This window comes from Nasonia vitripennis, assembly GCF_009193385.2.
Source record: "Nasonia vitripennis strain AsymCx chromosome 3 unlocalized genomic scaffold, Nvit_psr_1.1 chr3_random0005, whole genome shotgun sequence".
Taxonomy (NCBI): domain Eukaryota; kingdom Metazoa; phylum Arthropoda; class Insecta; order Hymenoptera; family Pteromalidae; genus Nasonia; species Nasonia vitripennis.
Window position 1 is genome coordinate 882,218 of NW_022279624.1, and position 72,089 is coordinate 954,306.

General features: G+C 34.1%; 4 protein-coding genes across 15 annotated transcripts in view; 3 read left to right on the forward strand and 1 right to left on the reverse strand.

Moving 5' to 3' along the window:
• The first annotated feature begins 16,412 nt into the window (after positions 1–16,412).
• On the forward strand, positions 16,413–21,208 carry LOC107981216. Of its 3 annotated transcripts, XM_031925895.1 has the most exons (9): positions 16,413–17,374; positions 17,452–18,191; positions 18,262–18,406; positions 18,485–18,921; positions 19,182–19,543; positions 19,625–19,970; positions 20,047–20,344; positions 20,415–20,705; positions 21,008–21,208. In XM_031925895.1, exons 3-5 carry the CDS (start codon positions 18,348–18,350, stop codon positions 19,457–19,459), a joined length of 774 nt encoding a protein of 257 aa, XP_031781755.1. In that variant the 5' UTR covers positions 16,413–17,374; positions 17,452–18,191; positions 18,262–18,347; the 3' UTR covers positions 19,460–19,543; positions 19,625–19,970; positions 20,047–20,344; positions 20,415–20,705; positions 21,008–21,208. The 3 variants fall into 3 exon arrangements, with proteins under 3 accessions (XP_031781755.1, XP_016841892.1, XP_031781754.1); XM_016986403.2 differs by having other exon boundaries at positions 16,413–18,191; XM_031925894.1 differs by lacking the exons at positions 18,485–18,921; positions 19,182–19,543; positions 19,625–19,970; ... (1 more) ...; positions 20,415–20,705; positions 21,008–21,208 and having other exon boundaries at positions 16,413–18,191; positions 18,262–18,279.
• Positions 21,209–24,905: 3,697 nt separating this feature from the next.
• Positions 24,906–30,275, forward strand: LOC116416699. Its single transcript, XM_031925899.2, has 2 exons — positions 24,906–26,615; positions 29,994–30,275. Exon 1 carries the CDS (start codon positions 25,301–25,303, stop codon positions 26,609–26,611), a length of 1,311 nt encoding a protein of 436 aa, XP_031781759.1. The 5' UTR covers positions 24,906–25,300; the 3' UTR covers positions 26,612–26,615; positions 29,994–30,275.
• A 15,817-nt stretch (positions 30,276–46,092) lies between these two features.
• Positions 46,093–48,255, reverse strand: LOC116416682. Its single transcript, XM_031925861.1, has 2 exons — positions 48,028–48,255; positions 46,093–47,865 (listed from the first exon to the last, which is right to left on the reverse strand). Exons 1-2 carry the CDS (start codon positions 48,146–48,148, stop codon positions 47,582–47,584), a joined length of 405 nt encoding a protein of 134 aa, XP_031781721.1. The 5' UTR covers positions 48,149–48,255; the 3' UTR covers positions 46,093–47,581.
• Positions 48,256–68,978: 20,723 nt separating this feature from the next.
• Positions 68,979–72,089, forward strand: part of LOC116416683 — a 3,589-nt gene continuing 478 nt past the window's right edge. For 2 of the 10 annotated variants that reach the window (XR_004227024.1, XR_004227020.1), the window contains exons 1-8: positions 68,979–69,886; positions 69,954–69,995; positions 70,062–70,103; positions 70,190–70,231; positions 70,317–70,455; positions 70,544–70,718; positions 70,791–71,774; positions 71,887–71,962. Coding sequence is in view for 1 of the 10 variants with exons in the window: in XM_031925863.1 (XP_031781723.1) it covers positions 69,402–69,886; positions 69,954–69,995; positions 70,062–70,103; positions 70,190–70,231; positions 70,317–70,455; positions 70,544–70,718; positions 70,791–71,326 (1,461 nt within the window). In the remaining 9 variants the exon portion in view is untranslated. Of the gene's footprint in view, positions 69,887–69,953; positions 69,996–70,061; positions 70,104–70,189; positions 70,232–70,316; positions 70,456–70,543; positions 70,719–70,790 lie in introns of all 10 variants that reach the window. The other 8 variants (XR_004227025.1, XR_004227023.1, XR_004227022.1 and 5 more) reach the window with 5 other exon arrangements.

Sequence of the window (72,089 nt, forward strand, 5' to 3'; positions counted from 1 at the left end):
CGACGTTTTGCATTTACACAAGTGTTGTACTTGAGGACCGGAAACGAACGTCAGTACATCAACTTTCAACAAACGGAGCTGACGTAGACTAAATATCCTGATAAATTTATTATTTATTCATAATCTAATAAGCTCTTTAAGGACCGGATACTAACGACATTTTCAATTATAACGGAAAAAAAATATCCAGGATAAAACGACAATTTAGTATCTCAAATTGAACGTCGTAACTATAACATTAGGCTTTTACAATAATATTTTCGAAAAATAATTCAAACCGGATAACGACTTTTGCATTTACCAAGTGTTGTACTTGAGGACCGGAAACGAACGACAGTACATCAACTTTGAACAAACGGAGCTGACTAGACTAAATATCCTGATAAAATTTATTAATTTATTCATAATCTAATAAGCTCTTAAAGGACCGGATACTAACGACATTTTCAATTATGACAGAAAAAAACTGATCCAGGATAAGAACGACAATATAGTATCTCAAATTGCAACGTCGTCACTATAACATTAGGCTTATTACAATAGTATATTTTCGAAAAATAATTCAAACCAGATAATGACGACATTTTGCATTTACTCAAGTGTTGTACTTGAGGACCGGAAACGAACGACAGTACATCAACTTTGAACAAACGGAGCTGACCTAGACTAAATCTACTGATAAAATTTATTATTTTATTTAATAATCTAATAATCCCTTTAATGACCGGATACTAACGACATTTTCAATTATGACGGAAAGAATCTGATCCAGGATAAGAAAGACAATATAGTATATAAAATTGGCACGTCGTAACTGAAACATTAGGCTTATTACAATAGTATATTGTCATATAATAATTCTAACCGGATAATGACGACATTTTGCATTTACTCAAGTGTTGTACTTGAGGACCGGAAACGAACGACAGTACATCAACTTTCAACAAACGGAGCTGACGTAGACTAAATATCCTGATATAATTTATTAATTTATTCATAATCTAATAAGCTCTTTAAGGACCGGATACTAACGACATTTTCAATTATAACGGAAAAAAAATAATCCAGGATAAAAACGACAATTTAGTATCTCAAATTGAAACGACGTAACTATAACATTATGCGTTTTACAATACAATATTTTCGAAAAATAATTCAAACCGGATAACGACGTTTTGCATTTACACAAGTGTTGTACTTGAGGACCGGAAACGAACGTCAGTACATCAACTTTGAACAAACGGAGCTGACATAGACTAAATATCCTGATAAAATTTATTAATTTATTCATAATCTAATAAGCTCTTTAAGGACCGGATACTAACGACATTTTCAATTATGACGGAAAAAAACTGATCCAGGATAAGAAAGACAATATAGTATCTCAAATTGCAACGTCGTCACTATAACATTAGGCTTATTACAATAGTATATTTTCGAAAAATAATACAAACCAGATAATGACGACATTTTTCATTTATTCAAGTGTTGTACTTGAGGACCGGAAACGAACGACAGTACATCAACTTTGAACAAACATAGCTGATCTTGACTAAATATCCTGATAAAATTTATTAATTTATTCATAATCTAATAAGCTCTTTAAGGACCGGATACTAACGACATTTTCAATTATGACAGAAAAAAACTGATCCAGGATAAGAACGACAATATAGTATCTCAAATTGCAACGTCATCACTATAACATTAGGCTTATTACAATAGTATATTGTCATATAATAATTCTAACCGGATAATGACGTTTTGCATTTACACAAGTGTTGTACTTGAGGACCGGAAACGAAAGACAGTACATCAACTTTCAACAAACGGAGCTGACCTAGACTAAATATCCTGATAAAATTTATTAATTTATTCATAATCTAATAAGCCCTATAAGGACCGGATACTAACGACATTTTCAGTTATAACGGAAAAAAACTGATCCAGGATAAGAACGACAATATAGTATCTCAAATTGGCACGTCGTAACTGAAACATTAGGCTTATTACAATAGTATATTGTCATATAATAATTCTAACCGGATAATGACGTTTTGCATTTACACAAGTGTTGTACTTGAGGACCGGAAACGAACGACAGTACATCAACTTTCAACAAACGGAGCTGACGTAGACTAAATATCCTGATATAATTTATTAATTTATTCATAATCTAATAAGCTCTTTAAGGACCGGATACTAACGACATTTTCAATTATAACGGAAAAAAAATAATCCAGGATAAAAACGACAATTTAGTATCTCAAATTGAAACGACGTAACTATAACATTATGCGTTTTACAATACAATATTTTCGAAAAATAATTCAAACCGGATAACGACGTTTTGCATTTACACAAGTGTTGTACTTGAGGACCGGAAACGAACCTCAGTACATCAACTTTGAACAAAAGATCTAATAATCCCTTTAATGACCGGATACTAACGACATTTTCAATTATGACGGAAAAAATCTGATCCAGGATAAGAAAGACAATATAGTATATAAAATTGGCACGTCGTAACTGAAACATTAGGCTTATTACAATAGTATATTGTCATATAATAATTCTAACCGGATAATGACGTTTTGCATTTACACAAGTGTTGTACTTGAGGACCGGAAACGAACGACAGTACATCAACTTTGAACAAACGGAGCTGACGTGGACTAAATCTACTGATAAATTTTATTAATTTATTCATAATCTTATAAGGCCTTTAAGGACCGGATACTAACGACATTTTCAATTATGACGGAAAAAAACTGATCCAGGATAAGAACGACAATATAGTATCTCAAATTGAAACACCGTAACTATACATTAGGCGTGTTACAATACTATATTTTCGAAAAATAATTCAAACCGGATAATGACGACATTTTTCATTTACTCAAGTGTTGTACTTGAGGACCGGAAACGAACGACAGTACATCAACTTTGAACAAACGGAGCTGATCTAGACTAAATATCCTGATAAAATTTATTAATTTATTCATAATCTAATAAGCCTTATAAGGACCGGATACTAACGACATTTTCAGTTATAACAGAAAAAAACTGATCCAGGATAAGAACGACAATATAGTATCTCAAATTGGCACGTCGTAACTATTAAATTAGGCGTGTTACAATACTATATTTCCGTAAAATAATTCAAACCGGATAATGACGACATTTTGCATTTACTCAAGTGTTGAACTTGAGGACCGGAAACGAACGACAGTACATCAACTTTGAACAAACGGAGCTGACCTAGACTAAATATCCTGATAAAATTTATTAATTTATTCATAATCTAATAAGCCCTATAAGGACCGGATACTAACGACATTTTCAGTTATAACGGAAAAAAACTGATCCAGGATAAGAACGACAATATAGTATCTCAAATTGGCACGTCGTAACTGAAACATTAGGCTTATTACAATAGTATATTGTCATATAATAATTCTAACCGGATAATGACGTTTTGCATTTACACAAGTGTTGTACTTAAGGACCGGAAACGAACGACAGTACATCAACTTTCAACAAACGGAGCTGACGTAGACTAAATATCCTGATATAATTTATTAATTTATTCATAATCTAATAAGCTCTTTAAGGACCGGATACTAACGACATTTTCAATTATAACGGAAAAAAATAATCCAGGATAAAAACGACAATTTAGTATCTCAAATTGAAACGACGTAACTATAACATTATGCGTTTTACAATACAATATTTTCGAAAAATAATTCAAACCGGATAACGACGTTTTGCATTTACACAAGTGTTGTACTTGAGGACCGGAAACGAACGTCAGTACATCAACTTTGAACAAACGGAGCTGACATAGACTAAATATCCTGATAAAATTTATTAATTTATTCATAATCTAATAAGCTCTTTAAGGACCGGATACTAACGACATTTTCAATTATAACGGAAAAAAACTATTCCAGGATAAGAACGACAATATAGTATCTCAAATTGCAACGTCGTCACTATAACATTAGGCTTATTACAATAGTATATTGTCATACAATAATTCTAACCGGATAATGACGATATTTTGCATTTACTCAAGTGTTGTACTTGAGGACCGGAAACGAACGACAGTACATCAACTTTGAACAAACATAGCTGATCTTGACTAAATATCCTGATAAAATTTATTAATTTATTCATAATCTAATAAGCTCTTTAAGGACCGGATACTAACGACATTTTCAATTATGACAGAAAAAAACTGATCCAGGATAAGAACGACAATATAGTATCTCAAATTGCAACGTCGTCACTATAACATTAGGCTTATTACAATAGTATATTGTCATATAATAATTCTAACCGGATAATGACGTTTTGCATTTACACAAGTGTTGTACTTGAGGACCGGAAACGAAAGACAGTACATCAACTTTCAACAAACGGAGCTGACCTAGACTAAATATCCTGATAAAATTTATTAATTTATTCATAATCTAATAAGCCCTATAAGGACCGGATACTAACGACATTTTCAGTTATAACGGAAAAAAACTGATCCAGGATAAGAACGACAATATAGTATCTCAAATTGGCACGTCGTAACTGAAACATTAGGCTTATTACAATAGTATATTGTCATATAATAATTCTAACCGGATAATGACGTTTTGCATTTACACAAGTGTTGTACTTGAGGACCGGAAACGAACGACAGTACATCAACTTTCAACAAACGGAGCTGACGTAGACTAAATATCCTGATATAATTTATTAATTTATTCATAATCTAATAAGCTCTTTAAGGACCGGATACTAACGACATTTTCAATTATAACGGAAAAAAAATAATCCAGGATAAAAACGACAATTTAGTATCTCAAATTGAAACGACGTAACTATAACATTATGCGTTTTACAATACAATATTTTCGAAAAATAATTCAAACCGGATAACGACGTTTTGCATTTACACAAGTGTTGTACTTGAGGACCGGAAACGAACGTCAGTACATCAACTTTGAACAAACGGAGCTGACATAGACTAAATATCCTGATAAAATTTATTAATTTATTCATAATCTAATAAGCTCTTTAAGGACCGGATACTAACGACATTTTAATTATAACGGAAAAAAACTATTCCAGGATAAGAACGACAATATAGTATCTCAAATTGCAACGTCGTCACTATAACATTAGGCTTATTACAATAGTATATTGTCATACAATAATTCTAACCGGATAATGACGATATTTTGCATTTACTCAAGTGTTGTACTTGAGGACCGGAAACGAACGACAGTACATCAACTTTGAACAAACATAGCTGATCTTGACTAAATATCCTGATAAAATTTATTAATTTATTCATAATCTAATAAGCTCTTTAAGGACCGGATACTAACGACATTTTCAATTATGACAGAAAAAAACTGATCCAGGATAAGAACGACAATATAGTATCTCAAATTGCAACGTCATCACTATAACATTAGGCTTATTACAATAGTATATTGTCATATAATAATTCTAACCGGATAATGACGTTTTGCATTTACACAAGTGTTGTACTTGAGGACCGGAAACGAAAGACAGTACATCAACTTTCAACAAACGGAGCTGACCTAGACTAAATATCCTGATAAAATTTATTAATTTATTCATAATCTAATAAGCCCTATAAGGACCGGATACTAACGACATTTTCAGTTATAACGGAAAAAAACTGATCCAGGATAAGAACGACAATATAGTATCTCAAATTGGCACGTCGTAACTGAAACATTAGGCTTATTACAATAGTATATTGTCATATAATAATTCTAACCGGATAATGACGTTTTGCATTTACACAAGTGTTGTACTTGAGGACCGGAAACGAACGACAGTACATCAACTTTCAACAAACGGAGCTGACGTAGACTAAATATCCTGATATAATTTATTAATTTATTCATAATCTAATAAGCTCTTTAAGGACCGGATACTAACGACATTTTCAATTATAACGGAAAAAAAATAATCCAGGATAAAAACGACAATTTAGTATCTCAAATTGAAACGACGTAACTATAACATTATGCGTTTTACAATACAATATTTTCGAAAAATAATTCAAACCGGATAACGACGTTTTGCATTTACACAAGTGTTGTACTTGAGGACCGGAAACGAACCTCAGTACATCAACTTTGAACAAACGGAGCTGACATAGACTAAATATCCTGATAAAATTTATTAATTTATTCATAATCTAATAAGCCCTATAAGGACCGGATACTAACGACATTTTCAATTATAACGGAAAAAAACTATTCCAGGATAAGAACGACAATATAGTATCTCAAATTGCAACGTCGTCACTATAACATTAGGCTTATTACAATAGTATATTGTCATACAATAATTCTAACCAGATAATGACGATATTTTGCATTTACTCAAGTGTTGTACTTGAGGACCGGAAACGAACGACAGTACATCAACTTTGAACAAACATAGCTGATCTTGACTAAATATCCTGATAAAATTTATTAATTTATTCATAATCTAATAAGCGCTTTAAGGACCGGATACTAACGACATTTTCAATTATGACAGAAAAAAACTGATCCAGGATAAGAACGACAATATAGTATCTCAAATTGCAACGTGGTCACTATAACATTAGGCTTATTACAATAGTATATTGTCATATAATAATTCTAACCGGATAATGACGACATTTTGCATTTACTCAAGTGTTGTACTTAAGGACCGGAAACGAACGACAGTACATCAACTTTGAAGAAACGGAGCTGACGTGGACTAAATCTACTGATAAAATTTATTATTTTATTTATAATCTAATAATCCCTTTAATGACGGATACTAACGACATTTTCAATTATGACGGAAAAAAACTGATCCAGGATAAGAAAGACAATATAGTATATAAAATTGGCACGTCGTAACTGAAACATTAGGCTTATTACAATAGTATATTGTCATATAATAATTCTAACCGGATAATGACGACATTTTGCATTTACTCAAGTGTTGTACTTGAGGACCGGAAACGAACGACAGTACATCAACTTTGAACAAACGTAGCTGATCTTGACTAAATATCCTGATAAAATTTATTAATTTATTCATAATCTAATAAGTCCTATAAGGACCGGATACTAACGACATTTTCAGTTATAACGGAAAAAAACTGATCCAGGATAAGAACGACAATATAGTATCTCAAATTGAAACATCGTAACTATAACATTAGGCGTGTTACAATACTATATTTTCGTAAAATGATTCAAACCGGATAATGACGACATTTTGCATTTACACAAGTATTGTACTTGAGGACCGGAAACGAACGACAGTACATCAACTTTCAACAAACGGAGCTGACGTAGACTAAATCTACTGATAAAATTTATTATTTTATTTATAATCTAATAATCCCTTTAATGACCGGATACTAACGACATTTTCAATTATGACGGAAAAAAACTATTCCAGGATAAGAACGACAATATAGTATCTCAAATTGCAACGTGGTCACTATAACATTAGGCTTATTACAATAGTATATTGTCAGATAATAATTCTAACCGGATAATGACGACATTTTGCATTTACTCAAGTGTTGTACTTGAGGACCGGAAACGAACGACAGTACATCAACTTTGAACAAATGGACATGATCTAGACTAAATATTCTGCTAAAATTTATTAATTTATTCATAATCTAATAAGTCCTATAAGGACCGGATACTAACGACAATTTCAGTTATAATGGAAAAAAACTGATCCAGGATAAGAACGACAATATAGAATCTCAAATTGAAACATCGTAACTATAACATTAGGCGTGTTACAATACTATATTTTCGAAAAAAAATTCAAACCGGATAATGACGACATTTTGCATTTACTCAAGTGTTGTACTTGAGGACCGGAAACGAACGACAGTACATCAACTTTCAACAAACGGAGCTGACGTAGACTAAATCTACTGATAAATTTTATTAATTTATTCATAATCTGATAAGCTCTTTAAGGACCGGATACTAACGACATTTTCAATTATAACGGAAAAAAACTATTCCAGGATAAGAACGACAATATAGTATCTCAAATTGCAACGTCGTCACTATAACATTAGGCTTATTACAATAGTATATTGTCATATAATAATTCTAACCGAATAATGTCGACATTTTGCATTTACTCAAGTGTTGTACTTGAGGACCGGAAAAGAACGACAGTACATCAACTTTGAACAAACGGAGCTGATCTAGACTAAATATCCTGATAAAATTTATTAATTTATTCATAATCTAATAAGCCCTTTAAGGACCGGATACTAACGACATTTTCAATTATAACGGAAAAAAACTAATCCGAGATAAGAAAGACAATTTAGTATCTCAAATTGCAACGTCGTCACTATAACATTAGGCTTATTACAATAGTATATTGTCATATAATAATTCTAACCGGATAATGACGACATTTTGCATTTACTCAAGTGTTGTACTTGAGGACCGGAAAAGAACGACAGTACATCAACTTTGAACAAACGGAGCTGATCTAGACTAAATATCGTGATAAAATTTATTAATTTATTCATAATCTAATAAGCTCTTTAAGGACCGGATACTAACGACATTTTCAATTATGACAGAAAAAAACTGATCCAGGATAAGAACGACAATATAGTATCTCAAATTGAAACGTCGTAACTATTAAATTAGGCGTGTTACAATACTATATTTTCGTAAAATAATTCAAACCGGATAACGACGTTTTGCATTTACACAAGTGTTATACTTGAGGACCGGAAACGAACGTCAGTACATCAACTTTGAACAAACGGAGCTGACCTAGACTAAATCTACTGATAAAATTTATTATTTTATTTATAATCTTATAATCCCTTTAATGACCGGATACTAACGACATTTTCAATTATGACGGAAAAAAACTGATCCAGGATAAGAAAGACAATATAGTATATCAAATTGGCACGTCGTAACTATAACTTTACGCTTATTACAATAGTATATTGTCATATAATAATTCTAACCGGATAATGACGACATTTTGCATTTACTCCAGTGTTGTACTTGAGGACCGGAAACGAACGACAGTACATCAACTTTGAACAAACGGACATGATCTGGACTAAATATCCTGATAAAATTTATTAATTTATTCATAATCTAATAAGCCCTTTAAGGACCGCATACTAACGACATTTTCAATTATAACGGAAAAAAACTAATCCGGGATAAGAAAGACAATTTAGTATCTCAAATTGCAACGTCGTCACTATAACATTAGGCTTATTACAATAGTATATTTTCGAAAAATAATTCAAACCGGATAATGACGACATTTTGCATTTACTCAAGTGTTGAACTTGAGGACCGGAAACGAACGACAGTACATCAACTTTGAACAAACGGAGCTGACCTAGACTAAATATCCTGATAAAATTTATTAATTTATTCATAATCTAATAAGCCCTATAAGGACCGGATACTAACGACATTTTCAGTTATAACGGAAAAAAACTGATCCAGGATAAGAACGACAATATAGTATCTCAAATTGGCACGTCGTAACTGAAACATTAGGCTTATTACAATAGTATATTGTCATATAATAATTCTAACCGGATAATGACGTTTTGCATTTACACAAGTGTTGTACTTAAGGACCGGAAACGAACGACAGTACATCAACTTTCAACAAACGGAGCTGACGTAGACTAAATATACTGATATAATTTATTAATTTATTCATAATCTAATAAGCTCTTTAAGGACCGGATACTAACGACATTTTCAATTATAACGGAAAAAAAATAATCCAGGATAAAAACGACAATTTAGTATCTCAAATTGAAACGACGTAACTATAACATTATGCGTTTTACAATACAATATTTTCGAAAAATAATTCAAACCGGATAACGACGTTTTGCATTTACACAAGTGTTGTACTTGAGGACCGGAAACGAACGTCAGTACATCAACTTTGAACAAACGGAGCTGACATAGACTAAATATCCTGATAAAATTTATTAATTTATTCATAATCTAATAAGCTCTTTAAGGACCGGATACTAACGACATTTTCAATTATAACGGAAAAAAACTATTCCAGGATAAGAACGACAATATAGTATCTCAAATTGGCACGTCGTAACTGAAACATTAGGCTTATTACAATAGTATATTGTCATATAATAATTCTAACCGGATAATGACGACATTTTGCATTTACTCAAGTGTTGTACTTGAGGACCGGAAACGAACGACAGTACATCAACTTTGAACAAACGTAGCTGATCTTGACTAAATATCCTGATAAAATTTATTAATTTATTCATAATCTAATAAGTTCTTTAAGGACCGGATACTAACGACATTTTCAATTATGACAGAAAAAAACTGATCCAGGATAAGAACGACAATATAGTATCTCAAATTGCAACGTCGTCACTATAACATTAGTTTTATTACAATAGTATATTGTCATATAATAATTCTAACCGGATAATGACGTTTTGCATTTACACAAGTGTTGTACTTGAGGACCGGAAACGAACGACAGTACATCAACTTTGAACAAAAGATCTAATAATCCCTTTAATGACCGGATACTAACGACATTTTCAATTATGACGGAAAAAATCTGATCCAGGATAAGAAAGACAATATAGTATATAAAATTGGCACGTCGTAACTGAAACATTAGGCTTATTACAATAGTATATTGTCATATAATAATTCTAACCGGATAATGACGTTTTGCATTTACACAAGTGTTGTACTTGAGGACCGGAAACGAACGACAGTACATCAACTTTGAACAAACGGACATGATCTGGACTAAATCTACTGATAAATTTTATTAATTTATTCATAATCTTATAAGGCCTTTAAGGATCGGATACTAACGACATTTTCAATTATGACGGAAAAAAACTGATCCAGGATAAGAACGACAATATAGTATCTCAAATTGAAACACCGTAACTATACCATTAGGCGTGTTACAATACTATATTTTCGAAAAATAATTCAAACCGGATAATGACGACATTTTTCATTTACTCAAGTGTTGTACTTGAGGACCGGAAACGAACGACAGTACATCAACTTTGAACAAACGGAGCTTATCTAGACTAAATATCCTGATAAAATTTATTAATTTATTCATAATCTAATAAGCCTTATAAGGACCGGATACTAACGACATTTTCAGTTATAACGGAAAAAAACTGATCCAGGATAAGAACGACAATATAGTATCTCAAATTGGCACGTCGTAACTGAAACATTAGGCTTATTACAATAGTATATTGTCATATAATAATTCTAACCGGATAATGACGTTTTGCATTTACACAAGTGTTGTACTTAAGGACCGGAAACGAACGACAGTACATCAACTTTCAACAAACGGAGCTGACGTAGACTAAATATCCTGATATAATTTATTAATTTATTCATAATCTAATAAGCTCTTTAAGGACCGGATACTAACGACATTTTCAATTATAACGGAAAAAAAATAATCCAGGATAAAAACGACAATTTAGTATCTCAAATTGAAACGACGTAACTATAACATTATGCGTTTTACAATACAATATTTTCGAAAAATAATTCTAACCGGATAATGACGTTTTGCATTTACACAAGTGTTGTACTTAAGGACCGGAAACGAACGACAGTACATCAACTTTTAACAAACGGAGCTGACGTAGACTAAATATCCTGATATAATTTATTAATTTATTCATAATCTAATAAGCTCTTTAAGGACCGGATACTAACGACATTTTCAATTATAACGGAAAAAAAATAATCCAGGATAAAAACGACAATTTAGTATCTCAAATTGAAACGACGTAACTATAACATTATGCGTTTTACAATACAATATTTTCGAAAAATAATTCAAACCGGATAACGACGTTTTGCATTTACACAAGTGTTGTACTTGAGGACCGGAAACGAACGACAGTACATCAACTTTGAACAAACATAGCTGATCTTGACTAAATATCCTGATAAAATTTATTAATTTATTCGTAATCTAATAAGCTCTTTAAGGACCGGATACTAACGACATTTTCAATTATGACAGAAAAAAACTGATCCAGGATAAGAACGACAATATAGTATCTCAAATTGCAACGTCGTCACTATAACATTAGGCTTATTACAATAGTATATTGTCATATAATAATTCAAACCGGATAATGACGACATTTTGCATTTACTCAAGTGTTGAACTTGAGGACCGGAAACGAACGACAGTACATCAACTTTGAACAAACGGAGCTGACCTAGACTAAATATCCTGATAAAATTTATTAATTTATTCATAATCTAATAAGCCCTATAAGGACCGGATACTAACGACATTTTCAGTTATAACGGAAACAAACTGATCCAGGATAAGCACGACAATATAGTATCTCAAATTGGCACGTCGTAACTGAAACATTAGGCTTATTACAATAGTATATTGTCATATAATAATTCTAACCGGATAATGACGTTTTGCATTTACACAAGTGTTGTACTTGAGGACCGGAAACGAACGACAGTACATCAACTTTCAACAAACGGAGCTGATCTAGACTAAATATCCTGATAAAATTTATTAATTTATTCATAATCTAATAAGCTCTTTAAGGACCGGATACTAACGACATTTTCAATTATAACGGAAAAAAACTATTCCAGGATAAGAACGACAATATAGTATCTCAAATTGCAACGTCGTCACTATAACATTAGGCTTATTACAATAGTATATTGTCATACAATAATTCTAACCGGATAATGACGATATTTTGCATTTACTCAAGTGTTGTACTTGAGGACCGGAAACGAACGACAGTACATCAACTTCGAACAAACGGAGCTGATCTAGACTAAATATCCTGATAAAATTTATTAATTTATTCATAATCTAATAAGCTCTTTAAGGACCGGATACTAACGACATTTTCAATTATGACAGAAAAAAACTGATCCAGGATAAGAACGACAATATAGTATCTCAAATTGCAACGTCGTCACTATAACATTAGGCTTATTACAATAGTATATTTTCGAAAAATAATTCAAACCAGATAATGACGACATTTTTCATTTATTCAAGTGTTGTACTTGAGGACCGGAAACGAACGACAGTACATCAACTTTGAACAAACGGAGCTGACCTAGACTAAATCTACTGATAAAATTTATTATTTTATTTATAATCTAATAATCCCTTTAATGACCGGATACTAACGACATTTTCAATTATGACGGAAAAAAACTGATCCAGGATAAGAACGACAATATAGTATCTCAAATTGGCACGTCGTAACTGAAACATTAGGCTTATTACAATAGTATATTGTCATATAATAATTCTAACCGGATAATGACGTTTTGCATTTACACAAGTGTTGTACTTAAGGACCGGAAACGAACGACAGTACATCAACTTTCAACAAACGGAGCTGACGTAGACTAAATATCCTGATATAATTTATTAATTTATTCATAATCTAATAAGCTCTTTAAGGACCGGATACTAACGACATTTTCAATTATAACGGAAAAAAAATAATCCAGGATAAAAACGACAATTTAGTATCTCAAATTGAAACGACGTAACTATAACATTATGCGTTTTACAATACAATATTTTCGAAAAATAATTCTAACCGGATAATGACGTTTTGCATTTACACAAGTGTTGTACTTAAGGACCGGAAACGAACGACAGTACATCAACTTTCAACAAACGGAGCTGACGTAGACTAAATATCCTGATATAATTTATTAATTTATTCATAATCTAATAAGCTCTTTAAGGACCGGATACTAACGACATTTTCAATTATAACGGAAAAAAAATAATCCAGGATAAAAACGACAATTTAGTATCTCAAATTGAAACGACGTAACTATAACATTATGCGTTTTACAATACAATATTTTCGAAAAATAATTCAAACCGGATAACGACGTTTTGCATTTACACAAGTGTTGTACTTGAGGACCGGAAACGAACGACAGTACATCAACTTTGAACAAACATAGCTGATCTTGACTAAATATCCTGATAAAATTTATTAATTTATTCGTAATCTAATAAGCTCTTTAAGGACCGGATACTAACGACATTTTCAATTATGACAGAAAAAAACTGATCCAGGATAAGAACGACAATATAGTATCTCAAATTGCAACGTCGTCACTATAACATTAGGCTTATTACAATAGTATATTGTCATATAATAATTCAAACCGGATAATGACGACATTTTGCATTTACTCAAGTGTTGAACTTGAGGACCGGAAACGAACGACAGTACATCAACTTTGAACAAACGGAGCTGACCTAGACTAAATATCCTGATAAAATTTATTAATTTATTCATAATCTAATAAGCCCTATAAGGACCGGATACTAACGACATTTTCAGTTATAACGGAAACAAACTGATCCAGGATAAGAACGACAATATAGTATCTCAAATTGGCACGTCGTAACTGAAACATTAGGCTTATTACAATAGTATATTGTCATATAATAATTCTAACCGGATAATGACGTTTTGCATTTACACAAGTGTTGTACTTGAGGACCGGAAACGAACGACAGTACATCAACTTTCAACAAACGGAGCTGATCTAGACTAAATATCCTGATAAAATTTATTAATTTATTCATAATCTAATAAGCTCTTTAAGGACCGGATACTAACGACATTTTCAATTATAACGGAAAAAAACTATTCCAGGATAAGAACGACAATATAGTATCTCAAATTGCAACGTCGTCACTATAACATTAGGCTTATTACAATAGTATATTGTCATACAATAATTCTAACCGGATAATGACGATATTTTGCATTTACTCAAGTGTTGTACTTGAGGACCGGAAACGAACGACAGTACATCAACTTCGAACAAACGGAGCTGATCTAGACTAAATATCCTGATAAAATTTATTAATTTATTCATAATCTAATAAGCTCTTTAAGGACCGGATACTAACGACGTTTTCAATTATGACAGAAAAAAACTGATCCAGGATAAGAACGACAATATAGTATCTCAAATTGCAACGTCGTCACTATAACATTAGGCTTATTACAATAGTATATTTTCGAAAAATAATTCAAACCAGATAATGACGACATTTTTCATTTATTCAAGTGTTGTACTTGAGGACCGGAAACGAACGACAGTACATCAACTTTGAACAAACGGAGCTGACCTAGACTAAATCTACTGATAAAATTTATTATTTTATTTATAATCTAATAATCCCTTTAATGACCGGATACTAACGACATTTTCAATTATGACGGAAAAAAACTGATCCAGGATAAGAACGACAATATAGTATCTCAAATTGCAACGTCGTCACTATAACATTAGGCTTATTACAATAGTATATTGTCATATAATAATTCTAACCGGATAACGACGTTTTGCATTTACACAAGTGTTGTACTTGAGGACCGGAAACGAACGACAGTACATCAACTTTCAACAAACGGAGCTGACGTAGACTAAATCTACTGATAAAATTTATTATTTTATTTATAATCTAATAATCCCTTTAATGACCGGATACTAACGACATTTTCAATTATGACGGAAAAAAACTATTCCAGGATAAGAACGACAATATAGTATCTCAAATTGCAACGTGGTCACTATAACATTAGGCTTATTACAATAGTATATTGTCAGATAATAATTCTAACCGGATAATGACGACATTTTGCATTTACTCAAGTGTTGTACTTGAGGACCGGAAACGAACGACAGTACATCAACTTTGAACAAATGGACATGATCTAGACTAAATATTCTGCTAAAATTTATTAATTTATTCATAATCTAATAAGTCCTATAAGGACCGGATACTAACGACATTTTCAGTTATAATGGAAAAAAACTGATCCAGGATAAGAACGACAATATAGAATCTCAAATTGAAACATCGTAACTATAACATTAGGCGTGTTACAATACTATATTTTCGTAAAATAATTCAAACCGGATAATGACGACATTTTGCATTTACTCAAGTGTTGTACTTAAGGACCGGAAACGTACGACAGTACATCAACTTTGAACAAACGGAGCTGACCTAGACTAAATCTACTGATAAAATTTATTATTTTATTTATAATCTAATAAGCTCTTTAAGGACCGGATACTAACGACATTTTCAATTATGACAGAAAAAAACTGATCCAGGATAAGAACGACAATATAGTATATCAAATTGGCACGTCGTAACTATAACTTTAGGCGTGTTACAATACTATATTTTCGAAAAATAATTCAAACCGGATAATGACGACATTTTTCATTTACTCAAGTGTGGTACTTGAGGACCGGAAACGAACGACAGTACATCAACTTTGAACAAACGGAGCTGACCTAGACTAAATCTACTGATAAAATTTATTATTTTATTTATCTGGTGCAAGTGCGGAGAAAGGTCTTTGGCCAATTTAATGCTCCGATAAGTATAGTCAAGACGTATTCATTATCGGCGTATATTGTGGCCAAGGAAAACAAGAAGATATAAATGAGATTTTAAAACCCTTTATTATAGAAACAATTCAAATCATGTGTAGTGGAATAGAGTTTCATGGAAGTCGTTACACTCTAAACATTTATGCATTTGTCCTTGATGCACCAGCAAAAGCCTTTGTGCTAGCAGTCAAATACCACAGTGGTTATAACTCATGTACCAAATGTACAATAGAAGGTATAATGTACAGATGTGTGTGCTTTCCAGGGAAAATTGGTGTACTCCGAACCGATGTGGAATTTAGAAACAGTGCATATCAAGATGACTACCAAAGATCCAAATCAATAATAAATACTATTCCTAATTTAGGATTAGTTACATACGTGCTATTAGATGCTATGCATTTGGTATATTTAGGTTGTACCAAAAAATTATTGTTGATGTGGCTATGTTCTAAGATACGTTATAAATTGCCTCAACTTAAACAAGATAGCATTTCAGATAATCTATTAGCTCTAAGAGAGTACATCCCATATGATTTTGCTAGAAAATCTAGACACTTAAAGTATATAAAGTTTTTCAAAGCCACGGAATACCGTCAATTTTTGCTATACACTGAACCCATTGATTTTTTAACTTTACATGCTGCTATCAATATATTGAGCACTCCTATACTCTGTGCAGATGAGGCCTACATTGACTATGCTGAACAATTATTAAGTAAATTTGTAGAAGATTTAAGCTCACTATATGGACCAGAATACATTACGTACAATTTTCACAATTTGCAACATTTAGCAAATGATGTCAGGAGGTACGGTCAACTTGAAAACTTTTCTGCATTCCGATTTGAAAATTTTATTTGTCGTATTAAAAGATTGATTTGCACAGGGAATGCACCTTTACAACAATTGATGCGAAGATGTGCTGAGATAGAAGGAATGCACAACATTGTTGATAATATGTCAAAAGACGTTCTTTTAAAAATGCAACGCACAGAAGGCCCTTCGGCATTAGATTGTGCCTCAAATGTATCACAGTACAAAATAGTTGTATTTAATGAAATGAAATTAAATTGCAAAGATGGCAAAAATATGTGCATATTAGTTGATAACAAAATAGTAGTTAATGCTTTAAATTTTGTTAAAAAAAAGTAATGAAATATATGTGGTAGGACAACGAATGAAAATATTAGGTAACTTTTATGAGAATCGTCTGCCGTCAAGTGCATTAGGAATACACGTTGTACGCAATATTCAAAGCGATATCGAGACATGGAGCTTGAAAAATATAACTGCGAAATTGTGTCGATTTCCTTATAATGATAATTATGTTGTGTTCCCTGTATTACACACATCTTATGCTAATAACTAATAAAATCATACATTAGGTTGTAATGTTAATTTCAAGTAAGATTATGAAAACTAGTATATTATTATGACCTTAATATTTATTGATTTGAAAAAATAAATAGCGAAGAGCAAGTGGTAAATAATGCCGTTATTCCTAGTAAACCAGCCGGTCGACGAAATATCCGCAAATTTGACGATGAGGAAGTGGCTGAAGGAACAAGACGAGTCGGTAGAATTGAAGAAAATCGCCACCAACGTCTGGCTGAACGCAAAAAACAAGTAAGATCACAAAAATAAATATTTCACTTTCAAGCATAAATAATAAAAATTAAAATCAACGTTTTTTCAGCATCAAGTATTATCAGCAGAAAAAAAAACGAAGAAAAGGATACCTTAATCCTAGACTTTGACATTGAGGAAAAAGTCGATCTTATAATGGTGGATAGAGGCCTGGTCAAGTTCCTAAAACCCCATCAAGCAGAAGGCGTGAAAAGGTAAGAGTGAATTCATAACCTTAAAGTAATGAATAATACATTCCCAATACACTCTTTGTTTACAATCTATATTTACAGTATTAAGATGGATGTAGAGAAAAAAAGAGCTGATAAAAGTCGACTGCAGGAATTAGAGGAGTTTGCTCAGGAATGTTGTGAATCGCAAGAAAAAAGAGAAAAACATGATTTTGTATCGCCAGAGCAAGATATTACACCCAGTAGCGATGACATGAAAACTGAACACTATGTGGTTGCTAGCGATTATAATGCTTTCGATGATTTTAGTGAAAGCGAAGAAGAGGTAGTCCCAGATCAATCAGGAATGGAAGAAATTAAGGCAATTAAAGCTTGGGTAATCGACAACAATATTCCATATCAGAGTGTAGACAAACTACTGTTAATTCTGAAGAAAAGATTATTGCCACAAATTCCAAATAATACACAAATGTTATTAAAATGGGATTGTAATAATTTTGACAACGTAGATAATGCGGAAGTGAGTGATAGACCAATGGGTGAATATCTAACAACATGGATTCAGTTCCACTTTTTACATAAGAGGCTGCTTCTGAATGAGTTCTCCATATAAAAAATGCATTTTGAGGGTCTGGTAACAACTTTATAATCAACTATTTGGCAGCAAATTGCATTAAAGCAGTTGTCTGGCCAAAGGAAAATTCATTTCAAGCAGTTGCTTTGTTTAAAAGTGGAAAAAAGACTAGGATTGATAAATAATACTCTTCTTTATATGAGATTGATTTTATTTTAATTACAGGCATACAAAAAGCTTTGAACAATCCAAATAATGATGCAAGCAATATTGACATCATTAAAATGGAAACTATCGATTGCAAAACCGATTTTGAATTCTTTGTCACAAAATCGCTTACAGCTATTGCCAGGGATGTTGCTGATATCAAAGCCAAACAAGATGCTATGAGTGCGAGCATGGGTTTCATGAAATTGAGACAGGATGAGACTGTCTTTTTTCTTCTGGATAAGAAAGCTGCAACGTTGACTAATGCTGTTGTTGATTTTGCTAAGAAATATTAGTATTCCTTTCCGAAAACTTCATTAGAAAAGTTTTTAGAATTCGATAAAGCATTGGAAAATAACAAATTTTTAAGATTTGATGTAGTAAGTAATTTTTACTCATTCAACGTTACATTTCTTTTCATGTTAATGTCACTTGTGGCTAATTGTAAATCTGAATCTTAGAGTATTCAACTCTGCGATCTCCTGGATCCTGATCTAGTTATAACTAAATCTATGTTAAGGATGGCGTGAAGTTTATGTGGGAATTCTGCTTTGAGACTTGCTCTAGAGCAAGTCAAAAGCTCTGAGGGCTCTGGTTGCATTCTTGCACATTGTATGGGTCTAGGTTCCAAAACCTTCCAAATTGTCACTCTCGTACATACAATACAGGTGAATAAAGCTACAGGAATCAACACTGTCATGGTTGTGTGCCCAATGAACACTATATTCTCAACTGGGTGGAGGAGTTTGACATGTGGTTGACACATGCTGAGAATTAAAAAATAATACGTGTTTACGACTTAACGCAGTATGTTTAAATTTTCACTGAAATCGTATGCGAAATTTCAACTATAATTTCAAGTAATAAAATATTACTCTTGCAGAATAAAAAAGACTTCGAGTAGGATCGCCCAACTGAAGTTTTGGCACGATCTTGGTGGGGTCTTGGTTATTAGCTACGACATGTTTCGATTATTCACGTCCTACGAAAAACAAGTGAATCCCCAGCAGAGCCAAAAGATGAGGTCGTATTTACTGAATCCTGGTGCTGATTTCGTAGTCTGCGACGAAGGGCATTTACTAAAGAATGAGGCTTCTCCGCTAGCTAATAGGATGCAAAGCGTACGGAAAAAAGGAGAGTTATACTTACGGGCATGCCACTTCAGAATAACTTGAGCGAATGTATGTAAACTTGTAACGAATATATAAATCTGTTAATGAAGTGTTAAAATATGTAATATTTTCTGTGCAGATCATTGCATGGTTCAGTTTGTGAAGCCGAATCTTCTTGGTACCAAACAGGTAGGAAACAGGTTTGACAATCCAATAGTAAATAGTCAGTTAGACAACTCTACGGCGAAAGACGTGAAGCTCGTGAAGCAGAGAGCTCACGTTCTTCACAGGATGTTAGAGGACTGCGTTCAGCGCTGCGATTACGCGGTGCTCGCGCCGTTTTTACCACCAAAGCAAGAGTTGTTATTTTGCTTCGGTTGAGCGAATTGCAGATTGAGATGTACAGATACTTCATCGAAAATATCCCCAGGTTAATATAATAGATTTATATTGCAGACGCAAAATAATGATAATAACTTTTATAGCACTGCGTGGCATGAATCCGCATTTATGTCACGCCTATCCGTGGCATAAGTAGTCCTTTATTGCACCGTGCATATTGCTAACCTCACGGTGCAAAAAAGGACTGCTAATGCCATGGATAGGCGTGATAGCGGATGTATGCTAGTCAGTGCTATAAAATATCGCTCGGGCGCTTATACACGCCGTGCCGTAAAGTACGACTTATGCCACTAGTATCTTAATGTACTATATGTTTTGTACACTTAACAGGATCGATGCAAAGCACTCTAGACTGTTTAAAAATGTGGGAATATATATAGACCATACGCATTATGCCCATGTACAGGAGTGGGGAGCACCATGTTGGCATCTCCGTGAGAAGCGGCGCTGCGCGCCACTTGCTTCCGAGCTACTGATCGGTGTGCATCGCCTGTAACTCTTATCGAATAAAGCCTTTTACTTACGACCGAATCTTTTGTGTATCTTTATTGTGAGCACCTACCTAGTCTGTTATTCTAACAGGTTATGGTCCCAGCCCGCATCCACGACGCGAATAAACAATTTTAATAGTGTGAAAGTGTTCGTGAGTGCGTACTTTAAGAGGAAGAGAGAAAACGCAGCTTCGAGCGGCATTGAGGAAGGTCGTGAGATTCCTTAGGAGACTACGGCGCTTAAGTCAATAATGGGGACAGGTAGGTGATAATTAATGTGAGTGTACATACAAAAGACGCGAGTAAAATCTTAGGAAAGTTAGAGACGCGGAAGTGACGTTTACATAATGCACGAAAAGACGCGGAGATAAAGAAAACTAAAATCCCGGAATCGAGAGTAAAGTAAATCTGACGTGTAAAATTAATGACGTGTGTGAAATAGTGTAAAATAAATTCGTTTATCAGGAAACGCTGAACAAAAGACATTTGACGACGTGAGGGTTAAACGGAAAGTTAGGAAAATTTATAAAAAAAAAAAGACGCAAGCTGAAATCGTGATTAAACGTGCATGCGCTTCTTGGCACAAAGCAAGTATGCTCTGAATTCCAAGAACCGGTCAAATCGGCAAGATGGCTGACGAGTGGCGCAATTTTGAGCGGGAAATCGTGCGCGAGAAAGAAAGGAAGATTTTCTGATGAAGATGTTCGCCGTGAAGAAGCAGAGTAGCGCAAGGAAGGGGGCGTGGCTTAGCTGCGCGCGCTAAGAGCGGCAAGGATGGGATGCATGAGAGAGAGAGAGAGAGAGAGAGAGAAAGAGATTTTGTACCGGCAGAGTTGAAGTGCGTGTGTGTGTGAGAGAGAGAGAGAGAGAAAGAACGGTACTTTACCGGCAGAGTTGAAGCGCGTGCATGCGAGAGAGAGGGAAAAAGCGGTACAGCGCGGGGACGCGAGAGCGTATGCCATGCACGAGAAAGAGAAAGAGAAAGAGAGAGAGAGAGAGAGAGAGAGAGAGAGAGAGAGAGAGAGAGAGAGAGAGAGAGAGAGAGAGAGAGAGCATACATGAGTGAACATGAGAGTATGCATGAGCGTGAGACTGTAAATTTGAAAAACAGCCGATCGTCTTTTACGCTAAGCGAAGTGCTGCGGTTGCCACTTGACTCGACGCCGACGAATGTCCGCAGGTTCTAGTGCCGTGGGCACGTGCTCACGCGCGTATGGCCGATAGGCGCTATTGCCAGGCGTAGTGCGTGATGATTGTCTGCGGCCGTAGTATACAATAAGCTATCTGTGGAATTAATGCTATGTTGAATTTACAGAGACTGAGGAGGGAATCGAAGAGATAGTGAGAAGAGTATGTAAGGCGATGAATGCTTTACATATATTGGCTGAGGAGAGAGTGTACCTAGGAAAAGGAAAAGATGGAAAACTGGTATTTTCCACGAAGAATTCGCTGTTCAAAATAGGTAAGGAAGTGTACTGAGGAATTAAAAGTAAAGAAGTGTATTTAGTGATGATTTAAGAGGGCGTGTCCTAGTAAGGAGATGAGAAAGTGCGCACTGACAGAGGACGGGAAACCGAGGTTACTAGGTTGAGGGAATTTATTCAGATGCGATAATTCTTAACTTACTATTAAAATTATGCATGCATGGGATGTGCTAAAGAGTAAAGTAAGTTAGGACCCCCGTAAAATCAGATTAGGATATGAAGTACGGGACAGTAATTTATTAAGAAACGCATGAGTTTTAGGAAGTAAAATAAAATAAGAATTGAATTCTAATAAATAAATGAAATGAAATGTATGACATGTATGAAGTGTGATTGATCATGAGATATTTTAATGATGAATATACAGGGTGTTTCATTTTAATCCGACCACGACAAAAAACCATGGAAAAACTAATTTTAACGAAAAATTACCTTAACAAAAGTTGAAGGGGGTAAAGGGGGCCATCGAATGACACAAAAACCTATGACCTTGAACTCGATTTTCAAGGTCATTTGAAGGTCATTGTATTTTTTTAACGGGAACCCCTATTTTTGACCTCGGAATACGGAGCAGCGGAAAAAATTACGTCGGAAATGACATTTCAAGTTTGCCATAGTGACCTTGAGAAGGTCAATTCAAGGTCAAATAAGAAGTATCAGCCTAAGATTGTTTTCCTTTCAATTTTTTCGTAGAATTATCATTTTGTTATTGTAATAAACATTAAGAGAATAATTGACTTAAAATGTGATTATGCTTTGCTGACTTCAAAGCCATTTTGTAAGGTCAAAAGTGTAAAAATGTAATAGGATTGTGTTCCCTTTGGGGTGCTTGATTAGAGTGAGTCTCCTTGCCTCTCACTTTTATTATGTACAGATTTGAATGTAGGTGCCCAAAGACACCACCATTTTTTTGGATTCTATTCAGTTCTTGGGATGTTTTCGTAAGCGAATTTTTATCCTATCTTTAGCGTTACTCAGGAACGACGTGGACACAATTGGCTACTAATTTTCCTCATCGAATTTTGCCTGAATTTATTGTTGAAATAAATAATTTATTTTGTAAAGATGATTTTTCATGTTGAATTTTCCCGCGACTCATTGTTGAAATAGTAATTTTTCTAATAAGAGATCTCTTTTCATATGAATTTATCCTCTACTCATTGTTACTTACACTTAGTATTCAATAGTTTACTAGTTATTGATTAGCCAAACTAATCAAATATCATTTGTTTAACATTTTCTCTTTTTCATTCATTGACCTTTATTTTTTCTATTAAAATTTATTACTCATCGAAAGCTATCTAATTTGTTCAGTTTGGTAAAAACAAAATTTTTATTGAACTTGTTATAAATTTTTAACAATGGCTGATTATCCAGCCGCTGAAAGGGTTGATATTTTATTGATTCTTGGTGAATCTAGACGTAATTATCGACAAGATAATGCTATTTGCAATGCTATTTGACCTTGAATTGACCTTCTCAAGGTCACCAAAGCAAACTTAAAATATCCTTTGCGACGTAATTTTTTCCGCTCTATCCGATTCCAAGGTCTAAAATAGAGGTTCCTATTTAAACAAATAACAATTACCCTCAAATGACCTTGAAAATCGAGTTCAAGGTCATAGGTGTTTGTGTCATTCGATGGCCCCCTTTACCCCCTTCAACTTTTGTTAAGGTCATTTTTCGTTAAAATTAGTTTTTCCATGGTTTTTGTCGTGGTCGGATTAAAATGAAACACCCTGTATGACTAGATAAGATGTGATGCATGCAAAGATGAGATATATGAGATGGTATATGAAATGAACAACGAATTCCGGGATGAGTTATGTTATGTGATACTATATGATGAGTTGAAATGATGAGAATGAATGAGGTGCTTATCATATTCAAATTAAACTAATGCTTATTTGTGCTATTTTAGGTCAATTCTTCTCAGAAGATGACTGTCAGTTCCTGAGGAAAATATGGCCTCCAGGGGAGAAAGTCATGCTTGTGTCGGAGCTCAGAATATCCGAAAGAATGGTGACAGAGGAGAGGCTGAAGACGGCTATGCAGGAAATAGAAAAGACCGTAGAAACGAAGGTGAAGACTACACTGGAGTGGATCACTGAACGACAGAATGAATTCTTTGATATGCAAGCAAAAATCAACAAAGAGTTAATCGAAAGCACGCTTAAGGCATACAGAAGCAGAAAGAGATCGAAGCTCCAAAGCAAGACAAGGTTGAGAATGATACAAAAGTCAGATCGTGGCTAAGGTGGGCAACGACTAAAACCACCCCAGGGACCAAAGCTGCTCCAAAAATAAAAAACATAGAAGACGTGGATATTGAACTGAAGATCAGGCAGGGTGTAAAGGAATACGAAGAAAGGAACAGACTAGGAGCGGATCTAAGGCTAAAGCCCACCATTGACGAAAGTCTACTGGAAGAAGAAAACTTTGTAGTTCCAATCCAGAAGACCGGGACCGAGGAAGAGGAAATTGGGAGAAAGCATCACTGCTCCCCGACACCTTCGTTGTTTAGGACGACAGAGCCATCAGATGAGGAATTGGAAGAAGGAGAAGTAAATGAAGCTGAAGACTGGGAGGGCAAACAAATCATCCCAGGTAAGATTGTAATGAGAACAGGGAAATGACCCAAAACTCAGATGGATCTGATCGATATGCCGATTGACATGAGGTCGTCACCAGAAAGGACAAACAAGACCAAAAGTAAATCTGATATGAATCATATAAGAATATCTGATGGAGTGAATGGGGTAAGCAATAATAATCTAAACATAGTTAAAATTATAGAAGATAAAATTAAAGAATCGTTAGCTAAGGATAATAAGGGAGGAAATGGCGGAATAAACCCAACTAATGAAAGTAACAAGAATAAAATCATAATTGAGGTTTCTAGCAAAGAGAGTAATGTGATGCGAAGTTATAAGTTAACTACTGGGATGAAGTTTGAGATTTTTGAAGATTATTTGATGCCTAAGGTTAAAATCAAAAGGTTAGACTATGTGTTTGATAAAAAGAAATGTGAGGATGTGAATGAAACTAAATTAATTGAGGATAAGCATAGAGTTCGAGATATCATAATCAATCATATTGACATAGAATATTACACTAAAATGATAGATATTAAAGAACCTATTGAAATGGTGGAAAAACTAAAGGAATTAAAAACGTTTGAAACTAGAATCACGCGATTAACTGCAAGAAACGATTTAAACAACTTAAGATATGATGTAAATAAGCATAAAGCTTCTGAATTTTGGGATTTGTTTGAGGAAAAAGTGAAAGTATATGAAAATACGCCTAATGCTGATAAATTACCGGAAAAAGATAAAAAGGATCTGTTTATACAAGCAATCAAAGATGCGGTGCCCAACGTAACTGTGGCTGATTGTCTACTTGAGGAATCGACTGGGCGAGAAATGACGTACAGTCAATTAAAAAAATTTATTTTGCAGGAGGAAGCTTTGAGACCGCAGAGGCAACCACCTAAGTCCGCGTTCAACGCCGGATTTCGAGGAGGCAAGAGAGGAGAGCAATTTCAGAGAAGAGGGAAGGATGATGTCAGGTGTTATTCGTGCGGCAAGAATGGACACATCAGGAGAGATTGTCCGACCCCAGGAGAGGTGGTATGTTACAATTGTAACAAGGTTGGAAATCACATCTCTACTTCCTGCCCGGAGCCATTCCGATATAATAGGAGGAAGCCGACTGGAGGGGAGCAGGGACCAGCTAGCAAAAGGGCGAAACTGGAACCTGCTCACAACCAAGGACGTGGAAGACCAGACTGGACGGGCCAAGGAGGCCACAACCAAGGAGCCACGAGAGGTGATGGTGCAGGTTCGATTAACCGAGGACGTGGAGGCAACAGAGGACGAGGAGGCAGAAGTGCTAGAGGCAGAGGTGCCTCAGCCCATTTCGGCTACATGGAAAACCCAGAGCAAGATCAATATTAACAAGGTAAATTAAATTGTAATTTAATTGATAGAAATTTGAGGGCTAATAAAATTACTAAATTTATAGCGGATTCTGGTGCAACAGAGCATCTGAGTAAATCGAAATTAATTTTTGAGAGATTGAGTGAAAATGAAGTGAATGAAATTAATTGTGCGAATAAGAATAATTATCTGAGTACTCAGGGAAAAGGTGATGTTAGAATTAGGACAGAAAATGGTAAGGAGTTAATAATGTCGGATGTATTGTATTCTAATGAGTTGTCGGAAAACTTATTGTCACTAAAGAAATTTGTTGATCAAGGACTCGAAGTCTATTTAAACAATAAAGTAATCAATATATTTGATCCGAAATCCAAAGAGAATTTATTGACCGGAAAGTATGAAAATCCATTTTGGCTAATTAAATTAAAGATTGCACCCAAAGGCAAGAACGTGATTGAAGTGTCTAAAGCTTTTGCTTTAATAAGCTCATTAGAACAGAATCATCCATACAATACCAGGAGTAAGGGAAATGAATTAAGTCAGGTAGAAGAGAGGGTTGAATCTAAAAATGAGGAGAATATGGAAAAATTAGAGACAGATGAAAACACAGAAAATTCAAGTCTAGAAGATAGAATATCTGATTTATTACATACTGCTACAGATAGAAAGGTTCATGTAATGGAGGATTGCAATGGTTCTAATGATAATCTTGAGATTGATTATAAAAGTAGATCATGTGAATCAATTAATAAAATTGACAAAGCCATGATTTGGCATTTAAGACTAGGATATGTATCGGCTATGTACATCAGAAAACTGGCAGAACAGTTTCCTGAAATACTTGATATAAAAGGAGTAAATGTAGAAGAAAGTGTCTAATAACTAAAAGTTGCAAAGTTCCTTTCAATAAAATTAGGACTAGAGCATCGAAGCCATTGCAAATTGTCCATGCAGACACGATGGGACCTATTAGTCCAGTTTCATTTCCAAAAGGCTATAAGTTTGTTGTGGTTTTCATAGATGATTATTCGAGAACGGTTTTAGCATATCCTATTAGACACAAAACTGAGGTTAGCAAATATCTAGTAGAATTTATTAGGAGTGTCAGAAACGTGTTAGGTTCAGATGAGAAGTTTTGCTATTTGAGGTGTGATAGAGGGACGGAATTCACAGGAAATGCAATGATAGATGTTCTGATAAGTTTGGAGCTGAACTGCAATTGGCATGCCCAGACACACCAGAACATAATGGTGTGGCTGAGCGTTTCAATAGGACTATTCAGAGCAAGATAAGAGCGTGGATGTTTGACTCAGGTTTACCTTCTACGATGTGGGATTTGGCAGTGAAAGCGAGCGTGTATGTGTATAATCGAACGCCGCATAAGTCTAATGAAATGAAAATTCCAATAAATTTGTTAAACTCGAAAATTGATAGCAATTTAAGACAGATAAAGAGGTTTGGATGTGTAGCTTATGCAAGGGCAACTAGAAATGAGGGCACTAAGTTTAGCATCAAAGGAATCAGGAGTTTTATAGTGGGTTATATTCCAACAGGGTATATTTTATATACACCAAAAGTTATATGAGAGTAGACATGTTAAATGCATAGAGGAGGTAGTGTACAAAGATTATTTTGATAAAAGAGAGTCTGACGAAGAGTTATTCAAGATAAATATAGAGAATGAGGTTGATAGTCAACAAGTAGAGCAGGAGAGGAAAAGTCAAGAAAATATTGAACAAACAGAAACAAGGGATTTTGCACTTCATGCACTATTAGCTAAAATCCAGGGTGATCCACAGACATATAGGGAAGCAGTAAGCTCCAAAGATAGTGAACACTGGTTCAAATCTATACAGGTAGAACTAGATTCAATTAAAGATAAAGAAGTCTATGAAATAATAGAAAGACCGAAAGGAAGAATAGGTATGGGAAAGCCCAATGTAATTGATTCACGATGGGTCTTCAAAAGGAAAATTGATGAGCACGGAAAAAATAAATTCAAGAGTAGGTTAGTCATTAGGGGATTCAAGGATAAGAATGCGTATGCGTTGAGTGAAACGTATGCTCCGGTATCTAGGATGTCCTTGATTTGATCTTTTCTTGTGATTGCAAATAAATATGATTTGAAATTGAAGCAGCTAGATGTAGAAACTGCATTTTTATATGGAGATTTGTCTGAGGAAATACTGATGGAAATACCAGAAGGGATTATGGTTAGCAAAGAATACAGAGAAAAGTTTGTTTCGAAATTGAAAAAGGCTTTGTATGGACTCAAAATAAGTCCAAAGAAATGGAATAATAAATTTACAGCTGTCATGAATGAATTAGGTTTTATTTCTAGTGACATGGACCCTTGTTTATTTTTCAGACAATCTAATTACGGGGTGATGATTGTAGTTTTATATGTAGACGATATTTTGTTGACAGGCAACAATATGACAGAACTGACTGAGTTTAGCTCAAAGTTAAGTAGGAAGTTTAAAATTAAGGACTTGGGTAAACCAAAAGAGTTTTTGGGGATTAAAATTGAGAGATGTGAAGAAAAGAAAATAATTAAATTAAATCAAACGAAGTTTATAGATAATATGTTAAAAAGATTTGGCTTTGATAAAATTAGACCTGTCAATACTCCGATAGCATCAACAAAAGTCACTAATAAATATAGGAAAACTCGAGAGACTGAGTATATTATATCTGAGGCTGTTAATAACAGGTTGTACAGAGAAGCTGTAGGTTCTTTGTTGTATTTGGCTGGTGTGACAAGGCCAGACATATCGTTTGCTGTGAATGTCTTGAGCAGACATCAGATAGCTCCAACAAAGTATGAATGGAAAATGGTACAAAGAGTGTTCCAATATTTGATTGGAACACGCCATTACTCATTGATATATTCAGGAAAAGAAAATTACATGAAAGCTTATTCAGATGCGAGCTTGTCCGATTGTGGAGGTTCTTTGACGACTTGTGGCTATGCCATACAATTGTACGGAGACACAGTGGACTGGAAGACACACAAACAGCAAAGCGTGGCCTTGTCGACATGTCAGGCTGAGTATGTAGCCATGAGCGAAGCATGCCAAGCTATTTTAGCTCTGCATAATTCAGTTTGTTTTATACTAAGGAACGACATGTATCCAATATATCTATTTTATGATAATATGGCTGCACAAGCATGCGCTAACACAGATGGTGGTAATAGGCTGAGGCATATGGTTGAAAGGGAAGAGCATTATATTAAAGAATGTGTGAAGCGAGGTTACGTTAAGATAACATGGGTTAAATCTGCTGATCAGTTAGCAGATATGTATATTTACCAAAGCCCTATCCTTTCCTGTGCATGAAAAGTTATCCTTATTACTACTAAATATGATTTATAACTAATATATGCCTCATGTTACAGAATAACCTTGGGAGCCACAGACTGGAGATGAGGAGGGGGAATAAGGCTACGCCAGAGGCACTTGGTCCAGAGTTCCAAATAATAGTCTTATCAAGACATAAGGACATAACGCGTATGGGAGAGAGTGTGGAAATATATATAGACCATAGGCGTTATGCCGATGTACAGGAGTGGGGAACGCCATGTTGGCATCTCCGCGAGAAACGGCGCTGCGCGCCACTTGCTTCCGAGCTACCGATCGGTGTACATCGCCTGTCACTCTTATCGAATAAAGCCTTTTACTTACGACCGAATCTTTTGTGTATCTTTATTGTGAACACCTACCTAGTCTGTTATTCTAACAAAAAATTATCATGAAATCAAGCGGTTAATCGATCGCCCAAAAATTCTGCAGCTCAAAGCTGAAGCTAACCAAAAGTTTAGTAAAAAATTAGCCAATTAAGAATAATAAAGTAAATGCAAGGAATCTTCCAAATAACAATTTCATACCGGCTGAAGAAGGTAAGTTTTTTCAAAAATATAAACGTTCTGAGCCAATTAAGAATAATAAAGTAAATGCAAGGAATCTTCCAAATAATAATTTCATACCGGCTGAAGAAGGTAAGTTTTTTTCAAAAATATAAACGTTATATGCGACTTGTAATATCTTTTGTGCGTGGCTTTAGAATATTGGTGGTCCAGGTTCATTAAAGACGATCAAGTATTTGACTTCACCAAATCTTACAAGCTGATCTTTCTTTACGGGATTTTAGAAAGAAGCTTAAAGGAAGGAGAGAAATTGTAAGAAACTACTTAAACTGAAGCTTCATCAGTCGTTTTAACATCAAGTTGGACGTCATTATTGTGACACCGAGCTGGCTGAGTTGTATAAGTTGGCGACGTTGGATGATCAGCCGATACTCAATGTGCCAAAAGATCACGTTCTTGCCGATGTCTTCCTCAAATTTAAGAATTATATTTACCAGTTCTTTGAGCACGATTCATTATTGGAAAATAAGGTGATTGGATAACAAACTTTCCTTTAGATTAAGCGACTGTTTGTGAATTGCGTAATAAACTATTTATTGTTTACAGGAAGAAGAGGAATTGGACGAAGACGAGCGAAAGCAGGCGTGGTTCGAATATCAGCAGGAAAAAAGCCTTCTGCAGTTAGCCAAAGCAAACCAAAGGAAATGCGTTCCTGACAAAAATTTAGAACAATCTACGTCTGCAGAAAATTCGCTTCCACCCGCGGCTATCGCGGATCCAACAGTTGACGATATAATGTTGTCGCTTCCAAATTTGGATCAAGAAGGTTCAGAGTAAACTGTATGAAAACTATTTATTGAAAAAGCATTCATAACATAATTTGATAACACATCTTTAGAAAGATGTAGATCAAACAAAAGAAAGCTCTATTCAGTTGTACACAGATAAATATTTATTTTGTCGTTGTCCTTCCATTAACGTTTGCTTCAATTCGCTCTTCACTCTTTTAAAGCGAATCGAATAAGCGAAGAAGAATTCGAGAAAAACAAAGAAAATGATAAATAATTTCTTTAAAATTTATTTGACATTCATTATGTCGTTTTAAGGTTCATATAAATTTATCTGCCTTTGTAATAATATAAATATATTATAAGTATATTATTCATTAAATTTATTAGTTTATTTACTATTGTTGAATAACCTACCTTTATTTTATACATACGAAGGTAATAGCGCCGAAATATATCGTTCTAGGAACGTTGTTTAAGCAACCAAGCTTCGAGCAAATGGAAACAACAGTGAGATCTGAATACGTTCCAGGAACGTAGCTTAAGCAACCAAGCAGTGTCACAGGAAACAACAGCTAGTTCTGAGTATGTTCCAGGAACGTTGCTTCAGCGACCAAAGAAAATTTAGAACTTCGAATGACTACGTTTTTAGAACGTTGCCAGTATGTTCCAAAAGCAACCAGCACCCGCGCCGATCTCGCAACGTTATAGAATCGTGCTCTATACCTTCATACAACGTTCTGATAACGTGCCTATTGCCACAAACGCGGACATTTTTATGTTCCAGCAACGTAGCCACGTCGTTCCTACCACCGCTCATAGCAACGTTCCATAGTTGCAAAAGCGACGTTCCTGGAACGTTCCCAGAACAAGATGTACAGGGTGGCCGATGTTGAGGTCTAGGTCTAGGTGGGGCGCTCCGTAGTTTTTGCTATATAGGAAAAAAAATCATACGAGGACAGCGTCTAGGTGTACAGGGTAGCCGATGATGAAGTCTAGATGGTGCGCAATATGAAACACAAAAAAATTCACTAAAAAAATCTGAAATCTCAAAAAATTAACTTTCAAAAAAGTAAAAGGTTAGGCGAGTTTGATGACAATTGATTAATTACAAAAATTCTTGTATTTGTCAAAATTAATTGTGACTTGTAGCAACTAAATTACAGATAAAAAATAACTGGAGATCAATTAAACATAGTCAAGTTTATTATATGTAATCATAATGGAGGTGAAGCAAAAAATTCTTGTGTTCATCGAAGGGCTTATTTTATTTAAAGTTTAAATTATATAATCATCAATTATAGCAACAACTCTCAAGATACTTACTACGTAACTTGCCATGCCCGTTTATTTTGTTTATTGGTGAACAACTAAAATTTCCGTTTTTTATCTATTAGAACGTAATATTTAATTAATCAATATTTTAATTTTGCACAATACATTATATGGCACCTTTAAAGAGTTTGCAAATCAGTGTCATGTTATCTACATTGATTATATATCATTGTATCGGAATAAGTATTTTATAAAGTTTATGTACACAAATATGTTACTAATCGACAACACCATAAGTAAAATGAACGGATAAAGCAAGTTACGTAGTAATTATCTTAAGAGTTGTTCCTAATTGATCAGTAAGTAACTAAAATTTTAAGTTAAATAAGCCTTTTGATAAACAAAACAATTTTTTGGTTTACCTTCATTATGATTACATATAATAAACTTGACTTTCTTTAATTGATCTTAGTTCTATTTTATCTGTAATTTAGTTGCTAAAACAATTAATTTTGACAAATAGAAGAATTGTTGTTATCAATGAATTGTCATCAAACTCGCCTAACCTTTTACTTTTTCAAAAGTTAATTTTTTTTAGAGATATATAATGACATCGAATTACTCATTTTTCAATTAAAAAAGCAAACTTTTAATAAAGAAAATAAATGTTATCCCGTGGTAAAATTAAATGATTAAAAATAAAAAATATCATTAAATAAACACATTTAACAAAAAAATTAGCTTTATACAGAAACCCACACAGCATGAAATATTTCCGAAATATTTCCGAAATATTGGAACGAAATATTTGAAATCTTCCAGGAATCTTTCGACGAAATATTTCTGAAGTAATGTTATGTCCCTCGAATTCCTATATTGAAATATTTTTTTAAAGAATTCAGAAATATTTCTGAAATTTTTCACGAAATATTTCAGAAATATTACTGCAATAATATCATTTCATAAAATGCCCCACCTTGCAAATCTCTCATGAAATATTTCCTTGAAATATTTCTGAAATGTTTCTAAATTATTTTGTGGCACGCAGTCTCCTGGGATTTGTATTTGAAATAATTCTGGAATATTTAAGCAAGCTTCCGTAACATATTTCTTTAAAATATTTCTGATTTATTTCTGAATTATTTCAGTGTTTAATATTCACCTGAAAATTTTCAGTATAATAATTCCGGAATATTCCAGAAAACTTCCATAAAAATTTCTTTAAAATATTTCTGAATTATTTCGTAATTCTTTCAGTGTTTAATCTTCACCGGAAAATTTTCAGTATAACAATTCTGGAATATTCCAGAAAACTTTCATTAAATATTTCTTTCCTAGATTTAAGCAACATTTCAAAATTATTTCTTAGCCCGTAGTCTCCTGGAATTTGTATTTGAAATAATTCTGGAATATTTAAGCAAGCTTCCAAAATATATTTCTTTAAAATAATTCTGATCCATCTTGATGTATAAATGCGATTGGGCGCGAGTTGTATTTTGAATTTGAAATAAAGTAAACTGAAATTTTATTATTAAATTAAATCTTTCGATAGTGTGATACTAAACATTCTGACCAATAAAATTTCACTAATATAATGTAACAGCATATATAAAAATAATAAAACACATAACGCAATTAAATATTAAATAAAGACATTCAAATCATTATCTATAATGCGTCATATACTATACATTAAGTTACATTAGAAATATTGCATGGACTCCTAGACATCATCTACAATGAGTCTTAAGAAGTAACAATAAATTTTATTTATAATGGAACATTTTAGAAAATATTCTACTGAAATATTTTTATAATAAATCTTCAGGAAGATATATTATAATGAACAGTCATGGAATATTTTATAAATGTATTAAGAAATACTCAAGTTTTATTATAAAAGTTTGAATTATAAATTTACAAAATCATTCTTAAATATTTTAAGAAATGCTGCCTTGGAATCTTGATGAAATAATTATGTGAAATTTAGCAAGATATATGTATGAAATCTTTCATATATATATATATATATATATATATATATATATATATATATCAAGCCACATTCAAAATTTATTTTAAAAGTTCCAATACAAGATTAAGACATTATTTCTTAAATATCCCGAGAAATGTTCCATTGAAAGATTGAAGAAATAATCACATGAAAGTTTGTAAGACATATGTATGGAATGATTCAGAAATATTTCAAGAAATATTCAAAGTGTAATTTAAAAGTTCCAATAAAATATTAAGGAATTATTTAATAAATATTTCAAGAAATATTCCATTGTAATAATGAAGAAATAATTATATAAAAGTTTACAAGATATATCTATGGAATATTTCATAAATTTTTTGATAAATGTTTAAAAATTCGTTACAAAAGTTCCAAAGAAATGTTTAAAAAAGATTCCAAAAATCTTCCGCAAAATATTTCAGTGTATTATTAAGTAAATAATTCTGAGCAATATTTTATGAAATATTTATGTAAGATTTCCTAAAGAACATATTGAAATATTTAAAAAGGAATTTCATAGATTCCAACAAAATATTTATGGAATATTTCTGAAATATTTCACGAAATATTTCCATTGAGTCGGTTGATAGCTCTTCTATGGAATATTACTGGAAGGTTTCAGAAATATTCCGTGGATATATTTCACTGAAATATTTCGAAATATTTCATTGAAATCTTTCATGCTGTGTGGGAAATTGCGATATCAACAAATGAGTGTAAAAAAACTGCTATAAACAAAACAAGACGTGAACAACGATCAAAAGCAGGTAAGACTAAAAGTAATAAAAGAGTAAATTTAAAAAGGATATTAGTTCATAACAAGAAAAGTGCAGTAGAAAAAGCTGATATTAATAAAAAACGAAGAGAAAAAAAGAGACTTAAGAAAAAATTACATTCGCATGATACAAATAACGTTTTTTAGATGTAACATTAATTACGGAGAATTATAATTAAGGAAAAATTAACGCAATCTGTAAATTTTTTAATGCAAAGCATTTTGAGTTTGAACGAAATGTTAAAGATAATCCATATCCATATTTATTATTAAAATGCAACTGTCACATTAACGTTGAAGTGTGCTTAATTGTATAGGGCTTTCCAAATTTATTTAAATATTGTTTTAAAGACAATGGATTGCAAATTTTTAAAAACGAGTAACATTGATGCGTCTTTTAGTTTTGATCACGACTGTGAAAACGACAAAAAAGATTATAATTATGAAGAAATTAAGCAATATATTAATACCAGGTATGTCAGTCCTCCTAAAGCAAACGTCATATATCTATAGATTAGCAGTACATCTTATGAATTAACAATAAGTTTACTTTAAAGAAGGCTGTGAAGAAATGTTATTTAATAAAAATTTAAATACAATGTTAACGTTAACTGCATGGTTTCTACTTAATCAGAATGATGAAAATGCAAGAAATTATTTATACACGGATATACCATACATGTATAAATTTAATGAAATTAAAAAAGTATGTACAGCAAGAAAAGAATTATACACACCAATTTTTACCAGATTGTATCTTCTTAATTCAAAAAACCGTGAATTAGATATTAAAGTTCAATCTAAATATTAACATTTATAGAAGATATATCAAAACATATGATAAATATAATTAAATGTAATAATCAAAAGTTATTATAAAATTAAAAAATAGATCAATTTATATATTTTTTAATATATGTAAATACAAAGAAAATGTATTAAAATTTTTGACTATTTGTAAAATTAATTTGATGAATTTTATTTTATTTCCAATTTTATATATAAAGTATTATATTCGAAATTCGTTTTTTTAATAAAAATAATAGAAATTACTTATGCATGTGTCCTTTATTTTAAAGAAGGCTGTAAAGAAATCTTGTTGTATAAAAATTTTAATACAACGTTAACGTTTATTTTCAATTTAATAAATAAAATATCGTTGAAAAAATGTCATTGCTATCCGCATCCATGGAGTCGGTTTTTTTTTTAAAGCGATGAATACAATTATCTGTTTTTTATCAGCTAAACTTATTAGTTTATTATCTATATTATTTTTTGATTAATTTTTAGCAGTTATTTTTTCTTTGATTGTGCTTCTAAAAGAGTTAATTGATCCCGGCTGAAAATAATCATATGATAATCATATGATACTTCCGACCGAATCCTCATATGAGAATCATATGATATATCGTAAATCTCATAAAATAAATAATTATTCTACCCCTATTCGATACTGATTAGTTATATCTTGCTTTGTACTGTTGATTTGTAAGTTGCATCGAGAATTCATTTATTCAAGATTATGAAGCAAGCGTTTTACCACCGAGCCATCGTGATCGTTGATAATGTCAATTACTTTAGTAGAATGAAATAGTCATTATAACTTACGCGCCCTTGTATGTTTTATTTATTATTACTCAATTACTATTAGTGTGTTTTAATAAAATAAACTCATTATAATTAATTAATAATAAATAAAGCATACAAGGACGTGTTATATAATATAATGACTATTTGATTCTACTAAAGTGATCGACATCAAAGATCACGATGGCTCGGTGGTAAAACGATTGCTTCATAATCTTGAGGTTCTGAGTTCAAATCTCCACAAATGTAATATTTATATAAAAATAAATTCTCGATGTAACTTACAAATCAGCAGTACAAAGAAAGATAATTAATAAGTATCAAGTAGGGGTAAAATAATTATTTATTTTTATGAGAATTTACGATATATCATATGAAAATCATATGATTCTCATATGAGGATTCGGTCGAAAGTATCATATGATTATCATATGAACACTCATATGATTATCATATGATTATTTTCAGCCGGGATATGATTGCTGTTCTTAACTAAGTCTTTCTGTATATAATACCTCAAGTTCTTCAATACTAATTTTATCAAAATTTGATTTAAATTCTGCAAATTTTATTGCATGCGTAACGTTTCTTATGATTGGAATTTTAGCATTGATAATGGAAAAAATTATATAGTAAATGTATCATATATTCTAATAAAATGTTCTCGAATTTTAATAATATCAAATGGTACATTACATGGGCAAATATTAAATACAATAGCAACTGCAAATCCCACATATCATGGAAGGTTAGGGGAAGCTTCCTAGAAGCTTCCACGGAAGCTTGGAAACCTTTCAAAAAGCTTTCGTGTAACATTCCTGGAAAACGGAAATGTCCGCGACACTTTAACCTCAGAAATATTTCAGTTGATATTACTAGTACTTCCTAGTGTACTAGTTACTATAGTACTACACGGAAAGAAGTTTACAATAAAAATTACATAGAAATTAAGGATCAAAATTACCGTGCTAGCACAGTAACGTAGGGACGCCCCGCCATCTAGAGCACTTTTACTGCATCGGCACAGTAAAATTTTCGGTACTTTTTTTATTTTTCTCCTCTATATATAGCCTCTATATCATGATATTTTGTTGTATACATGTTCTTAAAGTCATATTATTGATATATAAAGGGTTATTTGTATATGACACACTTTGAACCAAGAAATTCGTTGGATTCAACGAGCGTACATTAGGGTTAGATTTGGAGGTTATGGAAGCAGATGACGCACATGGCTGCGCATGAATTTCCTTTGCAGCACGGTAAAAATTTTCGACATCAAAAAATGTATAGTGCCCGTTCAGTAAAATTTACGGGGAGCAAGATAAATAATATCTTGGGTCAGATAAAAACTTTCGGAAAGACACGGCGGCCCACGATTACCGTGCTATTCCGGTAATTTTTACTGAAAAATTCTTTCCGTTTACTACTACCATCTTCCAGGAATACTTTTTAAAAGATTTTATCAAAGATTCAGTGAATCTCTATTGAAGCTTACTGAAAACTTTTGCCATTTTTTAAGAAGCCGTTTAACTTACTGAGAAAGATTACAGTAAGCGTTCAAAAATCTTCTTAAAAGATTTCATGAAAGTTTCAGCAAAATTTAATGCAAGCTTCAAAAAAGCTTTCACTAAGTTCTGAGAGGCCGTCTAAATTACTGAAAGCTTTTAAAAATATTTCTTAATTTTTAAAATAACTCAAGATATATTGATTAAGCTTAAATTGTCCGCTACTTAGATTTCTTAAATATAACAGTTAAGGGGAGGTGGGAGCTATAGCTTCGCAAATCCGCCGCGGGGTATTTAGTATTTCAAATGCCAAAAAAAAACTAAAAGCCGTATTGACATTTTCTTTCGGTAGAATGGTTCACTTATCTCAAACCTATGGCGCTCTGCTCATTATATTGATGAAATTTCAAATTAAAAAAAGTTAATAAGTAAAATTGGTGTTTGAGGTTGGCGTTGTAATCGCATAAACACGCGTAAACACCCGCTCGTATTTCACGACTTTTACAAAAACCAAAAGTCCGATTGGTATTTTTTTTTGGTAGAATGATTAAGTAAACTCAACACTATATGGCGTTCTGGTCTTGGTTTTTCATTGCAAGCTTTATTCAAAAAGTTATATGGAACAGAAAAACAGTGTTTTCAGCTCCCACATCCCCTTAAGATTTACAGACTGTAAATGCGACTGTATAGCAAAAACACAGCAATCATAAGAATTAGTTTGATACTGTTCTTGTTTAAAAGATATGGGTAAATTATCTTTACTTGGAAACAGCCATATTAATAAAAATTGTATGATCATCATCAAGACATTTGTTGTTAATATTATCAAAAATTAGGAAATAAGATTTTAACAAAACTTTAATTTTATAACTATTTCAGAATATATTTTAAACGAGCGACGTTAGGAACGAGTTTTTTAATATGTAATTTAGATTAGATTTATATTAAATACTTAATACTTTATTTCCCAATTTACTACCATCAATTATTTTTGCACGAATAGAATATTGTAACATTGCATCAACTTTTAATTTTGTCCCGTTTACAAAATCCATCATTTAAATTTATATTTCTTAATAATATAACAATTGCTCCTTCTTTTAATTTTAATTTATGTGGTGGAAGGCTATTTGGTGTTAGTGAATTTATAATATCAAATGGTAAATCAGTTCTTAAAATTTTGTCGTTATCATTAAGCGTTGCATCTATACTAATATTGTAACGAGGAACAACGTCCCTCGCCACGCCGGTAATCGAGGCAGGATAGAGAGTGACGAAATAGGACGGCGTTGGCTCAAGCGGTAGCACGCGCGCGCCTAGAGATCTCGGGAGCGCCGGATCGATTCTCGGACCCGGCGTCTCCTTTTGTGATTTTCTCCTCTCACGTCAAAAGTCTCACCCCGTTACAATATATTCTTCAACTTCACCTTCCATTTTTGATAGAATTTCATTATTAATACTTTGTACATCTATATTTTTTGGAGATAAAATTACTCTTTTATTAATATTTTGTTTTTTAAAACTACTACCATACGTTTTATCAATAATATTGTTAGTGCATACAATTTCTTTTAGTATTTCAACTACTTCGTTGATACTTTCAAAATTAGTTGGAAATATTCCGTCACTACCATTCAATAGTACATTACGATACGTGTGACTTAAATGGTTCTTTTTTACACAGCGCAGTTAGCACCCGAGTGCAGCGAGGGCGCTAAGCGCCGTGTAAAACTGAACCATTTAAGTCAAGAGTATCGTATAAAATGTTATAGCACAGACTGCTAAAATCCGCAAGTCTCGCCTATTTGTGACTTAACAGCGGATTTTAGCCACACTGTTTTATAAAAGCCATTTTTATCTTTAATTATAATTTACTAAAAATCAAATGCACAGTATAATTTTTTTATAAAATACAATTCAAATGAAATATTCGTTTAGTAATAGATAAATAAAAATTAAGAATTCATTTTTATTATAATGTATATACAATCTTTTGAGTATACTAAATATTATAACTAATATAATATGCTGAAATTAAAATCATTAAACTTTATTAAAATTTTTCCAATCCGTGCTACAACGCACCCCAATGACACGTATGTAATTTCTATTATTTTTATAAAAAAACTAATGTCGAATATGATACTTTTCTAAAATTGATAAATAAATAACATGCATCATTTTAATTTTACAGATAGTTTGAAATATTGATACATTTTCTTTGTATTAACTAAATTAAAAAAGTTTAGGATTGAAATACAACGAGCATTGGAGTCCTTGATTGTATATTAAAAAAGATATAAATTGATTTACTTTTTAATTTTATAATAACTTTTGATTATTACATTTAATTATACTAGGGGGGTACCCCCCCTACTCGCTTCGCTTGCCAACCCCCACGTTCGTTGCAAATTGGTGTACCAGTGTCTTCGAGGATAACGCGTTTTTTTTTATAATAAAAAAATTTTACTGCCGCTGGTTCAGAAATTAAAAAAGTAAAGTGAAGGTAAAAAAGAAAAGCAAGCTACGGTATAAAACTTTTAGTTTTTATTTGGCTTACTTAAATAACAAAGAAACATTACAATTTTCATGCTATGCAAATGAAATCAAGTTACAAAGTCTTCACAAAAAAATTCTTGTATTTCTCCCAAACAGTTCCTGCTAATGGGAATTTGTTAAAACCAAGCAAAAAACAAACGCAATTGCTCTGGTAACATAATTGTACATGCCTCATCAAATATATGACAATTTTTTTCATCATTTTCAATTAATCCCATGGCTATTGCTGTTTCAGTAAATGTTGAATACATTTTATTTTCAAAGTTCTTTAAATCATCAAATGAGGTTGCCCCTTATTTTTTAATTATTTAAAATAAATCATTGAATTTAATTAAATCTTATTTGTCAATTTAGCCAATCCTATCGGTTTCAATCGCCTAGAAAACCATACAACTGAATAATATTGAATGAGTCTCAATGAAAAAGTATTTTTAATTAGTTTTAATAGTCAGAATAATGATTAAGGATTGCATTTCAAAAAAATTGAACCGTGCAATCAATCACATTCAATTATATCCAATAGGTTTAACTCATCTCTTAAAATGATTGTATCCTATTACTTTCAATCATCTGGAATACTATACAACTGAATAATATTGAATAAATCTCAATATAACAATATTTTTAATTAGTTTTAATCGATTCAAATTATTTCTAAAAATAATGTCTTGCTTATCAATTTTAATTGCTATTTTGGAAGAGAAAGTAACAATTTTTAATTGATTCCAATTTATTACTCTGTATTCCCTTTGAATAACAATTATGATTATGACATATTTTAAATTATGATTCTAAAAATATTTGCGAATATTAAATAACGCAGCTGTAGTATAATAATGACATTTATAATTAAATTAATGATAAATATTCCTCTCTTTAAAAAATGATGGACTTCCCACACAGCATGAAAGATTTCAATGAAATATGAATTCAATGAATTCGAGGGACATAACATTACTTCAGTAATATTTCGTCGAAAGATTCCTGGAAGATTTCAAATATTTCGTTCCAATATTTCCGAAATATTTCATGCTGTGTGGGTTTGTTGTGAAGCATTTAATACGTAATTCTGATTGGTTGCTGGTTGGTTGTCTAGGCAACGAGATCAGAACCGCGCGCTTTAAATTCATAACCTCAAAACAGTCATAACTCTGGTAGAAATATTTGAGGTGTTTAAGATGAAATGTGGAAACCTCGATGGCAGAAAAAATATATGAAATGTAACTAGCAAGAAACCTTAGTAAATTAATCATTACCAAGAGTGTAGTATTAAAACATGTGTATTGAAAAGTGGCACCATAACCCTATTTAAAAGTAGTAATAATGTGTGTGAATATTATTCAGTTTTTTTGAAATTTCAGTGAGAAGTGCAATTAAAAGAATGAAAAGTATGAAGATATAATACTGTGTCTTTATATGTCCAAAGTCACCCTCGATGAGGTTTGAGAGGTGAATTTAAAGAAAAGTTCAGTATCCGAGTCAGTAAGTTTAAGTCTATCATCATACAATGCCCTTTGAATTGTAATGATAGACAAACTCACTGACTCTTATACTGAACTTTTCTTCAAATTCACTACTCAAACCTTAATGACGACGACATTAGACGGGTAAGTTAGTGTACCGCCCAACACTTATAGTGAATTTTCTACCAGAGTTATTAGACAGGGAATCAAGAGTGCGCGAAGCGCGCCTTCATTCCTAGTAAAGTATAAAAAGTCTCTCTTAATCTGCATCACTCAATGGGTCACTTGCAGATTCCATTTCGGAGAGATGAATAGTGCTGCTATCAGAAATACTATCCTCGTCTGGCTGGGCTGCAATGAAAGCAAATATTCCTGTCATAAATTGTTGATGGTTTTTCTTTATCCTCATCAGTAATCTTCTCTTCTTCTCGTAAACTGTCGTTGACAAAGGAGTTTTCAGATTGATTTTCCTTATCCTTCGTCTCTTCCTGCATTTCCCTATCCTCTTACTGATTTTTTAGCATTCAGCTCTACTTCGGTATCCACTTCCTGGATAATGTCGTCTTTCTTTTCTTTTTTTGTTTTCCTTTTCTTAGCAGGGTCCTTCGATTTTGGTGGAATGTCTCGTTTTTCACCTTGCTTTTTGTAATAAGCTGTTTTTGCCGAAACGTACTTGTCAAAAAGTCGCATTTCTTCTAAAATGTCGCCGTCTTCTGGAGCAAGCCAAACATTTTTAAGCCAGTAATTGTAAAAATCTGTAAATAAAAAAATCAAATTTTAATTACTAAAAATAAGCGATAAAAGAATATCTCTCCTTTAAGTTATTGTAGTGGGTATTATTTTTATCCACTTTTAAAATTTCAATTATTAATATTTAATTGCTAAAACTCAGTATTTATGTTGAAAACTAATAATTGTTAGTAACAGATTAATAATCAAAAAATCAAGCAAATAAAACGATAAATTACATAACTAAAGGGTTCAGAAAACAATCAAATATATATATCTTGACATGCTTCTAACTTCGTTTGATCTAATTGCTTTATCTCTTTTTGTTTTTCAGCGTTCTATTACTAGGTTTTCCAGATTTTTTTGATGTCATTAAAACTGTCTCCCCGAATACAGCTATGAAAATTCTATCTACGCATAAGGATGGTTTGTTATTGGCTTTATTTAATACGCCATTGTACACTCCTTCATCTATCCATACATTTCGTCCTATATGCACCTATGCAGAAAACGATAAAGAATAAATAGCCCAATTGCTTATTTCGAATGACGAAACTTTTTATACAAAATATTTATTTTACCTTCTGGTCAGATGTCCGTAAAAACCCTATTTTATTAAAATTTTTGTTGTAGTTCATCTCAACTTCATTGGTTGTCTCTATCTAATCACTAGTAACAAGATCATCAGCTGCGATACCATCAATAATAGTGTCTGAAATAACGTTTTCACTTTTATAGTTAATAGTTTTATGATTGACTATTATTAATTATTATTTTAATAGTATTTATTCATATATTTTGGAAGCAATTGTTGGTAAAATCATGTATATTAAGTTTCTGCTGAGATCGTTATGTGTGCGTGTGTGTGTGCATGTGTATGTGTATGTATCGCAGCCATGTACGATACTTAACATACTCAATGATTATATGAGTATGTAACAGACTCTTATGACTATACCTCAGAAAATTAGATAAAAGACTTTTTTACACAACAAAGTGATTATTGGGTTAAAAAAATTATATAAGTCAAATGAGCATTTCAAAATATGATGAGAGCTTCAAATTTGTGTTTTAAATTTATCAATTAATAAGTATTTAAAAAATATTTACCTTTTTGAGTTTCAGCTGGATCAATTATCAAAATTTGTAATTTAATATTTATATCTTGATACTTATTCGCAGTTTCTTTAACATTTTCTATCTCTTTCGACAACTTCTTATTTTTTTTTCTTTAATTTATCATTTTCGTTTTTTATTTCTTTCACTTTCTTTTCATACGTCTCAATAGATTTCTTCAATTTTACAATCTCTTCTTTGCAATCTTTGACGGAGTGAACTTTAATATCCTTAGTAATCTAAAAAGAGATTAATAAATTATTCAAATGTAGATTTGAGTATTAAAAAAATAAGTTTAGTATTACTTCGTAAATCATGAAAAAATACTCACCTTTGGTTTAGATTTTGATGAAGGCTCTTCTCGTACTGGGTCAGTTTCTGTGCTGTCATGCAGTATTTTTATCATTGTCTTTGTTGGGGCTTGTATTTACATTGATTTCTAAATCATGATGTTCTGCAACTGCAGTAATATTGTTATAAATATTTTCTTTATTATTTTCTCCTTTTTTAGATGCTGAAATATCATCATGGATGTTCATCGTATTAGATGTAATGCTACTGCCAAGTACTTTAACACTTTTTGAACTCTTGTCTTCTGTTTCTATTGCATAATCATTCAAAAAAGTACCATCTGCATTGTCAAGATTTTTTGCATTGTTTTGACATTTTTTTTAGTATCGATATTGTCCTCAAGTTTTTCCAGTTTTATATTTAAAGTCTTTGCGTATTTCTTAATTATATCATCCTGGAAACTCTAAAAGTTATTTATAAATTGTAAAATATAAAATCATTATAATTGTTTTTTAAATTGGTATTTTTTTATATGACACGTACAAAAAATACGAATTTACTTTGAACAGGATGCAAAATAAATTTATGTAGAAGAAATTTAAATAAGTTTGCAAAAATAAAATGTTTATGGTTAAATAGTAACAGTTGGCTCGTCTGTAGAACTTAAATCACTTGCTGTTGACATCTTTGCCATAGGTGTTAACTTTGATCTGCCTTTTCATAGTATCTACATACATCAAAACGAAATTTTTAGTGTTAAAATATACTATAAATAAACTATGGCACAGATGTATGTTATATACATCAGTGCGCAGAGATATAAAAATTATAGGTTGAAAATAGAGTCTGTCTAGGAGGCCTCTGAAGCGTACGCGAAGGTAAAATTAGCGTACGCGACGATTAGAAACCCTTCTGGAAAATTGCGATAGCGTACGCGAAGGTGAAATAAGCGTACGCGAGATTTTCCGGAAAATGCTTTTAGAGACGCGATTAAATTTTTGTTTAGCGTACGCAACAACTTTAGCGTACGCTAGACACAACTTTAGCGTGCGCAAAAAAATTTATTTTTTCGGCTAACAAAAAATAGCGTATACGCTAACCTCTAAAAATTGTATTGCGGACGCGTGTATAGGTGGCACGGAAATTGAACGTGAAGGCGCCATACCTATATTATTTGCTGTACCCGCGATAGCAGACGGCAGAAATATTGACATTCTGTCGATTTGACATACCCCATAAGTATGTGATTCAGGAAGTATGCAGGTACCTATATAAGACAAATTAATAGGTTATCCAAGGCAATTCGAAAATGCAATGTCTATAGAGAGAAAAATCTATATGGCATGAGGATTTTTTAATCAAAAATTAAAGGAGTATCTACAAATTTATATGTATGCATTTTATATGGTTATTACCTATTTTTATTTTATATGTTATAATACATATCAAATTTCTTGCGCGTCAAAATAAGATTTAAAAAGTAATTATTCGTAGCTGATAAATTACACAAAGTTTTACCTGGTTAAATTGAAAGTTCGCTTTTTAGTACACACAGCTCTAAATGAATCAGACTATAAATACTTAAAACTTTCTATCCTAGGAAAGAATATAAATGAGCTATGATAGCTCAGACAATTGCCAATCATGCAGATTGACTTAAATTGCATGGTGCACTTTGTGCACATGTCAGTCAAGTCAACATCCGGTGCCAAGACAAGTCAAAGTCTTTATGAATTATTATTTCTTTTTTTTCTTCATTTTTTCGACTGCCATTTGTGTTACTTCTTGGAATATTTGATGGCCTTCCACTTATCTTTAATGGTATTGGTAGAATAATACTAGTATTAGAACCGTCTGTTTTATTTTCAGTATTTCCAATGTTCAATTCATGTTGATCATCAATAGATAAGTGAGAAAAATTGGTTAAATCGTCATAATCATCTGCAATGACTTTAACAGATATATTTTTCTCCATGCTGATTCTATTTTCCTTAGGATATCTAATCTTTCTTCAAAGCGTTTCGAAGTAGCAGTACTTCCAATACTTGCTAAACTACCAGCTACTTCTTTCATAAGCTTTAATCTAGTAGAAAATTCCATTGGTTTTTTCGATGGTGTTTCATGGGTGGTATAAGAAGGTATGAGTAACGTTGTATCTTTTGCGTTGATTGGAGTACTGCTTGATTGTTAATGTTATACTGCATGGTCCATCTTTCTGGACAATGGCTATTCTTAAAAAGAGGGAGTCTAAAATGTTCTCGTACAGCAAACATATGTCTGCAGGGTAGCTTAATTCATTACATTCACATACTTCTGAACTAACTCTCAGAATAGCATACCCGTATCGTATCCAACGCACTTGAAAAGTGTTATTGATTTCTATAAATGACATAGGTTTACGTCTGGAGAATTCGACAATAAGTTTTTGAAAACCAGCTGGAGTGAGAAGTTGTTGGTACAGATATTCTGGAGAACCTTGCGGATATCCCCGGATGGGATGTTTGTAAATATCTTCACCCAGTCGCATTTTTATTACTGAATTCCTGCGATTATAGTACCTGAAGAAACATTCTCCAAATTTTACTAGAGTACTATGTGAAGGAATCTCATCTTTTAGGCGAGCATTCGTTCATTCCACTGGATTATTTATATAATTTCCATAGTTATTTTTACTAAGTAAGTATCTTGTCCATGACTCAGTAATGTTGTGCCAGTTACTATTATTATAAATACGTACTGCATCTGAAACTGTCTTACAAAAAGTCTTATAAAAGTGATCATACTGCTCTCTTGAAGTACTTTTTGTCAACTTATGTAACAAGTCAAGTGCTATGCCTCTAGCTTTAGGCGTTATTTTCATAGAGCCGGTAGTAATTGTTCTTGCATATATTTTGAGTACATGGAATTCACACATGTACAAAAAGGTACCTGGAAATACTTCTTTTATGACTGCTCTTTCAACTAAATCTTTATCTGTCATAAAGCACTCGATTTTTTTGCATATGTCACCATTCATTTTTTTAAATTTTCGAACAAACTTCTTAAAGTCTCTTTTTGTTCATTGGCCAGCAGACCAACACCAATAATATGAGCGAGTCCCATTGTATCACGAACACACAGCAAAAGTAAAGGGAGCTTACGTTTGAATAAATTGTAGGTGGTATCGACAAAAATCATTTCAGGCCACGCGGCAAAGTCTTGTTTCATTTTTTCTGTAGTAAAGAATAGACTTTGAAAAACCTTCTTTCTAACTCCAAGGTAATCCCTTACTTCATAGGAAACATCTACTGTAGCATCTGCAACATAAAAGTAAAACATACTAAGTACAGACAAAAGTTGAACGAAACTATCATTTACTAAAAAAATAAAATATTGTTCTTTGTTAAAATATGATAAGAAGTAGATAGATAATAATTGAATAGATGGCAAATAATTAAAAATATTTCAATTGCACTCACGATATTTATTTCGTAATAGCTTTACAAAGCTGTTTAATGCATCATCATCTTTAGCTTTTAAATTTTGGTTGAAATTTTGTACATCTTTGGCAGTCAAATGTATCCCTTTTGTATTCAACATTTCATCTTGTATTCGAGGTTTGGGGCAGCCTAAGGTAAGTAATTTCTCTACTAGTTCCTTGTCTTCTTCATTTTTTAGTTTTCTATTTTCAGGTAGATATTCAAAAAAATAACTAAAATAATATAAATAATAATGTTAAAAAAGAATAAGTTTATGTGTAGATAATAACATTTTCTTATTTAAACTAATACTTGAACACCTTACTTCAGAACCTTCATGATTCGTATGTTGCAGATTGATGTATTTTATTCTTAGTTTTTGACCATCTTGAGTTAAAGTTACATAAATAAATGCTTCACAATCATTCTTGATCGTTCTGAAAAATTAATTAGACCTATAAATTCAATTATTATACATTGATATTTAATAGTTATACATTGATCTCTATATCAACATCTTTATTTTTACTTTAAAAATCACAGTACTGGAAATGTTTGCTGGCAATACGCGAGCTTAAAACTACAAGTTCCACGTGAGCCGCGATTGTTTTTACCCTTCTCAATGATATTCGACTGTGTTATTATTGCCATAACAGTGTACATACGTATCTCCGAGAATTCACTCGTTATTCACTGACGCTGCTCGTCAGCTTATAGATGCGGCAGAATTCACAATTCATGTATGTACCAAGTCTTTTGATAAAAACAACAGAAAGCACTAAAATACTCTAGACCGCACCAATTACGCACACTTTTTGGAAATGCTCCCCTTCCTCGCGTACGTGACAGCATAGGCATAGTTTTCATATACTAGTGCGCTTAAGCGCTTTCTAAACCAAGGAAGCTTCACGGATCGTGTAAAGAGAAGGAGAGCCGCTGTTTGGATAGCTCCGCCGGCACCGGCACCCGGCAGCACGCGATCGTCATCGTCAGTATTGCTGTGGCTTTCGACGAGTGCATACGCGCTAATACTTACGACAACGGACAAAGGAACTTTGCCGGCTCTAAACCATGTCATCCACGACGGACACTGAGGATCCAAGAGTTGGTAAGACTTTTGAGTCTTTTCAAATACTGGACAAGTATTTAAAAGATTACGCTGCTCGAAAGGGGAAAATACTTGGATAGGTCCATGGTAGCTGCTTTCCCGGAAACGATATACTGATGTACAAGTCAGTTACATACGAATGCAAGTGTGCAGGCCAGTTTAAAACAAGAGGAAAAAATATCAGGCAATCCAAACCAAGCCTTAAATGTGAATGCCCAGTATTCATCAAAATAGGCTTAAACAAAGAAAAAAGTCTTTTGAAGATAATGGCTTGCTGCTTAATGCATACCGAACAATGTGATAAACATTTCGCGCCACCTAAGCCTAAGGAACTGACTCCCGTAAAATCTACAGCAAAAAGTAAGTAAAATTGTAATATTTTTGTATTAAAATGTTTACGTAATTGGCTGCGTAGGTGTTTAACTTTTGGTACAAAACGCAAAACGAATAAATTTTGACCATGTCAACTTTTGTCGCGTTGAAACGTCATATGTATGTATGTATGTGTATATATATATACAGGGTGAGTCATTTTAATCTTTAATCTCAATTATCTCGTTGGCAAAGCATGCCAGCGAAAAAAGTTTCGGGTAAAAGTTTTAGGATTTTTCCCTGGCTATCTGATGATGACTTTGACAATGTCATTGAGCATGACCTTCAAGGTCATTTGAAGGTCAAGTCGATTTTTTCAAATAGAAACCCCTACTTTTGGCACCAGAAATGGAAAGAGCGGGAAATTTTACGTTCGAACATGTGATTTTGGAAACAAATCATCTTTTGTGCGGAAATTACCTTTGACATCAGCCGAACCCAGGATGCACCATCGAGGAGGTTGTCAAAAGGATTTAGGATCCCATTTTTTGTTTTATTTTTTTTTGTATTTTTTGTTATTTGTTTTTTTTTTGTTTTTTCCCTTTTTGTTATTTTTTTGGTATTTTTATGGAATGTTAACTGGAGTTAACCATTGATTAATTGTTCGAAATTACCGCCGTTTTGTTGGATGCAAAGATCAAGTCGAGCTCTGAATTGTCTTATGGTTCTAAGTAGAACATCTCGAGGGATTGCTGCACAAGCTGTACGAATGCGTTCGATCATATTATCTCGCGTTGTTGGCCGTTGAGCATAAACAACATTCTTAAGATATCCCCATAAGTAAAAATCGGGAGGGATTAAATCAGGTGAACGAGGGGGCCAGGCAACTGGGCCACCTCGCCCAATCCACCTGCCATTGTAGCGGGTGTTTAAATAATCACGAACAATGCGTGCATAATATGGTGGTGCTCCATCTAATTGGATCCACATTCTTAGCCTTGTGGCTAGGTCTACATTTTCTAGTAATTCAGGTAAAATGTCTCGAAGTAATCTCAAAAAGTTTACCCCATTCACGTTCTCTTCAACGAAATAAGGACCAATCAAATAGCCATTGATGATTCCACACCAGACAATAACACTCCAGCGGTGTTGATTGTCTATGGGCCTGAACCAATGAGGATTTTCATCTGACCAATAATGGCAATTATGTCTATTCAATTCTCCAGTGTTTCTGAATGTTGATTCATCTGAAAAAAGAACGTACCTGAAAAAGTCTTGATCTTGTTGAATCATTCGTATTGCCCATCGACAAAAACGTACTCGCAAAATCATATCATTTGGAGTTAACTGTTGTGTTAATGTTATGTGATATGGATGATATCTTCTCGCTCTCAATATTCGGGATGCTGTTGATTGAGGTATACCTATTTCTCTTTCTATTTGTCGAGTACTAATGTGAGGATCAAGATGAATAATCGCTAGAATGGTAATAACACGAGGATCGTTTTCGTCGTATTCATGATGACGGCGTTGACGAACAAAAGCTCCATTTCGAGCTCTCTGAGTTAAGGTTTGAATAGTAACATTACTTGGGTGTCTCCTATTGGGATAGCGTTCAGCATAAAGTCTGGCAGCTGCTGCATAATTATTTCGACTTTCTCTCAAAATTATGATCATATCAACGATTTCGTTGGGACCATAATCAGCCATGATCAAAATCAAAATAATTTGTTACAGACCAGTAAACAGGGAAACAGATTTTTTTCAATAATAATTATCGATTTACAAGAAGTAAAAAACACGATTAAGCTGTTCTGCACTAATTTGCTATCTACATAACTGTTAAGAGTAGTTCACTCTCAAAAATTGACACTAATACAAAATAATGGAATGACTTTGAAAATTTTTGAAAACTGAAAAAATTACGAAAATTTTAGAAAATATTGAAAATTTTTTCATTTTTGAACGCATGTCACTCTCTTTTCATTTATGGGGCTAAAAGTAGGGGTTTCCATTTAAAAAAATCAACTTGACCTTGAAATGCCCTTGAAGATCCTGTTTAACGACAGGGTCAAGATGACCATTCGTCAGCCGGAGAGAAAACTGAAAACTTTTGTGGGTAACATTTTCTCCTTGAATGCATTCGAGTTCAGCTAACCAGTTGTACTGTTATCGGCAGCTGCTGCATAATTATTTCGACTTTCTCTCAAAATCATGATCATATCAACGATTTCGTTGGGACCATAATCAGCCATGATCAAAATCAAAATAATTTGTTACAGACCAGTAAACAGGGAAACAGATTTTTTTCAATAATAATTATCGATTTACAAGAAGTAAAAAACACGATTAAGCTGTTCTGCACTAATTTGCTATCTACATAACTGTTAAGAGTAGTTCACTCTCAAAAATTGACACTAATACAAAATAATGGAATGACTTTGAAAATTTTTGAAAACTGAAAAAATTACGAAAATTTTAGAAAATATTGAAAATTTTTTCATTTTTGAACGCATGTCACTCTCTTTTCATTTATGGGGCTAAAAGTAGGGGTTTCCATTTAAAAAAATCAACTTGACCTTGAAATGCCCTTGAAGATCCTGTTTAACGACAGGGTCAAGATGACCATTCGTCAGCCGGAGAGAAAACTGAAAACTTTTGTGGGTAACATTTTCTCCTTGAATGCATTCGAGTTCAGCTAACCAGTTGTACTGTTATCGGCATGACCAACGACCTTGACCATTGAATTCAAGGTCAAGGCAAGGTCATAATCAAACGTAAAATTTCCCGCTCTTTCCATTTCTGGTGCCAAAAGTAGGGGTTTCTATTTGAAAAAATCGACTTGACCTTCAAATGACCTTGAAGGTCACGCTCAATGACATTGTCAAGGTCATCATCAGATAGCCACGGAAAAATCCTAAAACTTTTACCTGAAACTTTTTTCGCTGGCATGCTTTGCCAACGAGATAATTGAGATTAAAGATTAAAATGACTCACCCTGTATATATATATATATATATATATATATATATATATAAATATATATTTACAAATTGCTATAGTTGCTACTCTCAACGTCGCAACACCACCGATTCTTTTAGTTGTGTGACAAATTATTCAATCAAAAGTAATATAATTTAAAAACATTTTTGTTACAGATAATAATGTTAGTAGTAAGTAAGCCGGTATGGGGAGACATAACAAATGACGTCATCACTGGCGCATCTTTATCTTATCATGTAAACAAGTCATAAAGATAAGGTGTCATGTTTCTAAACAGGTAATTAAGATAAGGGTATCATGTTTATACACGTGTAATTAAGATAAAGATATCATGTTTACATAAACAAAGAAGATATCTTTACCGCAATAATAATCCAGGTTGATACTTTTTTTTATTAGGAAAACAGGTAATAAAGATAAGGTATCGACAACGTCTTAAGCATTTATCTTGTAATCAATTAAGATAAATATGGATTGTTACTGACGTCATGTACACCTCTTATGACGTCATAAGATAATGAGATTTTTATGTATGATGAGTTTGTAGTACGTTTATAGAAATATTGTGGTCCTAAAAAGGACCGATTTTAATTGATAAATAAAAGTCTTAGAATAAGACTTTATTGTTGCTATCCCCAATCAGTGTTGTTGTGTCCTTGATATTTGGAATCTTTATTTGCTTCCTTGTCAGGACAATAACTCCTGTACCCCTTCTTTTTTCGGGAATGATCCAGTATTGGAAGAATATTGAGATAGATACTTTTAGAATCCAGAAGCCGGTTTATATTTTACTTCCTCTTGACCTGAACCTTCTTTCTTCTTCTTCTCCATATTGTGTTTGTCTATATTTCGATTATGACCCGTCAAGTGTACGCGAAGCAATGAGAACATACTTATGCACAGTTGATATTTATAGAGAGTCGTAAGGAGTGGCAGTAGGGTGGGAGGTTTAGATGATGTCACAAAAAGTGAATATTTTAATATTTTCTGGTTTATTACAAGATAGGAAGACATATGTACAAAGCGTAATGACAAAAAATAGCATGTATATTTATACTTTAATTATGGCAGTATAAATGTCTTTATATATATCAAACAATTAAAAAGCAGCTATTTCACATAAGATTATATTTAAAATTATTTCCTCAATAGTATCTTTAAACTTGTCGTGAATTATAATTTTAATATTTTCAGTGTATAAAGTATAATATTTTTGAAACATCTCATACGTCTTTAGTATAGAATTAGGGTCTTTCTCAATACCATCGTTTTTAATACAGTCAATTATAAACTTCTTAATATGAGAAACAATTCCATTCACTTTATCAACACACTCTTCAAGTTTACTCATACGTTCGTCAATACACTGTGAGACAATTTTTAACCCGTCAAAAGTGACTTGCTGCATGCATATCGATGGTTGACTGTTTTTTGTTTCTTTGCTCGTGGTGGTTGATGACGTAGATTCTCACCATCAGTAACAGTAGCAGCAGCAGCAGCAGCAGCACCAGTGTAGTCATTGAAATGGGAAGCACTAACTGTATGCAGTACATCATCGTTTTCTTCGTCAATCAAGAGATTTGGAAAGATGGATGTTCCGACAGGTCTTTCTTCTATCAATATGGATTTGGTATTGTATGAAGAAGTAAACATCAGATCATGATTTTCCATGTACACCTTCGTTGGTCGAGCGTATTCATTTTGGAATCTGTACGCATCTTGGAAATAGCAATTTATAAGATCAAAGTAATTCTTGAAGACCTTCCAGCCAGATGCATCAAATTTGACGGATTTAAAACATGTTGTAGACGTTGAGAGTTTCACCACTGGTCGATAGCTTCCCTGGTAACTTTCTAAGCCAAGAGTAGCGCGTTTCGAGTTTGACTTATTAATGGCGTAGGACGTGGAGAGCAGCATATTTGGCAGAACTTTCTGCACACGAGATGGAGCACTGACACTTGATTGGGCCATGGTACGAAAAACAAGAGGCACAATATACAGAGTTACACTTAGCAAACGATCTCTCAAACTTTCACGAAAGAACTGATGGAGCTCCTCACTCTTCAAGCTCTTTTATACATTTTACCCCCCCCCCCCCACTACCTCAAAGTAAAATGATCGAATGCAGTGGGGAGAGATTTTCTGCGTGTGTATTCTCAGAACTTCACAAAGGAGGTATCATATTCGTTAACCGTCAAAGGCTACGGTTACATTTCTCCGAGTATTTAAGAACAGGATGTTTACTCTACTACTACTACAACCGTCAGTTTTATCAGCTTCTCTTTCTCTTACAGATAAAGATTGAAATGGAATATAAAACTAAACAGTAAATATCACCGGATCTTAGTATTATAACCGTTAATAAATGCCGATGTATATGTACTTAGAACTATACAGCGAGGTGTGATGCAACAGGAAAAAATATATCATAGTACTACAGTATGGAATTAAAGGAATGAGTAAGGCTCTATAAATCAAAACATTTTTTATATTATGAAAGATTACACTTTATTCATATTTTTTACTACATGATATCTGACAATTATTATTATTACTTTACATACATTCTCGAAGTACATGTTTGATTACAAAATCCTGAGCCGCGCGAGGCTTCACTTCCAAACCTCCTAACATCTTTCGAGCGTACACGATGATTATTATTTCGTAACAGCTTTTTATAGAACGTACAACTACGTCATCATTTTTTCGTGAATCTCGCGAGAACTTATGACAAAACGTGCGTAAGTTAGGTAGCCTAACCATATGGTAAAGGAACATAACACAATACTGGCCACACACCTGTGAATCAAAACTTTGCAACTTTTTTTTATTCCACTGATACTGCTTGCAATTTCTTTTGAGTCGTTTAAGATGATGTTGGGACATTGGTGGTAGTCCGTAAATGTCAAAGTATGTTCCATAACCGTTTGTGTCTATGTAGATAGCAATCCAATGTGTTCCTTTCTTCGTGTGATCATCTGTATTAGCTATGATGGCCGCGGGGTATTCCAAAACGTTTGGAATTCTATCCGCAGCATACACGCCAACTGTCTTGACGGTTAACGGGTCAAGAGCTTTTAGTAATTCTTGTGTATTCATTCTATTATTATTATTATTTCAGCAATGATCGACTACGTCCTCTTCGTGTGTCGCGTAAATAGACGAAGAAGTAGCTGTACGTACCCGCGAGTTTAGTTTGCAGTACAATGCATCACTCAATTTTTGTGCAGAATCTTGCGTTATACCTTCAGCTATAGAGTGTAACCACTTTCGTAGCATATATGCATGATTGAGAGCACAATCGCGACTGGAGTTTATACCTTGAATGCCATGATTTAAACACATGAAGTTACCTGAATAATTTATTTTCAATTCGTCAAAATTCGGGGCATACATTTCTTCAACGTTCACAACTTCTCGACACATTACAGTCTCCAGGAATCTCCAATTGTCATGACCGCGAGTAAAAATACGTATAGCCACTTTGGCTATTTGTTGTAAATGATACTGTAGTTGTTCAATGGTGATGTCATCTTCATGCCAACGAATTCCATGAAAATGATTAGAGATGTAGTCGTTAGTTCTTTTAAGTCCAGTTGCAAGTTCTTCAAATCTATGGGGTTCCTTAACTATCCAATGTTGGACGATTCTGTGCTCTAAACCAAGTACACCAACTTCTTTAGGTGTAAACTTGTTGTTACGGTCTCTCAAACCCTGAATATTGATAACGTAATCCATGATACTATAAAAAATTCACACAGTCGATCCAAACTCGCTCACTTCTCAAATGTCACTGAGAGTATGACGTTTAGCTTTTTGCTCATCTATAGCATAGAGGTGCTGCTGTTGCTTCTTTCCCCATCCCTCTTCTCCTTCTCCACCTTCTCCTCTTACTTTTCCATCGCTTTAACGGTATTATGCATTAAAATCCGTTATTATTTGTCTACTTGAATCTATTTCCAAGACATTGTCGTATTCGGCGTAAATTATACAATTGATTGTAGATTCAAGTGCTCTTTCAAATTTTACCTCTACACGAACACTACCGTGCTTGATTAAATTCCAATGAGAAACTGAATTTGCTGATAAATCAGGCGTTAGATCAAAAGCAAATAATGTATACCCTTCATCGTAGTCCGATCGTGAGATAATTAATGCTTCGTTTAGAAAATGAATTCCAGTCCCAGAATATAGTGTATGAAACGAGTCGATAAATAATTGACTTTCACCCGTAAATCGAGGCTGCAATGGTTTGCTGGGAATCTGGACACCATCCACATAAAGAGAAATATAGTTTATATTAAAATGTTGGAAATTAAATGGATTAAACTTTCTATTTCCATTGAATGCTTTGTTATCCACAAATCCGATGATTATTCTTTTGGGTATTTGACCGAGAATAACGTTGTCCAGTGTATCGCCAAGAATACCTCTATGCATTGTAAATGCCTTCACCTCCACACGATTGATTGGGTATTTAGCAGTGACTTTTGTAAGTGCATTAGCATGAGCTAGTATAACACCTGGACTTATTTTAACTCGATGCACAATCAGTGAAGCTTCCTTAATACGTATAGTAAATTTATCGTCATCTGTAAAATCCATCAAACAAAAAGCATCCTTACTCCTAACCAATCGTAATCGCAGTTCAACACCATTTAACAGAAATTTATTTTGATTAAAAACATCGCAATGCAAATGACCGAGTAAATCGACAGTTTTACCATTATGGGTAAAATACTGACGGTTACACTGACCAATATTTGCATTTACATCAGTACGCTTGGTATTGGGAGGCGTTGCCCATTTTCCAGGGGTATCCGCATACCAGAGTCCACTCGTGAGATGTGATTCCATACTACTCTTTGAATAATTTAACAGTGTTTCGATGTAAGCTCGGTAAGGATAAGCATTGTTTGGTGGTGAAACCAATTTTTGATTAAAGAAAACGTCTATTTGGTTAAATAGCGAATGTAACGTGTTATTTATTGCTACTACCTTCGGATACTCTGTAGCTTTAGCTGCTTCTGTTATTTCAACATTTGGCTCTATTTGTATACGAATGCTTAGCATTGTGTGTGTGCAAGATCGAGATAATCACTACCAGCTAGAACGACGAATTCCAACGGTCCATCGTCTGTTAGCGAAGAAACTGGTTTATAATGTATAAATTGAGATCTTTCCACCGAAGTCTGTGTAGGTGGTAATGTAAATAAATCTAATTCTGATTTCATGCATTCGCATGAGTTTGAGTGTAGAAAAGCCATATTAAATAATGTCTATGTAGATCCAAAAATATCGCTCACACTGCGTTGTTTTCTCTTCTTCCTTGGCTTATTCTTACCCGCTTTCTTTTTCGTAGATTTGCGAACACTGACACGGCTCTTCTTCTTCTTCTTATTCTTCTTTACATGGCCACTTTTACTGCTGATGCGTACAGCTGAACTGTTCTTAGACGATTGACTTTTACCGGACTCACGCATGCGCATATTTACAGCTTGTTTAAAATTGATTCCATAATTTCCCACATCATCTAGTACATGCATTCCTGCTCTGATAGCTTCTTTTCCAACGGCTTTAGCACCACTTGTAATGTAAGGTAAAACTCTTCGAAATAATCCACTCAAAAAGCTGCCGATTCCACCATGACCTCGCTGATAAGTTGAACCTGCAAACACTCGACGTACTCCTCCTCCTCCTCCTCCTCCACCATCACCACCACCGATTTGATCGGCATAGTATTCTGCGTAGTAAGCCATTTTTTTCTCAGAGAATGCGCTTGAAATGTAGTGTTACGGTCAACGTCCCGTACTCGAATGGTATATGATTCCCATTTTCATCTCTTATATCTATTATTATATTTTGAAATGTGTTATTTAACAAAGGTAGATAAATTCCCGGTGCAAATTGTTTGACCACTCTCGCACCAAATTTATATTTTGAATTATCGAGTGTTACTATGCGTAAAAGAGATGCTTGAACGTCACCGACTGTGTACGGAATACAAATATCTGAGTAAACGAAAAATTGATCAGTTATCGCTCTTGCCAAACAACCAGGTCTGTTTTCTACCAATGTTGCATTTTTTTCGACTCTACAGATGGAATCATGGGTATAAATTCCTGATTTCTATATTTTTCATTCTCATAGCCAAATATACGTTTGACTTTTTCGCTCAAGCTGAAAAAATGAGTTTCCTTACATTCACACTTTTTATGTAAATTGTAATAACCACTTTTTTTCTTTGCCTGTTCAATACGTAAGTGAGATTCAGGTATATTGTTTATAGCTTCTGTGAGATTGTTGAGATTCTCGTAAACACCTGGTGGAAATATGGCAACGTTGTGTTTATCGTTTGTCCATTCCGGTAAATATTCAGATATGTCTCTCTTTCTTGCAACTGCTATTCTACGTCCGTTAACAAACTTTATATTACATTCGTGTTTCTGAATATGCATCATCGTGCATGGTATGCTGATTTCCGTGAGAGCAACACTCCACTTACCATGCAGACGTACTTCGTGCGATAAGTGTGTGGTGAAGCAAGATGTTGTATTTTCAGAAAAATATTTCATACTACTTACTCGGTAATATCAAATAAAATTCGTCCTCAGCCATGTTTAAAGTGTAACGATTTCGTTTGCTTTAATCCACGAATTAAATTTATCAGGATAGCCAAGCCACTTTACAAAAACTTGTTTTTTAACACCACGTCCCCTACTCTTGATCACACGTTCCACTTTGAATTCCTTATTTTGTGACAAACGATCATCGCCAACTCGAGCTAGTTCTTCGGGATAAAAAAATCCGTCGATTATTTCACCTTCTAAATCAGTCAATTCATAGGTGAAGAGATTTTGACGACGTGAGACACGGGTAATCTTAAAGATCTCTTCACTGTAATTCTTTTCGTAACCTTTATCGAAGGTGCCTTTCAACCGACTGATGCGAACATGATCACCCACGCTGTATATATGTGCTCTAGACTTTTTTCTCTGACTAAGAACTCTTTTTTCTAAATTTTTTCTTGCCACAACTGCATTACGAATATTTACAACTGCCGGAACCATTTTAGTACCACTATGCATAGTGTGATTATACGCGTAAACGATATTTTCAATAACATCGATATACCTATGAGTATTTTTGTGAGTAAAATATCTGAACATACGTTCTTTGAGCGTGCGATTTAGACGCTCGACGACGGCTGCTTTAACATCGGGATTACGTGCTACTCGAAAATTAATCTTGTGTTGTTTTAAATAATTTTGAAAATCTGATCCGACAAACTCTTTGCCTCGATCAGTTTGTATAAGAATTGGGCGTCGCCCATCGGCTCTTTTTAAGATTTTGTCGAAAGCAGCTACAACACTTTTTGTACTTTTGTCACGTAAAGGCTCGACCCAAGCATATTTACTGAGAACATCTATTACTACAAGTAAATACGCAAAATTATCGTTATACGTTTTGTACATGTCATACAAATCCATTTCCCAACAATCATCCACATTAGTGACATTGTACATCAATCTAGGAAATTTTCGTCTAATACGTTTGTGTAGTGTGTATGCATCTTGATTACTTAACCACTCATTAACCTCGCTTTTCTTCTTCTTATTTTTACCATTGATTCGTAACAGATTACGTGCACCAGCGCATCCAGTCTCCTGTCTAGTGTCAAAGTATTGATTTTCATAAGACATGTTAAATTTTATAAGCCAGCCACTTGTCGTCTGCTTCTTGCGGTATGGATTTTTTCTTATTCAAACGTGCACTATAGCGTTGTGCGGCCGCGAGTCTAGTACCTTGTTCCAAAGTCTGAACGCTCTCGGAATTATTTCTCTTGGTTGAAGGAATTTTGTTTAATGCACGTTTCAAACTTTCACTAATTTTTATCACCTCTGGAATACTTATTAATTTGGATGGAGTGTCAGTTGTTGGTATAAAATTAGCTAATTGAAATCTTCCTACAGGTTCTTCAACAGGTCTACTCCATACCACGTCTTCTAGTAAATCTATAATATTTGAGTGTGGTATAGCTTTATCATCAATGCTAACTGTACCTGAATTATCCCATTTTATACGATGCGATGCTGATTTCCAATGTTGAAGCAATAAACGTGCTTTTCTCACATAACCCTTGGAAATGCTTGCAAGTATCGCTTCATCGGGCAATGGACTCGATATATCTTCATTTTCATGCTCTACATCAAGTATATTTGCATCTAATAAAAGTTCCTGACGTTCCAAATTTTTAAAATGAAGATATCTTCTTAAAATTTGTAAATATTTTTGACATTTTTCACGTTCATCGGTGATACTTTTTGAAAAAAGTATATCGTGCATCTCAGCATCGAGACGACTTAAATTATCACCCTTTGTCTGTATCGTTGGCTCTAAAGCATTACTCGACTCTTCTACTATATGTTGTTGTTGTTGTTGTTGTTGATGCTGTTGCTTCGTTACTCTCTCGTATGTTTCCTCTGGTACAATGACCATTTTACGAGTGTGCTCCATATTTTAATTTCCAGAGACTCCAAATATTTTTGACACAAGTGCACTTATAATTGGTGCAAGTAACATTGGTAAAAAAGCACCACCGTTTTGAATAAGGACGCGTTTCTTTTTTTCCACTCTTTTTCACTGTTATTACTACTGGATTTATTTAATAATTTTCTCAAAACACTTTTATGCTTTTTTAACTTTGACTTATGTGAGTTTTTTATTTTAACGACTCCGCGCAATACATTTAACACGCACTCGCATATGCTTTTAATGAGTTTTTTATCAGCTACACGTAACAGTACTAAGCGCTGTTGACTATCTGCATGACAAAGAGCATTCAATACTGCAACACACTTTTTTGTAAAATGCTTTGGTAAGCATCCACACCTTGTATCTTATGCTTCTTCTTCTTCAGTAGCAGCAGCACCACCACCACCTCCACGCTGTCTTCTACATCGTCTACGACTATCGATTCTCGCAGACGCTCCTCTCCCTGCCAATCAGACTGAAGCTTTAATCATAGAATCCTCTACTTTTATCGGAATTTCTTATTCTTCTTCGGTACATATGCGTAACTCAATTTATCAAAGGGAAAAACAGAGGTACGGAAACGAAATTCATCCTCGGTCGACTGGTTCAAATCCAACAAAAGATAGCCATGAGAAGTTGACGTACTATCGAGATACGCTTCTTGTAAAAATTTTGGGTCTTCGGGATAGACTTGACGCGCTAGATATTGTATTTGCGAACGATCACGTGGATTTTTAAAAATAACGAGGTAATTTGCATTTAATGAGATATCGCGTTGACCAGCAAAAAGATTTTGTGTAATAAAAATCACACTTAAATTCTTATGATGACTTCCCTTTGTAAATAAATCGAGAATAATATTATTCCAAGATTCTCTCATTAAATCATCGATAATAATTAATAATTTTTTCTTTTCATTGTCTTGAGAATAATCTGAAGGCTGTGGTAATCTCTCGTGAAATTCAACAATTTTTTTTCTACTCTCCCTACCCCGATAACATGATGTCGGCCGAATGACGGCAGTGAGACTGCACGGAATGGGCCACGCGTGACGTCCAGGTACCCCTGCTCCGGGACATGGAAATGACGGCACTGTGCTGAGCACAATGACGGCACGCGGTGCAAGCATCGTGCCGGCACTTAAATTAAGCGAAAAAACAAAAAAAATAAAACCCTAACGAGGATCGAACCCTGAACCTTTCAGTTAGCAGGCAGGCACTTTACCACTCGACCACGAACACTTGTTACAAGTCATAGCTAATTGTGTCCTTATGTATTGCGAGCAGCTGTTGATGTTAATAAAGTTGCAAGTTATTGTAATAAACAATCACCAAAATTATTATTAACGCGTTTAACAACATTGATAATCGCCGCTTATTTCGTATAAGTCGCGAAACTGGCAGGCTGCTATAAATTCGGTAGTCGTGAAAGAATAGCCGTAATAATATAATTAATAAAAATTGGCAAGGAACAAAGTCCGGTGGATAAATAATAGCCCAAATTAACAAAATCAACAGCCTTAAAATATCATACATTGAAAAGCCTTATTTCGTGAATTGTGCGGCTGAAAAATTTCTAAGTTTCGCAGCCAACAAAGCCAGCATTCTGCGGGAATTTCGTTCCGACAGTATGCTGTCATGGCAAGAAGCACTCCCAGCAGGCATTCTGCTAGCACTCTGAGAGCGCCAAATGTTAATAAATTTTGAACACGGGTCGACGGCACAATGCCGTCAGGTAGCTCCTCAAAATGTCTTCATAATGCTGCCATGAGTGCCAACACGGCGTGACCGCAAAATGCCGACATTTTGCCTTCGTTCGTGCCGGTGTCATACAGTCGGCACTCATGGACGTCATTCTGACAAAGTTTCGTGCCGTCGCAATGTGAGCACGCGTGCTGGCACGCTGTGCCGCCAAAATGTCAACATTATGACTTCCCGAATGGCGGGAAAAAAAAATTTTGAAAATTCCAACGAAAGATGTCTTGGGGACGTCACAATGACGGCACGAGCGGACAGCACGCGTGACCCCAAAATGCCCGGCACGCGATGTTATCGGGGTACTTACCCAGATAACATCCCGTGTCGAGCATTTTAGGGTCACGCGTGACGAGCACGCGTGCTGCAGTTGTGGCGCCACTGTGACCACACGTGTGGAAAAAATAAATTTCAAAAATTTTCGCGCCACGGAACCGAGCACGATTCCGGCATAATGCAAGCGTGCCGTGTTTGACACGCGCGTCGACAATGTGCCGGCACGCCGTGCTGGCAAAATAAATTTTGTCCACCAATCGTGCTCGCATTATGATAACATTTTAGCAGCATCCCATGGAACACGATTTTGTCAATTTTAAGACGAATGCGTGCTCGGCACGCGTTCTCAAATTCTATCGCCATGCACTTTGATGGGATGTCGTGGCGCGCGTACGCGTGTTTGCCGTGTGACGGCATAATTTTGGCGAACCGTGCGCAAAAACTTATATAAATTTAATCAGCGCAAATTTCTATCGTCCTGCTTATTATTTTTAACGTTCCTTGTTAAATTTTTATTGCGTTGAGATTTATTAGCGGTAAATTGTATTTCAATTATATTAATAATCGTACATTAGTCTATAATTATTAATAACAATATATGTGAATAATGTCAACTACAAATCAATTATGAAATAAATAAATAATTTTTGAATATAATTTAAAATCAATATTTCTATTGAATAAAAATGCTGTCATACAAGCTTTTCAAATGTTTATAAATTTTCTTTATTATAAATAATTAAGAGATGAATCGTTGAGTTTCATTTGAATTTGGCGCTGGTCATGTGATTCCATCATTTCTCTGCCTATGCGGAAACCGGGAGATTTTCGATCCTTTTTGCCTTAGCGACTCGCGCGTGAACAGCAAAAAATCTCCATTGTTCAATAAATATTGTTTAACAATAATTATTTAACGTTTCAACAGCTGCACCGATATAGTGTTCTTTGGTAAGTACAATCACGACTTTGTCAAGTCTTTTTTATATTAAAATGAAAAAAAATCTAGAAGATTTTGATCGGACAATGATTACCGAAAAGTCGATTTTTTGTTTTGATATTTCGATAGTAAATGCACCAAAATCATTTGCAATTCACTTAAATTTAATAAATTATTAAGTGAATAATCGTGTAAAGTAGGTTTGAGATCGATAAATGATGTCTTGTTCATTGTATATCATCCGCGAAAAGTCGATCGTAAAAGTAAGGTTATGTCGGCAAAATTTCTATCTTGTATTGTCGCAGTTTCAGAGAATCGAGAGACAAAAATCTGTGGCACTGCAACCCTTGGCTACGGCTACCATCAGCGAGGCTTGTCCAGGAGGAAGCGTGTCCAGGAAGCAACTGCCTTTGCCATCCTGAGCGGCCTTTATTTCTCTTTTTCTCTCTCTCTCTCTATTCATCTATCAGTCTTTGTGTTTTATATATATATATATATATATATATATATATATATATATATATATACATACACACACACGCACACACACACACACACACTATTTCTCTCTTTCTTTTCATTTGTCAACCATTTCATAATATTTTGGAAATTCTAAAGTATTTCTCTCTTTTCGAGGAAAATTCGTTTGGGATTGCTGACCATCCTCAACACCAGGAAACAGCTTTACTTCAGCAGCAGTTTTGGCAGTGTTCTACTGTACTTTTTATCCAGCAGGTAATAGAGCAAATATTTTAATTAACATTGAAATATATTTATTGATTTCCAATGCTCATTTAATAACTTTTTTATATTGTATACTCCTCAGGATGTGTAATGCTGCTTATATTTCTAGGGAATCATCGTAATACTCTTCAATATTCTAATATCGTACTGTGCTTGTAGGTGGAAAACTTTATTGGATCAACCCAGTCAACAGCTCAGGGCAGCGGATCCAGCTCAACAGTCCAGTTCTGCATTTCATCGAGTGAAGTACTCAATCTACGTCAACTGAAAAGGTACCTTATCATTTTAGTTACTGGGTATCTCTTAGATCCTGAGCTTTTACCTGAATGGCTGAAAATTCTTGTTAAAGAGTTTTACTTAGTTTTACTAACTACCATGCCAAAACACTATTATCAGTGAAAAGCCGGGTGGTTGATTTCAGGTAAAGTAGTGTACAGGATTAAGTAGAACAACAAATACTCTGGTACTTTGTTTTCCTTTTGCTTTTATAGTGCTGATACCGAGTTTCAGCTCTGCGAGTGCAAAATTATTCAAATAGCATGGAAATCATGCATCCAGAAAGGATTCTTTCCACTGCCAGTTGAACAATTTTGTACGTACTGATCTGAAACTTGATATCAGGGCTGTAAAAGTGAGCAGAAAACAAAGTGCATCAAGATTAATAATTAAAATGCGTTCTGTATACCACTGCACCTGAAACCTCCACCCGGCATTTCACTAAATGGCTCCAATTTATAGAAAAGACTGGTTAATACTTTATGTAACCATTGACAAATGTCAGATATTAGAGGTTTGAAATTTGAAAGAAATCACCAGGATGTTTAAAAACTCTTTAGCAAGAATTGTCAGTCATTCAGTGAAAAGCCGAGTGCTCGGTTTTAAGTAAACTGTTACACAGAATGCTTTCTATTTATAGATACTGCTATACATTGTTTTTTTTACTTTTTTATATTCTTCATCCCAAGTTTTAGATCTGTAGTACAAAAATTACTCGAATGACATTGCAATCATTCTTCCAGAGAGGAATGTTTTCAGTGTCATTTGAATAATTTTGTATCCAGAGATCTCAAACTTAGTATCAAGACTATAAAAATGTAAAGAAATCAAAGTACATTAATATTTTTAAGTTAGAAGCATTCTGTATACCAGTTTACCTAAAACCCACACCCGCCATTTCACTGAATTACTGAAAATTGATGCTCAAGACTTTTGGTTTATGCTGGTGATTTATTTCAACTTTTTGTAGAATTACAAACCTCTATTATCTAACATTTGTGAATGGTTACAGAAAGTATTAACAAGACTTTCCTATAAGTTACAGCAATTCAGTGAAAAGCCGGGTGGTTGGTTTCAGGTAAAGTAGTGTACAGGATACAGTAGAATAACAAATACTCTGGTACTTTGTTTTCTTTTTGCTTTTATAGTGCTGATACCGAGTTTCAGCTCTTTGAGAGCAAAATTATTCAAACGGCATGGAAATCATGCATCCGGGGAGGATTCTTTCCAGTGCCAGTTGAATAATTTTGTACGTATTGATTTGAAACTTGGTATCAGAGCTATTAGAGTGAGCAGAAAACTAAGTGCATCAAAATCAATAATTAAAATGCATTCTGTATACCAGTTTACCTGAAACATCCACCCGGCTTTTCACTGAATGACTGAAATTGTTGCTTAACAGTCTAAGTTAATCATATACTGTCTTACGTCAAATATTTGTTTCAATCTCAAGGTACAATTTTATAATATTTTGAAATTAATAGAAAAAGAATTTAACAATCTTTCTTATAAATTCCAGTTATTCTGTGAGAAGCCGGGCAGGGGTGTCCAGGTAAACTGGTACGCAGGATGTGTGTAGCGACAAGTGCTCATATATTTTGTTTTTATTTCACTCTCATAGTTGTGACACCAAGTTTCAGATCTTTGGCTACAAAATTATTCGAATAACACTGAAAACACTCCTCTCCGGAAGAATGATTACAGTGCCATTTTAATAATTTTCTGATTACAGGGATGAAATTTGGTATCAGGACTATGAAAGTGAGGAAAAAACAAAGTACATGGATATCTGCTATTAAATTGCATTCTGCATACCAGTTTACCTTAAGATCCACACCCGGCTTTTTACTCCACGACTCCTTATCACTCACTGTATTTCTCAGTATTGAAAACGACAATTACTGGAAGTTTATCAATAATAATTGATAAACTTCAAGTAATTGTCGTTTTCACAGTAATGTACTTTTGTTTTTGCACTCTTGAATAAAAATGTAGTTATTGTTTTAAATAATTTTAATTTTTGACATAAAATAGTAGAGCGGAAAGTACTGATTTGTTACTCTGATTAATAGAAATTGAGAATTTTCATGAATATCTACGTTACATTGTTTAATTCACTTTTTTTTTACAGAGGTGTGTTATTTTCTACAAAAGAGAACATGTTTGCTATACGACACTTGCGTACAAGGAAACCAGCGGAATCTTTGTCTCATGAGTACAGGAAGCGAAGAAATCGCTTGCTTGAGCGAGCCCATAATGAATGCTTGAAAAAGAGCTTGCTTGCTGAGAGCAGTCGTGTTCCCTCCATAAACTCGATTGTCGAAGATGATGTTTTTTCGGCTTCCGACGATGTAGTAGGGCTCCTCTCCGATAATGATTCATCGCAGCATCCTAATGTTTATCCGTCCATGGGGAATGCTCAGGATGAGCGGTGTTTCGTACGTAACGATGATAATGATAATGATGATGATAATGATGATGATGATCCAGGTCGACGTGATTCTGATTCAATGTCGTGTTCGACAACTGCGTCATTTCAAAGAAAGGAGAGTTTACCGGATTTCGAAGATAGGCTTGCCGCGGTGTTCACTGAACAAAATATGACGCATCGTCAAATAAAGGCAGTTTTATTAGCCTTGAAAAGTCACAGTTGCTTCTCAGATATTCACATTGATCCTCGAACAATTCTAAAAACGCCGGTATATTCGTTATCTCCGATTAGTAGCCTTGCAGGTGGCGAGTATCTCCACTTAGGTACAGAAGGTGCAATAAAAAAAATTCTTCAATCTACTCCTGTTTTGATGATTCCCGATGTTCTCCAACTAGATTTTAGCACGGATGAAGCCTCGCTCGACAAAGCTGGTAATATTTTAATGTGGCCCATACAGATACGTATAGCTAATATTCCATCGAGCTCTCCAGAAATGGTTGGTATTTTTCGAAGTTCCAAAAAACCAACGTCTGTCGTGGAATTTTTTCATTTCTTCGTAACGGATATGCGCTTCCTACTGCAAGATGGTGTTCAATTCGGTGACAAAAATAGATGCATAAAATTAAGATGTTTCGTTGCGGACGCACTCGCTCGAGCTTTCGTCTTGTGTCATCGAAGCCACAATTCTCGAAGTCCTTGTTCCAGGTGTTGCGTGCAAGGCGAATCCGTTCGTTCAGGTGTTATGGTTTACAAGGGAACCAAACACCATTTGCGCACGGAAGATGAATACAGGTCAAGAATTGATCATGACCATCACAAGATGGTTGAGCAGACTCCTCTTGCAGATCTTCCTTTTGATATAGTTTCTAATACCGTCTTCGATTACATGCATCTAGTGTGCCTTGGTATAATGGACAAAATCCTACAAGGTGTAATCGACGGTAGATTTGTGAAATCGGTCAAGCTCTCCGCAAATCACATCAAACTTGTAACCGATCGATTAGAGCAGGTATCGAAATTCTGTCCTCGAGACTTTGCTCGGAAACCTGTCAATATTGACAAGCATGGCAAATTTAAAGCCACCGAGCACAGACAAATTCTTCTTTATAGCGGTGTCAACGTTTTCAATGGTTTGGTCAATTCAGCTGTTTATAAGCACTTTGTTTTGTTGCACGTAGCTATCAGAATTCTCGCTGATCCCCATCACTCGCCACAAGCTATCGATTTCGCCCAAGAGTGCATCGAAACTTTCGTCGAGTTGGCCTCCGATGTGTATGGCGTAGAATTTTTGTCTTTTAATACCCACTCTTTACTGCATCTTTCGGATGACGCTAGATCATTTGGACACTTGGATTCGTTCTCAGCTTTTCCGTACGAAAATAATATGACCTTTTGTCGGAAATTGTGTCGGAAACCGAATCAGCATTTGCAGCAAATTTCAAATAGAATTCATGAAAGTTGTTGTACAGCATCGAAACCATATGTTGATCCAAATCATTTGCAATTTGTTAGAAATCACGTTAATGGTCCGACACCCTCCTCCGTGATCGTTAATAATAATGATGAAAACGGTAAACAATATCAGAAAGTTATTACTGGGGATATTCACTTATCCACTTCACAGCAGGATAGCACTGTAATGCTTAAAAATGGCTCTATCGGTGTCATCAAAAATATTATCGATTACGAAAGAAAGGGATGTCATCTTCTTTTACGAGTTTTTTCAAAAGTTGAGGACCTTTTCAAACTTCCGTGTGATTCATCATTAGTCGGTATTTTTCTCTGCTCTCTACCGATTCCACAATTGACGTTAGTTTCTCTAAATCAAGTCACAGCTAAGTGTTTCAGGATGCCTTACTGGTCTCCCGAAATTCCGACAATAGAGTCAAATTCTCAATTTTTCGTCGTCGTAAAAATTATGTCTACTAGCTTAGAAAATTAAATCTTCATTTTGTAGCCTACTTCTTCCTTTCTTCTTGTGTTTCGTTTTTTACTAGCATGGCTGACAAAAAAAGGAAGAATTTGGGAGCGCTTCCAACTAACATCGCAGCAACCAAGCTCACGAAGAAGATGTCTTCCTTCTCCGTGTCTACAGGGAGCTTCGGGAGGAGTGCTTTTTTGACTGAGACATCAACTCTCTCTCAACCGCTGCTGAAAGAACAACAGCGGCAGCAAGTACCACCGCATACAAAATCGCTGCAAAAGGAACCACCATCGCACCGAAGGCCGCTGCAGCAAGCAGCAACAACGCAGCGTAAGCCTCTACAGCAGCTACAGCAGCAGCAACCGAAACTGCAGCAGCATCAGCGGAAACCACTACCGCAGAAGAAACCGCAGCAGCAGCAGCAACCGCTTCAGCGGAAAATGCTGCATCCTCAGCAACCACCAGCGTATCGAAACACGCAGCAGAAGGAGCTGGTACCACCAGCACCACGAGCACAACGCAATGATGTGCTCAATGAACCACCACGGGAGACATTGGAGTGCGTTTTTATAATTAAATATTTGAGAGTGAAAAATGTATTTTGACTCATTTAATTGTAATCGCAGCTCCATCAACAGAAGACTGGCAGCCCTCGAAGGAACGCAACGGTATGATATATATTATTCGCATAATATATTTCAACAAATTAAATCAATTTATACTTACGTTTTTAGCGGGATTGGAGAGACGCTGAAGCAGTTTAAGGATGTGACAAGGTATGCTACAAATTATACTATCAATCAAAATTGTAATCAATATAATTTATAATTTACTTATATTGTATTAATATTTTCATTTCCAGTTCATCCGATGAGAGACTGAAGAAAATGGAACAAAAAGTGACGTACGTGGCGACCATTTTATTCCAATATCCATATATTGAGTAATATTTTGTAATTAATGAAAATTAATTATTGATTATTTTCTAGAGCGATTTATAACATCCTGAAAAACTTGGCAGCCGCGCAATCTTCTGCAACGAGAACTCGTCCAGAATTTTTGCCATTTAAAACAACCGCTGACATTGTTGCCTTCGATCATCTCGCTGATGATCAGTTTGATGCTCTCGTAACAATTTTTATTCACTTTAATAAAGACGCTTGATTGTATGATATTTTAATAACCATTCACTAATTAATTTAATGTGTATTTTCAGGTGCATTACTTGAGATACCTTGGAGGTGCGAATGAAACTGACGCTGCAGCGATTTATTTCAAAGCCTGCTTCAAGTTTCACGAAGATTTGTTCCGGAATGTCACTTGGCATGGATCCAAGTCGGACAACAATATTTTGGCGTTAAAAGATACGCGTTTCGCTTTAGCCTGCAGTGGTATGTATATCTGAATTTATTGGTTTTTTGTCGATATAGTTGAATTAATTTAAATCTTTTCTTTTAATGCAGAGGCAATGCCCATCTTGAAGGAACTCCTCAGGAAGCCGAAGAAGGATGAATTTGCGACTGCGATGACGAAAGCTTTGAAGAGCAGTAAGGAAGCTTATCGTCGTCAAAGCAAAAGAGCTGCACCACCGGCCGAACAATCGCTTCCTTTCAAGAGGCAACGCCAAAATGATCCACCGCAGAATAACGCGGTAGGAAATATGGAGTACGAGTACGACCTCAAACCACTCCTTGGGGGCGAAGTACATCAGCCCATCGACAACCAGCTCATGGACCAACAGCAGCCCAGCGATGGAGACGAAGAGGTCGACGAAGACCAGTTCGACGATACGCAGGTCATCGAGGAAGAACAAGACGAAGAAGGAGAAGAAGCTGAAGAATATAAAGAAGAAGAAGCTGAAGAAAACGAAGACTTCAAGGAACAGGAAGAAGAAGAACTGGATGAGCCGGATACGTACTTCGACGACTACGGTTCAAAGTCGATCAATGAAAACCAGGATGACCTTCAACCGTCGGACGAGGATCTCTACCCGGAATGAGCTAAGTCGCCCCTTTATTTATTGATGTTCTTTTGTTCATTTAATCCATGTACTTTCTTTGCAGCTTAATAGAAAAATATAGATCGGTTTTGCTTTTTGTTTCTTCAATTAATTTGTTTTTATAAATGATCTATATTTTTTTATCTGAACGCTCTCTTACAGTTTGTTTTCATCAATAATTTTTGATCGTTATTACATTTTTCTTTTGTATTAGTTTTTTTATTGTTCGTAGGTAGTGTTAAAAGTGTAAGAGAGCGTTGGAGGGGCTATTGCATTGGTTGAGCCTCACAGAAGGGAGCGGCGGTGGGGCTCCCTTCACCCCCCCCCCCAAAAAAAAAAAAAATTAATTAATTTTTTTGTCAAGGGTCACTCGAGCGATGACATGGTACAAAAACGATAACGACGAACTCAACAACGCTTATACTTGGTACGCAAGTTTACTTATCAGGTCCTCTTATTTTATTTACTTTTATTTTCAATTGATTGCATTGATAATTTTATAAACTGTTTTTGTCATTTTTCTCTTTTCGAGGGCATCTCTTTTTACGAATCAACAACAGCAGCACACAGATGTATTTGTGGAAAAGTAGCAGCTGTCAGTTGACTCACTCAAGGACTGCGCACTCATCATTCAACGTATAAACTTATTTTTTAATATACTCTCTTAATTGTATAATGAATTCCATCAGCATTTTATATTATAATTACTATTGTATTTTTTCGCCAAATAGCCTCTCTCCATCATACTGGGCTCATAATATAA

What these genes read in the sequence shown, in the direction of transcription:
- LOC107981216 (XM_031925894.1), top strand. Translation starts at nt 16,656, where the DNA reads ATGTGTAGTGGAATAGAGTTTCATGGAAGTCGTTACACTCTAAACATT.
- LOC116416699 (XM_031925899.2), top strand. Translation starts at nt 25,301, where the DNA reads ATGGATCTGATCGATATGCCGATTGACATGAGGTCGTCACCAGAAAGG.
- LOC116416682 (XM_031925861.1), bottom strand. Translation starts at nt 48,148, where the DNA reads ATGTTGAATACAAAAGGGATACATTTGACTGCCAAAGATGTACAAAAT. An exon ending in GCTATTACGAAATAAATATC is followed by an intron (nt 47,866 to 48,027) that starts GTGAGTGCAATT and finishes TTTATGTTGCAG; the next exon opens with ATGCTACAGTAGATGTTTCC.